Here is a 71,267-nt window from a genome sequence, read left to right as displayed (position 1 = left end):
TGTGCTGGGGGAAGTATGACAGCTTGAGCACTATCCTCTTCTTCTGACTACTTATGCTATCAAACAATATTTATTTTTTAATTCCACTTGCAAACTGTTCACCGCCTTCTTTTTCTTTCTCTCACTCCTGAGGACCTGTGGACCCAGATGTCCCTCTCCTGGTGAAGTGGTCCCTGCCCCATGTGGACGGTCCCTCATCTGCCTGAAGAGTGGCTCCAGTTCGCCTCAGTCGGTCCCTCATCTGCCTGAAGAGTGGGTCCAGCTCGCCTCCGACGGTGCCTCATCTGCCTGAAGAGTGGGTCCAGCTCGCCTCCCACGGTCCCTCATCTGCCTGAGGAGTGGGTCCAGCTCGACTCCGACGGTGCCTCATCTACCTGAAGAGTGGGTCCAGCTCGCCTCCCACGGTCCCTCATCTGCCTGAGGAGTGGGTCCAGCTCGACTCCGACGGTGCCTCATCTACCTGAAGAGTGGGTCCAGCTCGCCTCCCACGGTCCCTCATCTGCCTGAGGAGTGGGTCCAGTTCGCCTCCGACGGTCCCTCATCTGCCTGAAGAGTGGGTCCCGCTCCAGTCTCCTCGTGTCCGTCTGTCCGTCTGTGAGAGTCGGATCTCTCCTTCACTGGAACTCCTCCAGGTTTCTACGCTTTTTTCCCAAAGAGGTTTTTTTTGTAGTTTTTCCTGGCCGAGAAGGAGAGTCTAAGGACAGAGGACCCTGGGACATCGTCCCTCGCCACCACAGACATTGTCTGACTTCATCGCCACCACAGACATTGTCTGACTTCATCGCCACCACAGACATTGTTGATTCATTTCTCCCTGTGGCCCTCAGAGGCAACTGTTGTTGTGATTTTGGGCCTTACAAAAATAAATTGATTTGATTTGATTTGATTTGTGTGTATATGTGTGTGTGTGTGTGTGTGTGTGTGCGTGTGTATGTGTGTGTGTGTGTGTATATGTGTGTGTGTGTGTGTGTGTGTGTGTTTGTATGTGTGTATATGTGTGTGTTTGTATATGTGTATATGTGTGTGTGTGTGTGTGTGTGTGTGTTTGTATGTGTGTATATGTGTGTGTTTGTATATGTGTATATGTGTGTGTGTGTGTGTGTGTGTATGTGTGTGTTTGTATGTGTGTATATGTGTGTGTTTGTATGTGTGTATATTTGTGTGTGTGTGTGTGTGTTTGTATGTGTGTGTGTGTGTGTGTGTGTGTTTGTATGTTTGTATGTGTGTGTGTGTGTGTGTGTGTGTGTGTGTATGTGTGTATGTGTGTATGTGTGTGTGTGTGTGTGTGTGTGTGTGTGTGTGTGGGCGAGGCCGATCCAAAGTACTATCCCTCAAACGCGGCGCTGCTCCGTGGGGGTCCTCACAAGCCCCACAGCGTTACATAAGACCCCGGAGCACAGAGTCGTGTCCCAAAATCACACAATGAACAATTCCCTTCTCCTTCTCTTCCTGAGTTTATGCTCTGCCCGAACGAGAGGAAGCGCCGCAGACCAAACAAGGAAGTGGACGGGAAGAATCTGCGGCAAAACCTAAATGTTTTATATTGTGTAGATAAATAAGAAGGTATTTATCTTGTGAATGTTTATTTTAGAACGTACCAGCATTCAGAAGTAAATAGAAGTTACTGGTCGGGTGAATGGATTTGTGTAATTAAAGGTGCACTTTGTAACGTTTCATTTCTGTGGAGGTGAAATGTACCACCTATCTCTTTATTATTGTTATTTACGTTAATTTATTTACCACTGAAACAATTAACTTTTTTTCTTCTTCTTTTTTCTTCCTAACATATTCAAAAAATATATACATTAAAAAATACTTGCTCTCTTGGATTATTATTACATATTTTTTGCAACCGAAACAATTAACTTAAAAAAAAAATCTTCTACTTTTTAAAAAATAAAACAACAAGAACAGACATAAAACAAACATATTCAAAGAAAAAAAAAGAAAGACAAAAATATACTTCTCTATCTCTCCTGTATAATTTTATAAACTTAAACAATTAGCTTACTATTTTTTTACAACAACATGAACAAACAACAACAAAACACATATATTAAAAATATATATATATATTAAAAAAATACCTATTGCTCTTGTATTATTATTATTTTTTTGCAACTGAAACAATTATTATCATATTCATCATATTATCACTTACTATTTTTTATGCTACTTTTTAAAAAATAAAATGACAAGAACAGACATAAAACAAACAAACAAACAAACATATACAACAACAAAAAATTAAGGAAAAGAAAAAAACAGACTTCTCTATCTCTCCTGTATTATTATTTTTTATTTTTTGTAACTGAAACAAATAACCTCCTATTTTTTTCTTCTTATTTTTTTTTTTTTATACAACAGCAAGAACAAACATAAAACACATACAAAAACATATACAAAGAAAAAAAAATTACATATCTATCTCACATTTATTGTATCCTGTCCATAGTTTATCGAAACATAGTCACAATTAAGAAATATAAAAGAAGTATTGGATGTATTACGCTGCAGGAGTAAAAGTATCAGACAGGAACAGTTTTCTTTCATCTGTCGTTCTTGTTGAGTAGTTGAAATAATACTTTTCTAGTCCAATTCTTCCCTGTTCCTTCTACGGTTTTTAAACTCTATTAAAAACTGCAACGCATGAAGACAACATTTGTACATCAGCAGTTTCCACACATAATTTGACCGCACCCGCGTACACATTTGACAACGTATATTTAGACTTTTTGCATTCGATACCAGTCTGACCTCACTCTAGAGTAGTGATGGCAGTTGCACAGTCGCCTCCAGAAATAACCGCATCCCTTATGAAGAAGAGGAGAAGAAGACGGGCCTAAATCACTGTCAAGAGCTTCTGAGCGGCAAGTGCAACGATACGGGCAGGAAGTGGATGGTATCAGCGAACAGGAAGTGCCTCTCGTGGGTAAAAAAACAAACTATTTACTGACAAAAGATGGTCAAAGCCGATTGTGCAAATGTGGGAGGACTTGCCAGCTGGGACTAAGATGAAAAAAAGAGTGTGGAAAATGTAAACATGAGCGTGTAATCATCTTTAGCCTGCAGACAACTAATTCCAGTGTTTATTTCTACATGATCAAAGCTTGTGTGAGAACAACAAGGAACAATTGGGTCTTTATCAAAGCGTGGCATATTGGCAGAGGTGAAATAGTGTCATTATAAAGGTATTCAAACTCTGTGGGGATTAAAACATAACATAAAAACATGTAGAAATAGTGTTCAGACTTAATAAAAGCAATAGTAAAGTCCTATATTGTGCAGTTGTTTAGATCTGGTTAACGTTTTTATTTGATCCTGGTTTATTTTACGTATGTGCAAAATGAGATTATAGTTAACTTTTTACTAGCTGTTCTTAAAAAACACGGTACATGATAGGACACAACAGAACATTCATAAGAAAAACTAAATTTGACTTTATAATGGTCAAAACATGGCAAAATATGCAAAAAGAGTGCAGCACTAAACAGAGGTGGGCGATATTGACAAAAACGACAATATTTTAATAAAGCATCAGGAATGTGCTAAAATGTGTCTGTAAATGCTTTGGTGAAGGTTCAAGTCTTGCACAAAACGTGACTAAATTATGAAATTAAAGAGCGCTGCACAGTTTTTATCCATGTTTAGAGGATTACACTAGATCAGGGGTGTCCAAACTTTTTTCACCGAGGGCCACATTTTGAAACTTATTTGGAGCAGAGGGCCACAAACAACCCGACAATGTTGAATTTGAAAGTGAATACTTAAAAGTGTTGCATTTGGCATTGTTCGATGAGCCTCCACACCTTTAATAATACTTGGAACATTAATAATAGGTTGTTATCACATAAAAATGATTGAATTTTGTTGTTGTTTGGACCAACAGGAAGTCTGGGGGCCGCATTTGGCCCCCGGGCCGTAGTTTGGACATGCATGTTTCAGACTCAGATTAGATTTAATTATAGACGATACACTCAATATTCAAAATGTACATATCTGCAAAACAACAATTGTGTTACAACCAGGGATGACACAATATCACATTTTTAGAGTTATGATCAAAACCTCACGATTTAACGATTATTTACGATTATTGAGACTGTGACCAAAGAATCTTGAATTTTCTTACATCCCCAATGTCTATGTTACTGTTCTTCCACTTTGTTTCCAAAATGTAACTTTCTGAAAGACAAAATAAATAAAAATTTTGACAAAGTAAAGGTAAAATAAAGTTAAGTCTAATTTTGAGCTATATAGCGAACAAAACATACTTAATTTTGCTTCTGAAATAGTCACGATTGTTATTTTTTGTACTTATGACTGTATTGTGACCTAAATAATCGCGATTATCGATTAATCAAATACCCTTGACATCCTTACAACACTGTTAAAAACTGAGGTAAGAGAAGTTTGATTTTGTTCTAAAATGATGAAATGAACGCGACTGCACCAGACTGAGATCCTACAGAGCGTTCCAGTCCCATGCACGCAGACTGTCCCAGGACCGGACACCTACCCGGGGCGATGCTTTCGGGGTCTGGGAGCGTTGTCGTGCCGTTCGACCCGTCATCGGCGCCGTTGGCCTCGCTGAAGTGGATCTCTGAGCTGTGATGATCCACCATATCAGCAATGACTGCACTCTAAAAGAAACACACACAAAACGGCCATAAATGACTATAGTAATGATACTTTATGAGCTGTTAATGTTAATGTGGCGCTGGATCATTTAGCAAATTGATCTGAAATGCTAAAGAAAGTGCCACAGGATAAAACAACTGCAAAAAGACACTTCGACATATTTAGTCCCCCTAATGCAATGCACAAAGTTGAGACTCTTTCTTGGATCTACACAAAGTCTAAACCTCAATGACATAGTTTACTTATTGTATCAAATCTATGTTTTCAATTGTTCTGTTTACATTTCCTTTAGAGCAAAAAGGAATAAAACTGAAATCTGAGTTAAGAATGTTTCCCTTCTTAACACAGATTTCAGTTTTATTCCTGTAAACGCAAGCGATTGTTCACAACAGATACATTTTCCCCTATTATAGAAACAAAACAAATGAAAAAATTTACAAATGTTGTTAGACAGAATACATTTTGGAGAAATTTGACAAACTTTGGACTAATGTTGTACAGTATGTGCCGTAGCTTATTTGAATGTTTATTGCTACTGTATTTTCGCACCAGCCAAAAAATGCATAATAGAGAAGAAAAAACACATAAGTTACAATGGAGTGTAAGTATAAGTCAGGGGTGGGCAAACTACGGCCCGCTTGTCTTTATAATCCGGCCCGCCACCATGCCAAGTAATATAAAAATATATATATATATATATCTTTTTTTTTTTTTGCCCTTAGGTATCTGTCTGCACTTGTACACTTAATAAATATGACGTGAAGGAATTAAATAATAGATTCAAATAGCTTATTTGACAGAAAAGGGATATTTTATTTGATATTTTATTTTTTTAAGGCCGGCCCTCCGCTACTTGCCTGGATTCGAATATGGCCCTTAGAGGAAAAAAATTGCCCGCCCCTGTTATGAGTATATAAGTATAAGTATAAATATAAGTCGCACCCCGGCCAAAACGATGAAAAAAGGTGCGACTTATAGTCCAGAAAATACGGTAATTGTTTAATTTGCTCTTTCTCTGTGTCATATTCTGAGTTCTTTTATGCTCCGTTTTATGTACATTAAAAAAGTATAAATATTACCAATTGTCTATGATTTTTTTCTGATAAATCCCATGGACAGTAGCTCTTTGTGGGCGTTTATCTTGTCACATTTGCATTTACCAACAACATGCAAACAGAGAATCCATTATTGTGAAGCGTTTAACAGTGGGATCATTGTGTCTGGGGTCCGGACACCGTGTGCAGCCGAGGCATCCAGCGCTCATCCCACTGCGACGCTGCGATACAGTGTTTATGATGATTTACTTTAGGACTTCCTCAGGAAATGTTGACAACTTGAAACAAACTGAGTCTCTGCAGCCCTGAGCCATAAACACAGATATGAGAGGCCCACTTCAAAGAAAAGAGACAAGACTGTAAAGCTGCACTGTTTTAGACCAAAAAATGGAAGAAATGTAATAAATGTAAGAAATGTAATGTGTAATAACTATGTTGAGTATTGTGTTGTAGTAATAGTGAGGAGTTGTATTGAATTTGATTGCTTTTTTGCTCATTGGTTACCGGTAATCAGAAAAATCAAAAGCAAATGGGAGAAAAATATAAAAATGTCTGTATATTTTGTTCAAATTGTGGTTAAAAGTCTGACTACAATGTTATGGTGAACAGAACAGAAAGATTTAAACTTTGGGGAAACGAGTCTTAACTTTTTAGTTTCTAATTGAGCTGGTTAGACGCCAAGATTTGTAAAATATTTGGTTCTTGTTGCAGCAAAAATACTTATTTTTCGGCCACAATCAAAGTAAAAGTGATGCCGTTATCCAACATCAAAGAAGTGATAGCTGTTCATGAATGGACTTTAAGAATGAAAGTCAATCCCAATCATATGATAATAAGGTTCAATGTTTGCGTACTTTGTGTTTGGTTATTTCTTTCAAAAACAATCAATCTCCGACAAATGTACACAAGCCGCTGCCCTTTCTTTAAAGATGGAGAGTGTGTGGGCTTCTATTTATGGAAATTAAGACATTATGTTGTGGAAATGTCGTGAACGTGGAAAAAATAACCGCCAGACTCAACTTGAAAATGGACAAATTCAACAAGCAATGGACAAAATGGGACTCATACTTCTTGCCATTAGATGCTTTAACCCTTTTTTTACATTAGATGCTAGTTCACTATATGCTAACCCTTATCCTTTACATATTTTGAATTCGCTATGTCCGACTCAACCCTACTCCCCTTTTATTTCCTTTTCTTATTTTTTTTTCTTATTTTTTTTTCTTATTTTTCTTATTATTTGTTTTATTTATTTGTATTATTTATTATTCTAATACAAGCATAAGAGAAAATGTATGTGTGTGTGTGTATGCATAAGTGAACTTAAATTTGCACATCCACGTATGTATAAATATTTTTTTTCCTCTCATTATTTAATTTTCATCCCTGAATCTTTAAATAGGTCATTTTGTGTCAATAAATAGTAAAAAAAAAGGAAATGTCGTGAACAAAACCTGTCATTTCCTTCAGCCCTCGAAGCACAGCCAGTAAAACCTTCACGGATACAGTAACTAGTGCGGATAATTCATGCTGAAACTCGGTTAGTCCATCTCGATTAGATTGAACTAAACGCTGGAGTGCATAATTGGCTTTCTACGTGTTACTGGGTCAGATTAAGATAAGCGCTGCTGGGAAGAGAAAATGTTAGCTTGGCACACATCCAGCTGCGACCACAAAGGGACATTCATAATAAAGTACTTATGGCTTACACGAGTACTACGGCCCTTTTCGCGTGCCTGAGTCAAATAAATACATCAAGCGCTTAATCTTTCCCTCAAATGCGCAGTCAGGAAGTGCGCGCCGCAGTACAAAGGCTTTTGAGGGTGAGGGTGAAGATGGATGAGTAGAACCATTTATTTTACTTTATGAAGGTAAAAAGTCGACACAGCGTTAAGAATTTTGAAAGAATGTTGTGGATATAATGCTCCAAGAGAATGGCATCTTAAATGTGACCTTAAAGCAGCAAGAGTACTTTCAAACCATGGAAAGAGGAGATTGGAACTGTCGTTTGAATGGTTTACGCACAAAAAGCTCGTTGGAACGTCGCGATCATTTTCTGATAAAATGCTGTTTCAGGGAGTGGACAAAAAGTAACATAGTGATCTCTTTTGTGTGGTTTGCAATTGATAAAAGGCTTTAAAAACAGCGCAAAGAAGCCTAATATTGTCTCAAAATGGTGATTTTACCGTATTTTCCGCACTATGAGGCCTTTAATTTTCTCAAAAAACGACAGTGCGCCTTATCATCCAGTGCATCTTATATATGGATCAATTCTGGTTGTATTTACTGACCTCGAAGCGATTTTGTGTGGTACACCTTTTGTTTTGCTTGATGCGTCGTATAGTCCAGTGCGTCTTATATATGAATAATTATTGAAAATAGACCATTCATTGACAAGTGCGCCTTATAGTGGGGAAAATACGGTACCTAATGTTACAATTAAGTTTGCCTCAAGGCTCGGAAAACACTTACTACAGTACATGGTGCAAACTTTCATCAAAATGTATCAAAATAAGAGTAACATTTAGTTTAACACAATATACTGTATACTGGCTTATAATTGGTTACAGCAAATATACAGGTCCATAACCAAAACTTTATTTTAACCTTTCTATTAACTATATGCCTTATTAAAACATGAGCAAAGACTTAATTCACAATGAACGGAACAAAGAATGATTCAGGCTTAGTAACTACTTCATTTATAAAAACTCCGAACTCCTAATACAAAATGATGATTAATCCTGACTGATTCTTAACTACAGACTTTTAATACCTTAATACAGTAGAATATAGTGCCACGCCCAAACCCCCTGGTATACAGTATGTGTGCTGCATGTCGTCTTACGTTGAGCTGCATGTTGGTGGTGTTCTGGACGCTCTCAAAGGTGTATTTCTCTGACCGTCGCTGTCTCATCTTGAACAGTCGGGAGCCTCGGTTTGAAGCCAGCGACAGCTCCTCCAGCATGATGTCTTTGGGCGCGCTCACCTTCTTCCCCAGGTCCATCTCCACATCTAAACGCAACAGCAGAGAAGAAAGAAAGATTTGGAAAGAGTACTCAGAACGATCGATTATTTCTACTTGAGTATCACTATATTACTCGTATAAGTATTTGTTTGAGCGCGGCCAATGCAAGTAGTGGGACGTGTATGTGGTTTGGTTGAAACTCTGCATATCACCTGTATGATTCCATGGAAATATAAAGTTAAACCCATACTTCAGACCATTGTCTACAGAGATAGATGAGTTTTATACCGTACTGTGGAATATTATAGCCAAAGGAGTTAGATTTCTATGGAGACAAGCATTTGTAGGCTCTTCTTCAGGCCCCGAAACAGAAGAGTCAGGTTTGTGGAGCCTGCTCACAGTGAGAAGGCATGTTTTTTTTTACGTTTTCAGAGTAAAAAAATATCCAAAATGAAAAGAAAACCAATAATACTCCAACATCCTTTTGTTTTAGTAAAAAATTTAGCTAAAAAGTTATACAGAGGGGCAGTTATCGCAAACGTACACTGCATTCCTTTCATTGAATATCACAATTTCTTACATTTTACTCTTTATTATTAATATTTTTTTTGGTCTTCTATAGTTTATTAGACTGAAGAGCAGGGAGAGGAATTCAGCACAATATCGATCTCACTTTCTGTCAATAGCTAGACCGGCACAGAGCGTCGCATTCGTGCTACAAACAAACCCCTTAGTCACCGTTTTTCTTAAAAGTGACCTAAATCTTTTATTGTTTTGGTTTTGAAACGCTCTTAATCTAATATGCTCATGTTTTGCGCCGCGTAAATAAACGACAGGCACTGGAACAAACCTGGGACTAAACCCGGAGCTAAACTTGGCTCAAACCGTGAAAAGTATGCACCTCAGAACATTTACCATCGGGTGTTTTCCCTTTACATTCCCCTGTCAAACTTTATTGAGCACAAATCACGTCCTCATGCTTTTCCCCCAGTGAGAAAACGCTGACTTTGCTTTTCCCCCCACCGCCGCTTTGATGAACGCTGAATTAACCCGCTCCAAATCCACTGGTGTCGCGAGCTCGTTTGGCGGTTGCCACGGCGCGCTGATCGGGCCCCGGATCGTGAGTGATAGACGGCGTGATTTGCCAGAATATCTCTCAGCTGTCGGTGACCCTCAGGCCCATCCAGTTGTCCTCGCCCCCTGAAATAGCGTGTTCAAAAGGACGCTGACAAAGGATTAGTTACTCATAAAAGTATTCATTTAGGGTATTTATAGGCCGGTCGTAAAAAACCAGAGAGGTTCGGCAAGTGGTCAAATGTTTAGCAAGCGTATATTTACACGGCGGTTATAATCGGACATGGAAAGTAGTAACTGGACACCCTTGCATGTAATGTACTGTAGGTAACTCAATACTTTTTATATAATTGTATATATCGTCATGACTTTGTTAGATTATGTTGGAAGAATAAATGTTACAAGAAATTAAAAGATATGTGTCAGCATTAAAAACTGTACTTTTTCTTTCCTTTTTTTTACTTTTAAACAACTAAACCTGGACTAGTTCTGACCAGGAATAAAACCAGGACAAAAACAGAAGCAAACCAAGGACTAAACTGGGCTCAAGACAGGACAAACCAAGTGTGAACGCGACTTAAGTAGTTAGCTTAAGATTAGCTTAAAAATTAGCTTAAGTAGCATGGTAAAGATATAATCAAATGGATGACTGAGCCAGAGCATCCCCCTGTCCTTAGTTAGTAGTTATTTTCTGTCCCAAAGACTTTATTACTAATGCAGAGGTGTGCAGCGCCTTAAACCATTACGCCACCGGCAAACTCTGGAAAAGCAGTACATTTCAATGCGATATCAAGTAGCGAGTTATAGTAATGCTACAGAAACACAGCAGTACTTATAGAGTCGCTCTTCTTTCTTAATGTACTTTTGTTCATATCAGACGTTAGATACAGTACTTCTCAAAACTTTATTATGATACTTCCATCTCAAGTATTCCAGGATACTGTTATTTTTTGAGGAATTTGCAATATAGACTGTTTTTTTTTACATTTTCAAAAGCAGTCTCAGTGATTTGAGTTGACTATGTATGTACACGGTATGTAAGTATGTAAGTATGGGCTTCCTTTTATTGTACGCAGTATATATTCTACTATTTACACGTCGCGACTACTTTTACCCCGCGCAGTATGTCGAGAATGACAATCCCGACTCGTGTCCATAGGGCCCGCAATGTGGTGGCGTTATAAATACACTACCTTCCTGCCCTTGCACCTCTCTACAGATGGCGGCGGCGTGGAACTTCCTCTCGTTGGTCGTCATGGTACAGAACTGCGACATGGCTTCCCCTGGAGACGAGAAGACGGGAAATCGATCAACTTCAACCCCCCCCCGGGAGACGAGCTGCTCAAACACGCCGGCGAAACACACACACGCCGCGGGGATAATAGCGCGTCGCTGATCCAGACGGGACGCGGGTGAATTTATTAGCGCCAGTGAAAAGGGCAGTGCGGCATATCCCTTTAAATAACCTTGAGGCTGTGAAACGTCAGACATGGCATCCGGCTGTGTCAGGGGGTCGTGGAGTCGATGTGTTTGAAAGTACACAAGACGCAAAGGAGTGATGGACAGGTTGAAATAGTTGGCGCTCGAAGTAAGACTGAAGTGAGTTTTTTTTTTAAAGGTCGCTTCAAGGACTTTCGGTTATCTTTTAGCGATTAAACGAATATACTGAGTGAATATGCAGCATCAGCAATTACGCTTTTATACATACAAGTTTATTCTCATCTTATCTCATACATTGACAGTTTGTGACTTGAAACGCTGCATTTTTAAAGTTTAACGCGTTTGAATTGGAGGTGGGCGCTATTGACAAAATTGACTTTCTCGATGCATTTTTTTCATGCTAAAATGTGTCTGTAAATGTTCAGGTTGAGTATATATTGCATAAAATGAGAATGGACTGAAAAAATGAACCCCAGAAGTGCAGAAATATCGCTTTTCTACTTTTTTAAATTTTTAAAATCTTTTTCATTTTTTTCATTTTTTGTTGACGATATATTTGTCACACTTTTTTTTTTACACTAATTTTGCCAAAACAACAATTGTTTTTGTATTATTTTTTGATACATCTCCCTCCTCTAATATCTACAAGTATTTTATAATCTAAGTACAATAAAATGCATGTTAATGAAATGACGAATCTATTGGTTATCGTGTCATTCTGGAGAAATAACCTTAGTAGAATTGTCATGTCAACACAACCAAACAGCGTAGTGCCATTACATGCTGTATTATATATGAACAGAATGAATTTCACAGTGTATTTGCCATTTTTGGGGTCTTACCTCTCTTGAAGAACCTGAGTTGGGGTCTTTGCAGTCGGTACCTGGAGGGTCTTGAGTCGATGGGCGTTCTGCCACAGGATCAGACCCCTAGTGCCCCTGGTGTGGGCGCTTCAAAGCTCAGGTCCGGGAGCTCTCGTCTGGGGAGGGGGCCGTGTCCTGATCTCAGTGAATGAGTGGCTGGCCGGGTGGGTGTCACTTCTGTGTGTTGTCATTGGTATCTAGTTCACAAGCGGCGGGGCGACTAAATATAGTTGGTCCACTACTGCAGAAGCTTCAGTTTGGCTTCTTGTACCGCGTTAATTCCTCTACATTCAGCATAAACCGCCAGGGCGTGTAATAATTAAACTGAAAGTGGTTGAAATACCCATTTTACTAAAGATAATTAGATTTCAGATTTTGCAAAAAACGTTCGGAATTCTATCTCACAATGGCAATTTCTTTAGTTTTATCATTTTAGTTACAGATTTTGCACCAGGAAACTCCATGACGGTTGCTGGTTCTGCTCATTTAATCTGTATATCTGTATATTACGCCGATGAGTGACCGGAGAGTGCTCGATGTTATGGTTTTGCGTTGCCTTTGACATTTGAAGGTGTCCAAAGTCGGGTTTGAAACTACTTCAGCTGGTAGTTTGCTCCATTCTGTGTCATTTTTAAACTCCTCTAATGTACACAGAAAGGATTATTTGACCAAGAAAAATATAATACATTTTAGATTTAGAGAATTTTGAGTCTCCCTAGTGTGACGTCTGCTCTAATTCCTGTAAAAGACTGATCACCATACTTCATCAGTCAATCATATTTCATACAGACTAAATAAGAATCGTTAAAAAGGAGATTTTGTATTGTTGTAATACAATAAGTTGTTATGTCTGGTCCCCAAGAGACATCATCAGGTTCAACAGTTGAATTGACATAGACTGTGTCAGGAAATCCAATGAAGTCCAATGTCATTATTGTATCATTATTAATATTTACAACTGGTAATATAATAACAAATAAAGTCAAAAAGAGAAAATCATAAGAACGCACTTTAGGCTAAAATACCATAACAACTTAGCAATTATTCATAGCATCCACATAACAGGCTTTACAATGACATAACTAGTATTTGAAGGCTGAATAAAGTATAAAATGGAGTCTATCACAACAGAAGTAACAGTTAAAGAGATACAAAAACGCTATTATTATTATTATATTGTATTTTTTAGGATTTTAAAGTCTGATTATATATTTTTTGTGCATTTGTGTTTGAGTCCGTCTAATTTCAACCCACCATTAAGACCATTTCACCACTTCCATGGTTACGGCCCTCTCCCCTTATCTCTCCCTAATGGATTAGCTGTAATAGGTGCCCATGGGTGTTATGTAACTCGCTGCCTTCACCATGGGAACCAGACCCCTCCCTGACCCCCCTGCTGGAGTCAACACATCACAGGAAAAAGGGGAAGGGAAAAAAAATAAAAAAATAAGACAAATTACGGGATGGTACAGCAAGCAACAAATGGCCCAAAGCGCACAGCCCGTACATGTTTGGAACCCAGAACAAAAGAGAACGGAACAAATTGTGCTGCAGTGCTATTTGTCTGTATTTATTTGGTTTTGTGTGAAAAGGGCTGAAGCAAATGACTAGCGTTGGCATAAACAGTGACTCGAATGGCGGTACAAACAGTTGAAATCCCAGGGACACTGTGTCGGTAAAGGCAAGCTCTAAGGCTTTACCAAACACGAGCCACAAAGTTAAAACGTGAGTGCCAGAACTACATATCGGTCCACAAAATATTCACATTTCACACCAGTCAACACTACAACACCATGTCAATAACGTGCCGAAAAATTCAATTCTGAACAAACAAAAGACATGCATTAAAATGTAAATAAAAACACAACACAAAGCCAGTTTTATGAAATGAATAAACCACATTTTTCTTTAAAGTTTGGACCTAACAATTAAATTGTGTTAAATAAAACAACATCTCCCATGGCAACTATAGTGTCTTGACTTCCTGTTTATAATAGGCACCATTTTGGGGACATTTCTTTATTGAAAATACATCATATTTAGTTTTGAACTGTTATTCGCTATGACATTGATGCTCATTTTCCATCACTCTGCAACAACTACATGACACTCAACTCTTTGTGTCTGTCCCAAACCCTTATAAACAGAGAGAAAAGCAAACGCGTAACTATTATTAAATGCGAGATATTGTACTGCTTTCAATTTCAGAATCCTTCTACAGTCGGTGCGGGCATGTGGCGAGCTATTGTTCACTTCCTGCTTAATCAGACTTGTACAATTTAAATACAATAGCGTTGCAGTACAATATTCAGCGTCGGAGGTCTCCATTAAATCTTTACAGCCTCACAGTAATGCACTAATTAAAATGCACCTGGCAAATAAGTGAGTTAATCTCCCATTGCAGCTTACATAACAAGTCCGCCCACAACATGCTGAGATACGATCATAACCTTTCTCTAAGTTATAAGCTCCTCGGTGCAGCCGTAATTGCTTTTTCAAATTGTGCACCGAACTACCTGCCACTCATCATTCACATGCCCCGTCCACAAAGAACATTTAAAATAACGGATTAGCAGAAACCAGCATGCTAAATACATTCAATCCGGAGTAAAACAACAGCTGATGCTTTTATTTTTAGCACGGCGACCTTTGTCTTTCACTCATTGTACCGATACTTACAGTAATGTTTGCCGACTTATTGCCTTTTCCAATGCTCCTCCAGAGACTAACATCAGCCAGCGACTCTGTTAAAAAGCCAAACTCTGATATTTGCAGATGATTACGGCACGCACTCGATTATTACAATAAAATGGCTATTCACGGGATGTGATTTTAAACATAGAGGCTTGCACAACCCAATACCAAAGTGTACATTACAATTATTTCATAAAAACATGCAACTTGCAAACTAAAACGTGGTCAAATGAAATAAATGAGTTATAGGTTTGCTGTATGTTTTAGAGCATACTGTACATGTTACTCATTGTTTCAAACCAATTCATCTGTATTTCTATTTCTTTTATTAGCTGTAAAGTGTCATTTGATCTATATATATTTGTCTTTATAGCGTTGCTTGTACTGTGTTGATATGTCGTTAAGGATTCACGGTTACGATAATGGTAACGTATAAGGTCTGACCAATTAAATCATCATAATTAATCTCTTTTTCTCACTTTAACAACTTTTTCTAAGCTCCAAGGTCACATTTAAGTATGTATTTGTTTTAAGTTGCGTTTTATAGCGACGTCTACTTCTGAATTGGGCTTGCATATTAACGCCTTGCACATGTTTGGCAGCCTCTAAATGTCTATATTGTTGCTATAGCGTCATCCCATGGGTCGCTTTATTAACTGCACACAGGTGGTGGGTTCCTATCGCCTCCAACTCCAGCTGGTGTTACTATTGTACACTGATTTGTAGCCCGGCGCCCCTTGTGGCCTTTTCTGATCTGAAGAGGACAAATTAGTCACTGACCTCTGCCCCTGCCACTGTCTGGGCAGCGATCTGTATCCCGTAACGCCGGAGACGCCGGGGAATCTGCTTTTGGTCGGCGACACAAACGAAGGCAAGGGTGCCCGAGCGTGGCCCCTGCTTTGGCTCCACGTTTGGCTGCCGGATTTCTTGGGAGCCTGATAAGACACCCTGGCTTGCCAATCCGCCGGGGGCTCGGGCAGGATTTTGCGCTGCGCCGCCAAGTGGACGGACGATGCCAACGTGTGCTGTAGGTCTTGGACGGCGAAGGCTTCATCCACCAGGCCTAAGGGGTGACGGGACGCGGCCTCCCAGGGCGTGAGAGGCTTTCTTGGCCTGGGTGGGAGAGATTGCTGGCCCGTGGATGGCACTCTGGTCGGTGGGGAAAGAGAGTAGCTCCTGCCAAACGCCTATAAAAGAAAAGCCAGACATGTTTATATTAGTGGGGATTGTGCTTGGCTGAGCGGGCGCGGCCAACTCAAACAAGTTCTATGAAAACACATGGAACAGAGCAAAAAAAAAAAAGAACGGAACAAGGACATTTTAAAATTGGTTAAAAGTTCTGAAAAGCTCACACACTGACAGCAGTATTGAGATGGCCAATCCACCATGTCAATGCCAGATCTTGTTTGACCTCGGAAGCTAAAAAAGGCTAGGCCTGGGTCAGTACTTGGATGGATGACCACATGGAGTCGCTGTGTCCCTGAGCAAGACATTTCAGAGCAGATGGCACAGTTCGGCAGCCTCGCTTCGGTCAGTCTACCCCAGGGCAGCTGTATCTACGTAGAGCTAATATGGAGTGGATGAATAATGTATGAAATTGTATAGTGGCTTTGAGCGTCTGGAAAAGTGCTGTGTAATCACAATGCATGCATGATAAGCCTAGTTTTAAAAGAGCCTCATCTATAATATTGAGCTGGAGAGAAGTTAAGAATATCGAAACAAAAACATTTAACGTGTCAATAAAAATGAACTGGAGGAATATTTTTCTCACTGTGCACAGTTGTTGAAAAGATTGTAAGGCATATGATTAATGTGAGACGTTTGTGGACCAAATCATTAACAAAAATAATCGAATTGCATATGATATTTCAGTAGTTCTGCTATTATCCTTTAAATTAGTTTAAATGTTGCTCTGAGACAGATATGAATCAGAATAAGAATGACTAATATTTATATCCATGGGGGACATTTTTTAGCAGACCATTGCACACTTAGAGGCTGCTTCTTCTTACATTCAGCCAGAGGCGTAGCTACCCAACAGGCAAGACAGGCAATTGCTTGGGAATCCTTGATCACCAGGGGCCCCCAGACGCAGTCCTTATACTACAGCAGGCTCATTATAGTAATAACATTTCATTGTCTCTTTATTGACTGTAGTTTAGCTTTCAGCAACTGCAAAAACTAACTGTGGCATTATTGTTGTAAAGCAGAGGAACCACACCACTGTTTATAGGTGATTTATCGTTTTTTTTTTAAGTTCAAATGTAAAAAACAAGAAGAGGTGCAGTCTTAAGCCACTTGTGATGTTTCGCTTGGGGCCCCGGGACACCCTTGCAATGCCACAGAATTCAGCACACCACATCTGGCCTGTAAATTGGCTTGTAATTCATTGTAAACGTGTGTCAATAATGTTAAGCTAAACTAAATGGGCCGCTAAAGCTCTTTAACGCTTTTAGCCTTGTTCACTTTGGTTGAACTGGAGCCACTGTTTCCCAGAATCAAAGTGGGTTTCACAGGCTACGCCGCAGTCATTTGGTTCTAATTACATTTTCCCTCTCCTTCAGTAAATGGTGAGACGCTCCAGCCAGCCACCAGTAATATGCCTAGACAGAAAAGAGGTTGTGTAGGGTGAGAAGACTATAGAGACTATACAGAGCACAGACTATAGTATGGTGCCTTTAAGCATCATGTGTATAGAAGTGACCTTACAAACCAGTGCAGTGCTGCCATCATGTGGTGAAAGAGGTGAAACATGAGAAGATGGGGAAAAAAGAGAACAGTACAGAACAGTATTGGCAAGCGATGTGTAAAGGGGATAATGTAAATGGTAATATTGTCCGATAAATTGAATTATAATATTGTCTCATGCAAAACTGTGGAGAAATATGGCCAAAAATTGTAACCCAAGCCCAGCAAATTTCCACTAAATACAATGAATTAATATAAAATACATACAAATAATAACATACATAGAAAAAAATTACTATATTCTTACATGCCTGGAATATTCAGCTTTTTTGTTGCAGTATTGGTCCTATTGGTCCTTTAACAGTTTAAAGGGCTGTTGATGTAATGGTGGTACTGTCATTTATCACCTTATCATATTTAATTAAATATAGCAAAAGACCTTGAGAACTAATTGATATGAGGTCCACCCCGTTCTGAGAAGTGACACCCCACACATGGCTTTAACAGTGACCCACAGAGTAACCCAGTGTCTATGAGGTAATTTCTGTTCAGTCTAATAATATTCACCATCACTTAGTCATTGTGAGGGAATGTGCAACACAAGCCTTTAGTTAAATGGCTCAACAGAGGATACTTAAGGCAATGAGGTGTCTGTGGCTTCCAATAAACTGCAATTAATGTGAATGTTGAGCTCTTGATGTCAAAAAACACTATTAAAATGATAATCCCACATAATAACGACACATAATTACAATAACTACTATCAATTTAGGTGAAATATGTGCATGACTTTGTTGAGCAAGAGGATACAGTGAAAACTTAAGCAATAAAAAGACAGTGTGAAGGTAAAGGATTAAGGAATAAATTAAATAAAAGGTAAGAAATGAAAACGGGGGTACATTTACATTTAATGGCACAGCAGTGAAATCATACAGAAAGTGCAAGAAGGAGAAACAAACACAAGGAAAAGGTGGAACATGAATAAAACAGAAATGCAGGAAAATTGGCACGTTGACAATTTTTTGAAAAGCAAAATGCTGTGAAGAGGCAGAGGCAGCAGATATAAGAGAGAGAAATGGTCTTATTCAGTGGCCTAAGTTGAAACTGAAAGTTGAAACCTCAGGGCTCCCTCTCAAGAAGCACTTTATAAATAGAATACAACATGATGCAACAGCTGGTCTAGTCTTTAAATAAAGTTAACCCACATACGTGAGTGAAAAAGTCAGAGCTGAGACTTGTACAAAAAAATTTTCTTTCAAATTGTTCAAATCTTAATTGAAGTGGGTTTGTCTTCTCTTAATTTCCAAAATGAAGTTACATAAACTATGTAAAAAAATAACATGAAATATCCCCTGGATATTTCTCTATCTAATCTAACTGATTATTATCTACTGTAAATAAAAATGTTTGTTTCAGTCACACATTAGGCACGGTCATAAACTTACTTTTGTCACCATCTTAATGCTAAGGTCACTTAGTCCCTGCATCCGTGCACATTCTACTTTTACCATTTAGTGGATATGTTATTTGTGCCAGTATGAACATAAAAAACATATCATATGAACAGTAACATTCAGTGAGCTCACGATTTAAATATTGTATAGTTCTATGCACTAGCTTCAATGAGAATGTATAATTTGTGCCAGTTTCACTCTTTATCACCTGCTGACGGCTTCCACACCTGAGCCGAGCTCTTTTTAGCCATAAATTTGGGTTTAGGGGCAGTGGTGGGGTTAGCGGCTGATGCAGACTCTGGTCTAGCTGCTATGGGATAGCTGGGAGCTGTACTGGGAACTGTACTGGGAGCTGTACTGGGAGCCTGGTACTGCATAGAGGGGGCAGCCATGTAGGGGGGGCTGTGTGTTGGAGGGTAAGGGGCCTGTGGGGCCTGTTGGTAGGGAGAGCTAGGGGACTGAGGGTCCTGGGCTGGATAAGCCAGTGGAGGTGGCTGCTGATAAGGCTGATTGTACATTTGCTGGTATGGGCCTGGGGGCTGCTGGTAAGCATAGTGGTACATGTTGGGTGGGGGCTGCTGGTAGGGGCCCTCATGCATCATTGGCTGACCCATCGGATGCATTGGCATCCCATAACCCTGTGGGGGATAGTGGGGGCTCATCTGCCCTGCCTGTTGCATTGCCATTTGCTCATATGAAATCTGTGGCTGGTTTTCTGCAGGTGGGTTAGGATTAGGAGGAGGGCACTCAGGCTTTGGAGCAGGGGGCTTAGCCTCTTCTGCTGGTCCAAAGATAAACAGGGATGAATTGAGCTGATACGGCTGATGCTTCATTACCTCTAAGACATTAAGGGGTTTACGGGGAGGAGCGGCCGGTTTCTCTTTTTTCTTAGATTTAATAGAAGGGCTACTAGAAGGAGGATGTTTGGATGTTTGGGCAGCAGGAGGATACAGAGGAGACTGCATAGGGTTAAAGGCTCGTGACGGTGGGGCACGTACATTAGGCGAGTATTTCCATTCAGTGGGTAAAGACGTAGCAGGTGATGTTGAACGGCTTGCCTTGTTTGCCTCCACAGTTTCGGAGTCCACAACATACTTCTCCATTCGAGACTGTCTCTTAGCAAACATGTCCGCTCCTTTTCCTTTGACAGCGAGCATCTCATAGGCAGGACCTGCAGACGTGGGAAGAACTGAGGCCATGGGGTTCACAGGTGAGGAGGTTCGCTGGCCAAACGTGAAGGAGGAGATTCTCTGTGGAGGTGGAGGTGGAGGAGAGGATCTGCTCTGTGGAGCCTGCCATGGCTTTGGAGAAGGTTGAGTGTTGACCAGCGATGCGCTCACAGGGATGGGCTGTGAAGGTTGTGCCCAGGAGTGCGGAGGCTGCGTCTGAGCTGGGGGCTGTGGAGAGGTCTTCACTGGAGGCTGCTCCCAGTTGTTTGCTGGCTGCTGAGGGGCCTGTGGTGGAGGAGCTTGCTGGGCCCATGGATGTTGTTGCTGGGGTTGGTTTTGTTCTGGACCCCAGGCGTTTACAGGCTGCTGGCTCTGCTCTGGCGGCTGTTGAGCCCAAGGTTGTTGGGCCTGAGGCTGAGGAGGCACAGGGGCCCAAGGGTTTAAAGCAGCCTGAGGCTGCGGAGGTGGGGCTTGCCCAGACTGCATCCAGGGAGTTTGGGTCTGAGGCTGCTGTGGGTTCCATGATGGCTGCTGCTGAGACATAACCCAGGGAGGCTGAGGCTGAGGCTGACCATGGGACTGAGGCCACCCCTGAGTAGGAGCCTGAGGCTGTTGCACCCATGGGGGCTGGGGCTGAGACTCTGGGACTTGCTGCCCCCACGGAGGCTGAACCTGGGGTTTTTGTTGTGGCTGTTGCACCCACGAAGTCAGAGGCTGCTGCTCCTGAGGCTGGGTCCAGGCTGGTTGCATCTGCTGCAGGGGAGGCTGCTCCTTTGCCCAAGGAGGCTGCACCGGCGGCTGGGAGGACGGCTGCTCTGGAGCCTGAGCCCAAGGAGGCTGGACCTGAGTTTGGGCTGGTATCTGCTCTGGAGCCTGAGCCCAAGCTTGTTGCACCTGAGGGCTCCAGGAGTTAGTCGGCGGCTGAGGCGCTTGGACCGGACCAGGCTGGTGGGTCACCCATTGGGGCTGTGGGGAAGGCCCAGAGTGAGGAGGCACCTGATGAGGGGCCTGTTGCCAGGAGTTTGAGGGCTGAGGCTGTGGCTGAGCTGGAGGCCATGAGGTGGCAGGAGAGGGCTCAGGCTGGTGTACAGAGTTCATCTGAATTCTGTCCTCAGGAGCTACAGCGACTTGTGGCGCCTGTGGCTGTGGCTCGTCTGTGGGCACACTCCACTGCTGCTCCTCAGCAGTAGAGGTGGGAGGGGCCTCCAGTGGGGCAGAGGGGGCGGGGGGATCAGAGGCAGGTGCTGGCTCCACTTCTGTAGCAGGAGTAGTGTCAGTAGGGGGGGGCACAGCAGGTGTTATCATGCTATTTTCAGCACACTGAGGCATGTCTTGGTTGGTCACTTCCAGCGGCACAGCCCAGGGCAGAGCGTTAGGGTTGATCATTGGCTTTGGAGCAACAGGAGGAGGAATTTTTGGTTTAAATCCTGGAGATTGAAGAAAATTACAAGCTTCCGCCCCAAGGCTGAGATAGTCCTCTTCAGTCCCTGACTCATAGCCCAGTTTCTTATCACCCCTGTGTAAGAGGTGTAGAAGCTCAGGGTTTGGTGAAACCTTTGGAGCATCTTTAAAGCTGAACATGGGTTTGCCACCAGTTCTTCGTCTCGTGTCCAGCAGGACGCCTGTTTTGATGGCAGGTGTAGATATCCGCTCATCACGTGACGCGATTTGCTCTCCTTGGCTCTCTTGGTTGTCCCCGTTTGCAGTAGAATAAGCCACAGGTGTCATGTCTTGTGCTGTAAATGGTTTAGCGGTGCGGTTGCTTAGAGAGCTCTGCATCTCGTTGGTTTGCTGTTGAATTGTTCCGTTCATATTTGCAGAATACTGCTGGTACTGCTGCTGCTCTTGGTGGTACTCTCGCTGCTGGTACAATTGCTGCTGCTGATACTGCTGCTCGTACTGTTGTTGGTACTGCTGCTGTTGATAGTTTTGCTGCTGTTGTTCATAGTTTTTTTGTTGTTGATGATAGTTCTGTTGTTGGTAGTGTTGTTGCTGTTGTTGGTGGTGTTGTTGGTGGTGTTGTTGCAGTTGTTGGTGGTGCTGTTGTTGTTCTTGGTGGTGTTGTTGCTGTTGTTGGTGGTGTTGTTGCTGCTGCTGCTGCTGCTCGTAGTACTGTTGCCCTTGATACTGGTGATACTGCTGCTGGCTTTGCTGATGCATATTGACATCCATATATCCGTGACCCTCAATGGCAGACTGCATGTAAGCATGCTCCTCCATCTTCTTCTGAACTTCCTGTATTCCATCCACCGGTATACCCTGACGCCGAAGCTCTTCATGCTCGGCAGAAATCTCATCCATCTTCAGACGTCTCTGAGCAAACATGAATGCACCTTTTCCTTTTGTATCACACTCCATTTTAACCAGACTGTTCAAGTTGCGTTCTAGCTCAAGAAGACCCTTATCAAAGGTTATTTTTAGCACACCTGTACTACTGTTAGCATTGGTTAGCTCAATATCTTTGGATGGCACAATAGTCAGTTCAACAGCATGTGAGTCTTGGTCATCTTCTTCCTCCTCGCTTCTCGACTCGGGGTCTTCCTCTCCTGTCCCGTAGCTCACTAGTGTGTATTTCTTGGCTCTTTGCCGGTGTTTCTTGAACATCAACACCCCCTTGTTGTTGGGGTTGGGTGGGGCAGCCTTCAGAAGCAGGGCAATGCGTTTACATTTGGACTTGGCCTCCTTTACCTGCTTCTCGGACAGGCTCTCACTGCGCCTGAGCCCTGCAAAACAAACACATTGCATTATTATTATTATTGGTTTAAAAAAAGGGATAAACTGCATAATTTTAATACATTTCGATTGTGTGTCAAATAAAGCTTGTTTTATTCTGTATCTAGCTTGATCTTGAAGCGTTTTAAATGCTATGTTATTGTGCTATACTGTCTTTTAAAAATATACATCAACATGACTCAAAACAACTACTGACTAAACAGTGGTATTCGTTTTGCGTAGTCTAGCAAATGCATAACACATTTTGGATTCAACTGCAAGTGAATACACGACTATGCACATCCAAAAACCTACCGACATAAAACCCATTGACCCATGTTTAATATTAATTTATTCAGACAATGCCCTATTTCAAATGAGTCCTTCACCTCGGTGCACATTATGAGAACCATAACCCTAAAGATAGCATGAATGCACAATGCCCTCCAAGTCCATCTCAAACCATACACCCGCTAGAATATAAGAAAACAACAATTTGCCACATCAAATCATGACTGAATAATGCCCATTTCTTCAAAATGCATTGATAAAAAGTCTTCTATATCAACAAGACTAACCTGAAGGTGGGAGCAGCAGCGGGAGTGAGCAATGAGATGACTTTTTTAGTCCGGTTTAAACAGCCAGTGAGGGGGTTTCAGGTGACAGGGGCAGTTACACATGGTGGTGTCCGTCAAAGCCATCGTCAGCGCGCCCGTGTATTTATGTCCCCAACACAATTCATCGAAACTACTCAGCAATATCTACTCCAATCAATTCATATAATAGATATTTCACCCTATTTACTTTGCTATCTTTTTTCAAAACTTATAATGAGCTAAAAGATTGACGTAAAACAAGTGATTCTTTGCATTTCAGTCACATTCCCCCCAACCACAATTTTGAGTGCTGCTCTTTTAAGTTCAGAATGGTGTTGACAATTGCAATTTACTGCTCAAACCTTGCCCTTAACATGCAAAAACACCTCGCAGTAAGTGTAATAACATCTGGTACTCACTGGCATGTCTCGCCCTGTGCTTGTGTGGCTGGTCCGGATCTTCCTCGGATTCCCCGGAGTCTCGATGCTCGGTCGCCGCACTTTCCTCCGCGGCAAATGTCACAGTAAATGGCTCGTGCGCTTCCTGACTTTCTTCCTCTCCTTCGCAGCCGATCTCGGGGCCACCCACCCCACGTCTCGCACCCTCGTCACCCCTCCCCGCTCCTTGCAGGACGACCTCCACCTGGCGCGAGGTGGCGGGAGCGCCGAGTACCACCCCGTGATGGCTACTCCGCTGTGGATCGTCGTGAGCGTCTTCAGCGGTTTCTTGATTTGCAAAGGCGTCCCCTGTATCAATAGTTTTCTCCACAGACGCCCTGTCAGCACAATCTAGCGTAGACTTCGCTACAGAAACCTGGAGCTCAACCACATTCCCAGGAGTCAGAGTCATCAAAACGTCTTCAGCGGTGGATTCGAGGCATTTCTGATGGGGCAAATGCAACTCTGTGCTGAGGAGTTGTGGTCCCTCACTGTCCATCCCCCCGTAGGACGCCTCATCCTGGGACTCGGAGATGTAAAGGTCCCTGGGGCTCGGAGGTCGGTGTTTGGGAGACAGGATGTGCAATGTAGTGGTCTCCAAACCATCACCACAGGAGGTCTCGTCTGGGTCGCTGTCTTCGGACGGGGCGCTGCTGCATCTAGAAGAGATTGGGGGCAGGAAAAAATAGATGAGAAATGTGAAAAGAAGATTTGTTTGGAGCCATAGTTAGATATTGTAATGATATTTGGGAAAATAGCGATGGTTTCTGCTCACAGTAGTGTAGAAGCAAAATATGTATTAGAAACTTTAGTAGCACTGGATGTAATAAGCTCTTTTAGTTCTAAATTGAACTTTTTTTTATTTAATTACTGTACCCTTTTAACTTGTACTTGGAAATGTGATATATTCTTTTAACATGCAATAAAGAAGAAACTTTGGAGTGTCATACAAGTTACGAAACGAGATGCAATTCCCACAACATGAGATTTGGACATTTTTACACAATTTGCAATAAATCATTGATGTGATTAAGGCCTGACAATTTGTATTTATTTAGTTTAATATTCTTTGCTGTTTGAAGAGATGTAAACTCAGTGCTTAATTAACCCTTTCTTGTCCGAGCCAAATGTTACACACGAGCTCATTCTAGGGTTAGGGTGGCAATTCTCACTATTAAGAGCTTGTCCCATCCGTACGCTACACAAAAACTTCAAACTCGATTTTGGTAGTGAGGGAAAGGCTTTGATACCACAGTGATGATTAAAATATGGTTACATCATCATCATCTGGTCTAGTTCTGTTAAATATCAAGAGCCAAACTGTCCAGGAAAGAATCATCCAAATTAGTCCTGTAGTTTAACTAAGGCTTGCATAAGTATTAGTTAGTATTTGGTTATGGATTACTTTGATGACCCCATTGAAGCGACGCGTCACCAGCCTCACTGCGCCCGCTGGGTAACGTCTGAGCAGCTGCATGGCCACGGCACACATAAATCTACAACACCTTACACTGAGTGGAAGGTCAAACATAGCCGACAAGCATTAACTCAGTAACACACACTGCAGTGGATCTCTTTGTCTAAGAGAGTAAACAAGTCATAAAACAACATGCTATCTAAATGCTAATATAGCGCCAGTATGATAACATTACAAACAGTGTCTGCATATTCTACATAACCAAATTCCCAAAGTAAGAATGTTGTTTATAGTGTAAACCAAATCCTCATATTTTAAATTGAAATACCATTGTGCGACTGCAATACAGATGTAAGAATGGTTTCAAGATAACATTTCTTGATTAAAGTCTTAAACAAATCTCCATTTTGTTGACAACTTGGATTTTATGGAGCGCAGCAACATCACCGACCTCCAAGTCTGCTGCAGTAGGCAAAGTAAAGTTCTCCAATGTTTTTCACAAAGACTTTAGAAACATTTTGAAGTTTAGAGACTATTCTCCATCACAGTCGTATATACAAACCAAAAAAACATGAAATCTATTTACAAATACGCCTCAATCAAGCTTCCAAACTCATAATAATTGTTTTAAGATAAGATAAGATAAGATATTCCTTTATTGTCCGCACATGGGGAAATTTCATTGTTGCAGGTAGATACAGAGGAAAAGGACAGATAACTTATAGGAAGTTTAAAAAACACTCTCAATAGAAGAACTCTTATAAACAAAAACTCCTACAGGCAAAACCTCTCATTTCCTAATAAGGAATGGAGGGGAAAAATAAAGATAAAATGAAATAAAATAAAAAACAGCTAGCGTAAGACAAGATAATACTAATAATAATGGTAAAATAAACACTTTATTAAAGGTCTGTTGGGTTTTAAGCTGCACTGCTGCTAACACTTTGCAAATATTTTAGGATATGAACCATTATTATCAAGTTTCTTTTCAAGATTTTCAATGCCTAATCCACACATGCTGGATTTGGAGTTGTAGAATACGTCTTATTTATTTATTTGTGCGCGTTACCTTTTGAGCAGAAGTTGCAGACAGTCCGTTGCGTCGTCGATGAGAGATCGGGCCTGCTCCAGCGTCAAGTCGGCGCTGGGCTCTCCGTTGATGGACACCACGTGGTCACTCTCCTGAACACCAGCCTGGAAGGCACAGCCGCCATCTTCTACCTGCAGAAGAACAGACATTTTCTACCGTTCATCACAGCTGCATATTATCGCTGTGGTCCCATTAAAATCTGCAGGGCCATCCAAAAAAAAAAAAAAAAAAAAGCCTCTGCAGTTGAGTTCAGGAAGAATCGCTTCGTTTGCCCATAATTGCTTCCTGTGGCCTATAAAACGGTCCATTAATGAGACTATTTAATAAATCCCTCGTACATTTTGCACAAAGGCCACTTGTACAGCAGGAGGGATGGATGGTGGCTTTAATAGCTATGAAAGAAAATGTTAAAAATATGTTGAGGCTGTTATCCAGAGTAAGGGAACAGTATGAAACGGAGATCTTGCTCTGCTTTAGATAAATCACTGCTCTTGCTCAAATGATCAGATTTGGTGTCGCTGAAGCTGCTTTTTTACACTCTCACATCACCACACATCAAAATTGTGATTAAACTGAGACTACATTTGGAACAAATCCTGGACTAGCGCCTGCATCTGGACTAATGTCCTTTTGCTACTCTCATTCATTTGCACTGTAAAATCTGACAAGTCCAAGGCACAGATCTATCTATACCTGATACAGGGAAAAACTGTCAAATATAACAAATAATTGGCATAGAGTAGAATAAAATTGATTTCACACATTTTGAATACGTTTTGAAATGTCAGATTCTACCACAATTTCTTTACAATCTTAATTTAATGTATGTGTGATTAGTTCAGTTGTTGCACTAAACCAGGCATGTCCAAACTAGGGCCTGGGGGCCAAAAGCGGCCCTCAGACCAATTTCTGTTGGCCCTCCAGCTTCCTGCTATGTCGGCCCAAACAACAAAAAGTAGTACTTTTTACCATGAAATTGGGAAAATTCAGGCATATTGATGTTATACAAACCTAATATTAATGTTCTAGGTATAATTAGAGGTGTGGAGGCTCATCGTAATTACGTCAAATGCAAAATTTCGAATGATTCACTTTGTCATTCAACAAATTCGACATTGTCAAGTTGTTTGTGGCCCTCTGCCCCGTTTAAGTGTCAAAATGCGGCCCTTGGTGAAAAAAGTTTGGACACTCCTGCATTAAACCTTTCTTTCCAATGATCATGTTGTGCCGTACATACTATCTAGTCAACAGAACAGTTTAAAAAAATCTAAATTGTATCATGAATGACAACAACGACAACTGGAAAGAGTAGAAGCAATAACTGTGGACCAAATGAAAGGATGCACAACAATGTAATACAACAATGTGGCCACTAGAGGGCATCGCACACCCACAAACCACACTGTTTACCAACCATAAAATGCCTGTCAACAAAAAGAGCTATTTGGAATGTACCAGTTGAACTCATGAAGATAACAGAGTGACAGAGAACTACAAACAGGAATGAAAATACTGCATTGTTGCTTGGTGATTCCAAAGTGTTTTGAGATTAGTCAGCAGTTTGTTCTCTTCTGTTGTTCAGGAAAGGAAATCTAACAATAGTCTGATCACGGGGCATTAACAAGGCGGTGAATAAACATATCTTTTATGAGTGACTTTACAGAGCGAGTAGGTGCATATAAAAGCCATCGGAGTGTATACATGACTTATATGAGGGAGCTAACTGGCCGTATAAGGCAGCCTTTGTGCTCGCCTGTGGGACTCACACCTCACTTAGGGGAGAAGAGCTTGTCTGAGACGCCACAGCAACTGATGCGGCTCCAAAAAAGGAAGGGAAACATTTGTTTGCCTCCGAGGACTCCAATAACTTTCAAAAGACGTGTACAGTGTAATCCCCCGACTGTCATTGCACTGGGGATATGTCTGCGGCTGTGTTTGTTTGTTTGTGCCAAAGAACAAGCTCTAAAGTATTCAGTACATGAGGTACTTTAGTAGAGCATAAGAGTACTCCATTTGTACACGAATAAAGATAAATGGCTACTACTTCTACTCAGACTACTACTACTTCTACTTCTACTACGAATACTTTTACAACAACAACAACAACAACAACAACAACCACTTCTGCTACTACAACTTCCACCACTACTACTACTTCTGCTTCTGCTGCTACTGCTATGACTACTTCTACTACAACATCGACTTCTGGCGCTACTTCCACTTCTACTACCACTACTACTACTTACTACTACTACTTACTACTACTACTACTACTACTACTACAACTACTGCTATGACTACTTCTACTACAACATCAACTTCTGCTGCTACTTCCACTACGACTACGATTACTACTACTACTACTACTTCTGCTACTACTTCATCAACTACTTTGACTACCAGTACTTCTGCTACTACGATGACTAATTCTGTTACTACTACCACTACTACTACTATTACTACTACTACTACTCCTCCTCCTCCTCCTCTAAATACTTTTACACCTACTATAGTGCCAAATTATCATGTTTAAAATATAGGTAGAAAAGTAAAAGTACTTAATTAACAAGCTCTGGTTTAATTATTTGAAAATTGCCTTCTTAAGTAATGGAAATCTCTTTACCATTGTAATGTGTTTGGTTTGAACAGAATCGTGCCGCCCCATGATGCTTTGCTCCTGGCTGTTCCTGCTCTGTGCAGCTTTAAGTCATTATGTTTTTACATTTCACACAAACATCTCCAGCTGCCGCACAGGTAGCTCTTGTACTACTTCTTGTACTACTTCTTGTACTACACACACTGGGGGTCTCCAGGCACAGCTGGGGATTCGTCCTTTTGTACAAACAGAAATCAAAACAAATCTGTTGTATACATAAAAAGGTCTGAACGTCTTCCTGGTGCTGAGCATAAGCACATTTATTTTGTCTGACTTGGAATGAGTTCAGCACAAAACAAACTACAACTCTTTTTCTTCTGGTCACTACATCCATGTTCTAGAAGTATTCAGCCACATATGGATCCATTATTCATCCATTTGTATTTGTATTTGTATTTGTATTTTTATTTTTGTTTTAATTTTTATTTATTTAGTTAATTTTATTGGATTTCTGTTTCTGTAATTTCTTTGTGATTTTAATGCATTTTTCCTGTTGTGTGAAGCACTTTGAATTGCCTTGTGTATGAAATGTGGTCTACAAATACACTTGCCTTGCCATTTCAGGTTTTATGTCACATGCCCTATATATATATATATGTTTTTCAATAAATGATATAGATTATTATTTTATTTTTTGTTGTCGTCTTTTTTGTCTTTTCTCTATATTTTTTTTATGTTGCTATTGTCATTGTTTGTTTGTCTCACTAAAAAGCAAAAGTATGAAGAAAAAAAAAGATGCCCTTCCGGATACTTCCCCTATACTGGCAAGTTGTGACGGATTTTGTTTATTCCTTTTTAACATTAAATTAAATAAATCTTGCTGTCTTTTGTTATAAAATGGCATGTGTCTTTCAGTCTGAAAAGTCCAAATAATGAAAATAATGATCAAAATATGATTATTTTTATACTTGACTAGACATGTTCATCAGGTTTTGAGTAAAAATTGTGTGTAATAGTCAAAATAACAATAATGAATATGGAGTCATCAGTTAGGCCGTTGTACTTGTGAGTGCTGATCTCGTCCAGTTCCACATTTTTCAAACTACTGTTTATTTTAATGAATTCATGCAATGCCTCCAAAAACACAGCATTGTTTGGTATCGAATCACACGATACACGACCTCGGCAAATCCCATCACAACTCACACACACAGAGCTGTCATGACCTCTGCGACCCCGGGTCAGGAGGAAACGTCCCCTACGGCACCCGGGTCAGGAGGAAACGTCCCCTACGGCACCCGGGTCAGGAGGAAACGTCCCCTACGGCACCCGGGTCAGGAGGAAACGTCCCCTACAGCACCCGGGTCAGGAGGAAACGTCGAAACGTCCCCTACAGCACCCGGGTCAGGAGGACACGTCCCCTACGGCACCCGGGTCAGGAGGAAACGTCCCCTACAGCACCCGGGTCAGGAGGACACGTCCCCTACGGCACCCGGGTCAGGAGGAAACGTCCCCTACGGCACCCGGGTCAGGAGGAAACGTCCCCTACGGCACCCGGGTCAGGAGGAAACGTCCCCTACGGCACCCGGGTCAGGAGGAAACGTCCCCTACGCCACCCGGGTCAGGAGGACACGTCCCCTACGGCACCCGGGTCAGGAGGAAACGTCCCCTACGGCACCCGGGTCAGGAGGAAACGCCCCCTACGGCACCCGGGTCAGGAGGAAACGTCCCCTACGGCACCCGGGTCAGGAGGCAACGCCTCCTACGGCACCCGAGTCAGGAGGACACGTCCCCTACGGCACCCGGGTCAGGAGGAAACGTCCCCTACGGCAACCGGGTCAGGAGGAAACGTCCCCTACGGCACCCGGGTCAGGAGGAAACGTCCCCTACGGCACCCGGGTCAGGAGGAAACGTCCCCTACGGCACCCGGGTCAGGAGGCAACGCCTCCTACGGCACCCGAGTCAGGAGGACACGTCCCCTACGGCACCCGGGTCAGGAGGAAACGTCCCCTACGGCACCAGGGTCAGGAGGAAACGTCCCCTACGGCATCCGGGTCAGGAGGAAACGTCCCCTACGGCACCCGGGTCAGGAGGAAACGCCCCCTACAGCACCCGGGTCAGGAGGAAACGCCCCCTACGGCACCCGGGTCAGGAGGAAATGTCCCCTACAGCACCCGGGTCAGGAGGAAACGTCCCCTACAGCACCCGGGTCAGGAGGAAACGTCCCCTACGGCACCCGGGTCAGGAGGAAACGCCTCCTACGGCACCCGGGTCAGGAGGAAACGTCCCCTACGGCACCCGGGTCAGGAGGACACGTCCCCTACGGCACCCGGGTCAGGAGGAAACGTCCCCTACGGCACCCGGGTCAGGAGGAAACGTCCCCTACGGCACCCGGGTCAGGAGGAAACGCCCCCTACGGCACCCGGGTCAGGAGGAAACGCCTCCTACGGCACCCGGGTCAGGAGGACACGTCCCCTACGGCACCCGGGTCAGGAGGAAACGCCCCCTACAGCACCCGGGTCAGGAGGAAATGTCCCCTACAGCACCCGGGTCAGGAGGAAACGTCCCCTACAGCACCCGGGTCAGGAGGTAAAAGTCCCCTACGGCACCCGAGTCAGGAGGAAACGTCCCCTACGGCACCCGGGTCAGGAGGAAACGCCCCCTACGGCACCCGGGTCAGGAGGAAACGTCCCCTACGGCACCAGGGTCAGGAGGAAACGTCTCCTACGGCACCCGGGTCAGGAGGAAACGCCCCCTACGGCAGCCGGGTCAGGAGGAAACGTCCCCTACGGCACCAGGGTCAGGAGGAAACGTCCCCTACGGCACCCGGGTCAGGAGGAAACGTCCCCTACAGCACCCGGGTCAGGAGGTAAAAGTCCCCTACGGCACCCGAGTCAGGAGGAAACGTCCCCTACGGCACCCGGGTCAGGAGGAAACGCCCCCTACGGCACCCGGGTCAGGAGGAAACGTCCCCTACGGCACCAGGGTCAGGAGGAAACGTCCCCTACGGCACCAGGGTCAGGAGGAAACGTCCCCTACGGCACCCGGGTCAGGAGGAAACGTCCCCTACAGCACCCGGGTCAGGAGGAAACGTCCCCCACGGCACATTCAGATTAGGATTCATGCGCTTCATTTAGGCTTCACGGACAGAACACTACGATACAAACGATACAAACATTCAGCTGTACTCCAATAAAGAACAACAACGACCTCCTTAAACTACCGTATTTTTGGGACTATAATGGCCCGTTCAAACCGCAAACGCCTATTCGCGCGTTATGGCGAAGTTGGACGTAAGTACGCATGAAGAAAAACGCAAATACGCCGCGTTCTCGACGCAGCGGAGCGGAGACGAAATATAGTAAGCAGACGCGCGTTTGCCGCGTGCGCATGCGCAGTGGAGGTGTTGGCTTCTCTAATGGCGGATCAAAGTTGAGACAGTGCCTTTTGCGTATTTGCTCTTCAAAGACCAAAAACGGAGACGCTCGGCGGCGTGTCTGGATCCACCAGTGATCCGAGCTGAGTCAATACCATGAAAGCCGGTCGGTCTCTGAAACAATGGCGCTCTAAGCCGGTTGGTCTCTGACACAACAACAACAATACCTCGTGCACTTGGATGCCAACTGCCATAAAAAACAACGACGACAACAGTTTGGATATTACGGCAACATAGAGGAACGCCTCGGTCCGTATGACGGGGAAGAAGAAGAGGAAGCGTGACCTGGTCGGTGACAATATGAACAGCGGGGAGGACTCCCCTGGAGCCACTGATCCTGTGCAGCGTAGGGCGTCTTCTTGCTCGTCTATGGAGGGCTCGCTCAGTGAGGAGCAGGGCGGGGGGGTTGCAGATGTCGGGGATGTGAGTTCAGAGTGTAAGGTGTTCATAAAGCTCGCGCAGGATAATGCGTCCTTTAAGGGGTGGGATCCGATGGCGTTGACAAGGAGCCTGACTGTAGCTGTGGGAGTGGTCAAGCATGCGAGTGTCCTTAGGGATGGCTCGCTGCTGGTCGTGTGCAAGGACGTGGCTCAGCAAAGGAAGGCGATTGACGCTAAGTGTCTGGGGGGAAGGACATTCTTGTGTCTGATGCTGTAAGAGGCACGGTCAGGGGAGTTATAGTAGGCGTCCCTACGACGACATCTGTGGATGACATAAAGGAGAATTTGACTGGAGCTAAGGTGGTGGATGCTAGGCGGTTGAAGATGACCCGGGATGGGGTAAGGTGTGACAGCCTGTCGATAATGATTAGATTTGAAGGTGGGATCCTGCCTCGTGTGGTGTGCGTTGGGTACATGCGCTATGGCGTACGCCCATATGTTCTGCCGCCCCTGCGTTGCTTCAAGTGCCAGCGCTTTGGGCATATTGCAGCGGTCTGTAGAGGGAAGCAGAAGTGTGGTAAATGTGCAGGAGACCACGAGTATGGGAAGTGTGACGACGGAGCAAAACTCAAGTGCTGTAACTGTGGGGGAGAGCATAGCTCTGCCTACGGGGAATGCGTGTTCAGCAAGAGGGCTGCGGAGGTGCAAAAAGTTAGAGCCTCTCAAGGCATATCCTACGCGGATGCGGTCAAGAAGGTGTCTGGTAGTCAGGTGACGGTGGATGCAGTGGGGGCTGCCAGTGCTGCTGGTGTCCTAGGCGACAGGGGAGGGGGCAGCGTTGCCCGCGGCCAGGGGGAGGTCCCCACTGGGATGCCTGTGAGTGTGGCTTCCACGGGCAGAGGCCCTGTGGGTGCGGAGGATGTACTGGTTGTGAAGAGGAAAGATTTCTTCCTCTTTATAGTGGAAGTGATTAACTGTACTGGTCAAACCAAGAAGAGATCCGAAAAGACTAAGATCATCGCTAAGGCTGCAGGGAAGTACTTTGGAGCTGGGGGCCCCGAGTGGACGGAGATAGAGGATGCGCTGCGGGAGGGCGCCCTGCCCCATTCTGGCAGTGGGAGTGGGGGGGCTCCCGATGCGCCGTCAGGTTCCGGGGGCTCATAATGGCGGTGGTTGTCTTGCAATGGAATGCGCGTAGTCTTCGTGCTAATGGCCAGGAATTTAAGCATTTTGTCTCTACCTTGTTGAACAAGCCTCACGTTATGTGCGTGCAGGAGACTTGGTTACGACCTAGGTGGGGTTTTGGGATACAAGGGTATGTGTGTGTTAGGAATGATAGGGAGCAGGGTAGAGGCGGAGGTGTGGCTGTGTTTGTCCGAGATTACCTAAATTACGTTGTTGTCAGTGTGAGTAAAGCGACGGAGGCTCTGGCGGTGAGGGTCTGGCTGGGTGGTGAAGCTGTTACTGTGGTTAACCTTTATAATCCGTGTGGTGAGTTAACGTTAGAGTCCTTACATAGTGTCGGTAAGGATGTTCGGAGAAAGGCCGTGTGGTGTGGGGATTTTAATGCGCATAGCGCTTTGTGGGGCGGTAGTGGTACCGATAGGTATGGGCAGGTGGTAGAGGGTTTTATCAATCAAAGGGAGTTGGTTTGTCTGAATGATGGGGGTGGGACCCGCTATGATATGGGGACCGGTGCGGAAAGTGCAATAGATCTTACACTTGTGTCCAAGGAGTTAGCTGGTGTTTGTAGTTGGGAGGTTCTTGGTAATCTTTCTTTTGGTAGCGATCACTATCTAGTCCGCACCGTGATTGGCTTTGGCAGCTGTGTGGTCAGGGGGACGAGGATCCAGAGGTGGCAGTTGGCAAGGGCGAACTGGGGGGCTTTCCTGAGGAAAGCTGATGATGGTTCTAGGGTTCTGCAGGAAGGAGGATTGACTCAGGTGGATGATCTCAATAGTGCAATTGTCTCGCTCATCACGTCAGCGGTAGGCACGATTCCTAAGAGTGGTGGTAGTGGACATAGGAAGCGGGTGCCGTGGTGGACTGAAGCATGTGGTCATGCTGTTAGGGCGAGAAATGCGGCGTTTCGCCGGCTAAGGGTTGCCCACACTGAGGGTGCCCTCATTGACTACAAGAGGGCCCGCGCTGTTGTGCGGAAAACTGTGAGAACGGCCAAGAGTGCCTATTGGAGGCGGTATTGTTCCAAAATTGGGAGAGAAACGCGTCTCGGGGATGTTTGGGGGATGATTAAGCGGATGCATGGGGTTGAGCGCCATCATGGGACCCCGGTCCTAATACTGAATGGTGTTGAAGCAGTCAGCGACGTTGACAAAGCTGAACTGTTGGCCAGCACCTTTGTGTCGGTGCACAGCTCTGACAATCTCTCACCTGCGGAAAGGCACTACAGGGAGAGTACTTTGGCCCAGAATTCTGAGCTGATTGGGCACCAGCCTTCGACTCAAGATGACCTTGACCTTCCGTTTAGTTTGTTTGAGCTAAGGAGAGCACTTTCTAAGGCGAAACAGACAGCCCCGGGTAAAGATGAGGTGTGCTATGACATGCTCTCTCATTTGACTGATGACACGCTTGGGCTAGTCCTGGGTCTTTTCAACCGTGTTTGGGATTCAGGTTGTGTTCCATCTGCGTGGAAACAGTCTACGGTGGTGCCGGTTCTGAAGCCGGGTAGGCCAGCGTCTGACCCTTCAAGTTATAGGCCGATTGCCTTGACGTCGCAGCTCGGGAAAACGATGGAGCGCATGGTTACCGAGCGGTTGGATTACTTCTTGGAGAGTCAGGGTTTGCTTCCCGCGCACCAGAGTGGTTTCCGTAGGGGCAGGAACACCATGGATTCCGTGTTGTGTTTGGAATCTGATATCCAGCTGGCCAGGGCTCAGAAAGAAAAGGTTATTGCGGTGCTCTTTGATGTGGAGAAGGCGTACGATATGGTTTGGAAGGATGGGCTCCTCATTAAGCTGCGGAAGTGTGGTGTGAAGGGTAAACTGTTTAACTGGGTCCGAAGCTTTCTGTCTGGCCGGCGTATCCAAACCAGAGTGGGCGCTGCTTACTCTGGGGTCTATGGGGTGGAGAATGGGATCCCGCAGGGGAGTGTGTGTAGCCCTATCTTGTTCAATGTTATGATTAAGGACATCTTTGACGACGTGGATGGGTCTGTTGGGAGGAGCCTTTATGCTGACGATGGCGTTCTATGGGTGAGAGGGAGGAATCTCCGGTTTTACGAGGCGAAACTGCAACTGCCACTTCTGCACCTACTTGTGCGTTGTAACACTGAAATTTCCCCACTGTGTGGACTAATAAAGGATTATCTCATCTTGTCCTTGTTTGTTTTTGTTTATGATCTTGAATTGTGGTAAATTAAATAAGTACATCTTTAAATAGCCACTGAATTTCCCACAGACTACCCAGTATTATATATATGAAAAAGATACATGTAAACAGGACACACATTTTATAATATAAAATAATTTATTTTGTGGAAAAATAGAACAGTAAATAACTATATATATATATATATATAGATATATATATATATATATATATATATATATCTATAGATATATATATATATAGATATAGATATATATATATCTCTATAGATATATATATATATATATCTATAGATATATATAGATATAGATATATATCTATATATCTATATATCTATATATATATATATATATATATATATATATATATATATATATATATATATATATATATTATATATTATATATATATATCGTCTGCCATTGTTGTGGTGCCGGTTCTTCTCAGGTGAAATGTTTACGTACGTCACCGGCGCGCCATCTCTGATTGGTTGCTGCACCGCCGCGCCGCAGAAAAGCTCAAAATTCTGAACTTATTTGCGGCGAACCGTTTTGATGCATTGATGCCTATACGCCCGTCAAAGCGTCTCGAGCGGAAAACGCAAAAGCGCGCCCGCCTCGCCGCGCTCCTCGGCGAATCGCGCCGCAAATAAGCGGAAGCCGCGCCGCAAAAACGCAGGAGGTGCTCGACGCGCGTTTACATAGACTTTGAATGTAAACTGGACGCTTTTGCCGCACCGGTCTGAACGGGCCATAAGTCGCACCTTTTTTCATAGTTTTGGCCTGGGGTGCAACTTATACTTATATTTATACTTATATAGTTATACTTATACTCTGGAGTGATATTATTTGTTATTTTCACACTTGCAACCGCATTTCATATTCTGGTATGACTTATAGTCCGAAAAATACGGTATCACTAATGTCGTACTTGGATTGAGCCGTACTTTTCACCACTTTTTACAGATTTATTGTCATCTTAATCATTCACGAGGACGTTCTGTGAAACAAAAGCACTTTTTGTAGCTTTCAACACAGTTTTTATGAATATCTAATGTTTCCAAACAAGTTCCAAACAAATCTATTACCGTATTTTCAGGACTATAAATCGCACATTTTTTCATAGTTTTGGCCGGGGTGCGACTTATATTTATATCTATACTTATATACTTCTACTCCGGAGCGACTTATATATGATATTATTTGTTATTTTCACACTTGCAACCGCATTTCATACTCCAGTGCAACTTATATTTTTGTTTTTTCTTCTCTATTATGCATTTTTTGGCTGGTGCGACTTATACTCCGGTGCGACTTATACTCGGGAAAATACGGTATTTAATGTTTCCGAGTTCAAAACAAATCTATGACATGGGAACAAGGGTGACGTCAGGCTCACAGAAAGACCTAATGCGTCTCGACACTGCACATTCCACGATGACAAACTCATTAGCGACTCGCAAATGTTACGTGTTCGGGTTGATGAGAGCCCAGTCATTTTGTTTCCTTCACAATATCTAAGGTTCAGCAGACGAGGGTTTCAGTGTTTCTCGCAGCCAGCTTTGAAAATAAAGTGACCTCACGCACTTTGTATTCGAGCCAAGACTCCAAATTAGAAGAAAAATACAGTGTCCTTATATGGAGAGAAGCTTTTACAAATGGATAGCCCCGCACTCCTACGCAGCAATGTCTGTCAGGCACTCGACAAGAGCGTTCTCACGAAAACACAACACGGGCTCGATCGCAGCGCGTGGGAGATACAAGCTGCATTTGGAGAAAGAAGTAAGAAAAGTACTCGCGTAAAAGTACTCCTAGAATAATGAACAAAACCGCAACAAACAAACAATCAACAACTGCTACTACTACTACTATGACTTCTACCACTACTACTATTACTACTACTACTACCACTACTATTACTTCTACTTCTACCACTACTACTATTACTACTACTACTACTACTACTACTACTACTACTACTACTACTACTACTATTACTTCTACCACTACTACTACTGCAACAACTGCTACTACTACTACTACTACTATTACTTCTACCACTACTACTATTACTACTAATACTACTACTACTACTACTACTACTACTACTATTACTTCTACCACTACTACTACTGCAACAACTGCTACTACTACTACTACTACTATTACTTCTACCACTACTACTACTGCAACAACTGCTACAACTACTACTAATACTACTACCACTACCACTACTACTACTGCAACAACTGCTACTACTACTACTACTACTACTACTGCAACAACTGCTACTACTACTACTACTACTGCTACTACTACTACTACCACTACTTTTACTATGCTACTTCCAGATGCACTGCTCTTTCAAGTAGCCGTTTATCTGTACTACACTTATTTTAGAATTTATTTACTACTTTTTACTCATTGTTATTATATTGGAATGTGTACTAAAAAGTACTCACATAAAAGTACTCACCTAAAAGTACTCACCTTAAAGTACTCCTAAAATAATGAACAAAACTGCAACAAACAAACAAACTATCAACTACTACTACTACTACTACTACTACTACTACTACTACTACTACTGCTACTACTGCTACTACTACTACTACCACTACCACTACTTCACCTGTAACTACAACTACTTTTACTATGCTACTTCCAGATGCACTGCTCTTTCAAGTAGCCGTTTATCTGTACTACACTTTTTTGAATTTATTTACTACTTTTTACTCATTGTTATTATATTGGAGTGTGTACTAAAAAAGTACTCGCATAAAAGTACTCACATAAAAGTACTCCTAAAATAATGAACAAAACAACAACAAACAAACTATCAACAACTGCTATTACTACTACAACTACTACTGCAACAACAAATGTAACTACTACTACTACTACTACTACTAATACTGCTGCCACTACTTCACCTGTAACTACAACTACTTTTACTATGCTACTTCCAGATGCACTGCTCTTTCAAGTAGCCGTTTATCTGTACTACATTTATTTTGAATTTATCTACTACTTTTTACTCATTTATTCTTTTACTCTTTGTTATTATATTAGAATGTATGGAGTATTTCCCCATTTGGGTCAAGAAAGTATTTTTAAGTATAATTATAAGGACAAACTGGACCAAAATATCAACCTCATTTAATCCAGTCATGTTTTTACTCTTGACTGTGTTTTGTTTGGGAAAAGCACTCACAGAGAGAACATGCAAACTAAAAATAGCCTCTGCTGGCATAAGACATCTTATTGTCATTAAGGTGATCTATTGAAGCTGTTAAGACGCACTGAAGCCTCCTCGAGGAAAGCTTTGATGTGAGAGGAATGCGCTTTAAGAAAAACATTTACATGCTCGGTGCTGGACAGCCAGATCTTGGGAGATCTTCAGTATTTGTGAAAGCATAAACTAGGCAAGGCAAGTTTAACTAAACTGCGAGTTTCCGCCTGGCTTCAATTAATACCGAAATAGGTTCTGTACATGCTGGAGGTCACGTTGTCACAGTTTTAGAAGTAATACTGGAGCAAAGTCATGTCAATATTGGCCTGTACGTTCAATTCAAGTCTGCATAGTGTCTGCCTGTGTCTCTATTTAGAAATAAGATCATAAACTCGTGTCATATTTATCTACATTTTCCACTTCCACCTATGAATGATTTGCATTCATACTCAGCGATAAGGTGAATACCCATCATCCATTGAGCTGCACAATGTATTGCTCCATTTACAAAGTCTTTGTGAGTGATAACAGATCTCAGCCCACAGCTTCACACTCTTGGCCTTGACCATATAAGGATCCTGTGGAATCTAGCACCAAAAACACAGCCAAACGCAAATATGCACGAATAGTCAAAGATCATTATCTGCCCGTCTGGTTTGTTCAGCTTTGCGGTTGTGAATGTGCACGAATAAGCACAAATAAAACATGATTGGGAAATACTTTGTCAAACTTTGGAGAGAAACTTGAGATGAGGCAGAGCAAGATGAACAGAAACAAATCAGTGGAATGGAATATACTTCACTTAAACATACTTAACCACCTAAAAGTTACCTGAGAGACCACCAAGGGTCTGTAGGTGTCCCCCTCTCCCTGTGCCACCGTGAACCCCCAGGGCGCAGCACCACGCAGCGTGACGCAGATGTAGTCCCCGATGCCCATGGCTGCTCCACCTCGGGCTGCTCCACCTCGGGCTGCTCCACCTCGGGCTGCTCCACCTCGGGCTGCTCCACCTCGGGCTGCTCCACCTCGGGCTGCTCCACCTCGGGCTGCTCCACCTCGGGCTGCTCCTCAGACTGACCTCCACCTCCTCCTCACCATGAACCTGCGCGAGCCGGAGCAGCAGCACTTTGTGCAAACCACCAGCACCGCACATCCACCACTCTAATCCCCATCATCTGAGCACCGCACGGGCCAGCGCGCCCGCGTCACTGCGCGCGGACACGCCCCCCAGGCGCTCCGTGCAACTGGTGCTCTCCCCCCGTCCCGTCCGGGGTCCCGTCCGGGGTCCCGTCCGGGGTCCCGTCCGGGGTCCCGTCCGGGGTCCCGTCCAGGGTCGCGTCCAGGGTCGCGTCCCGTCCGGGGTCCCGTCCCGTCCGGGGTCCCGTCCAGGGTCCCGTCCGGGGTCCCGTCCAGGGTCGCGTCCAGGGTCGCGTCCCGTCCGGGGTCCCGTCCCGTCCGGGGTCCCGTCCAGGGTCCCGTCCGGGGTCCCGTCCAGGGTCGCGTCCAGGGTCGCGTCCCGTCCAGGGTCTCCCGTACAGGGTCCCGTACAGGGTCCCGTACAGGGTCCCGTACAGGGTCCCGTCCGGAGTCCCGTCCGGTCCAGTGTCCCGTCCACCTCGTGGGTCCAGCACCTCCTCAAGTGTTTATCCTCTTTCCCTTTCATCACAGGAAAAAAAGACGTACTCAAATGTTTAAATGTGCCATTTCCCGCCCATTGATCCATGTTCTTCTTTAATTTCCCCCTTAAATGTGGTATTAATAGTGTCACATTCATGTGCATATAACTGATGAAAATAGAGTCTTTATTTTACCATTATTATTAGTATTATCTTGTCTTACGCTAGTTGTTTTTATTTTATATGTATCTTTATTTATTTTCCCCCTCCATTCCTTATCAGGAAATGGGAGGTTTTGCTTGTAGGAGTTTTTGTTTATAAGAGTTCTTCTAGTAAGAGTGTTATTTAAACTTCCTATAAGTTATCTGTCCTTTTCCTCTGTATCTACCTGCGTTGCAACAATGAAATTTCCACATATGTGGACAATAAAGGATTATCTTAACTTAACAAATAAATACAAATAAGTGAAGTATTTATTTAGTGTCTAAGTTGAAAACCTACAATATTTTAAAATAAGTTGCGTCACACTGGCACAGGGACAAGACCACGTCAAGATTGGGATCCAACTGGGACTATATTTGTAACTATCCCGACCTAGACCAAACCAAGTCTACATCTGGATCCACAGGCTAAAACCAAGACCCAACAACAAGGACAAGTGTGAATATACGCGCACTTCACATACAAACGTCTATTTAAAAGTGGGAAACACGCATTTAATGTGGGTAAAATGTACATATTTTGACCGTGTTGCTGCATTATTGACATTAAATCAGCCTTGGTCACACATTTTCAATCACGCTCCGACGTCTTTGCCCACACGGCGACTGTTCAAACGGGAGACGTGAGAAGAAACGCTCAGATGCCCATCCTCCGTGTTGTGCTGACGTGTAGGGCCGTTTCACGCATGCGCACACATCTCCCGGCTTCAATCAAACCAGAGATCGTCAAGGAAACACTTCAAAATAACAGTTACACGTTTGTCTTGAAATGTAATATTAAGGTGTGATAAAGGAACACAATTATGACATGTACTTTATTCATCGTAATAGTCGTGTTTGGTTTCCTTAACTGCATGTCTGTGCGAAAAATAAACATTTATTCCACGTGTTGTTTTAATTTGAAAGCACTTGGCCGGATTTGCTTGTCGTGTTTACGCCGGTGGAGCTTTGGTTGCGTCAAAAATCAAACTATAACGCTAGAAGACTATTCACCATGGCAACCAATTGTAACCGACGTCAGTTCCAACGGCTGTAAACTGGCAAATGTTAAATTCTACTCAAGAAGAAGCTTCTCTCAAATACGTTTGAATCAAAATATTAAAAAACAAAACAAAAAACATATGTTATTCTAATTCATTTGAGGAAATAAATCAGTCTTTAAAGTAATAGATATGAAGCAAACAGAATAATTATTCATGGTAGTCATTCTATTCTTCTTCTGTGTTTTATGGCGGTTTGTATCCCAAGTGTTACATCACCGCAAGACTTTACTCTTTAGATTTTATTCCAGAGCTGACTCTTCTTCATCTTCTTTAGTGCTTCTGCCGTTAGTTGTACGTCCTTCCGCTTTGATCCCACAGGTTCTGAAGACAATGGAACATAAACGCAGCTCTGTGCAGAAAGCAGTCGAAAGAGTAAAGTCTAAGAATATAGTCTAAAAAATAAAGTCTAAAAGTCTAAAGAGTAGAGTCTAAGGCCGTGCGTTCAAATAGCTTAGGGCACAACATAGCCTAGCAGTTTCAGCCGCGCACCGCGGCTCTGTAGACGCTCTCAAAGTCTAAACAATAAAGTCTAAAAAATAATGTCTAAAAAATAATGTCTAAAGAGTAAAGTCTAAAAAATAAAGTCTAAAGAGTAAAGTCTAAAAAATAAAGTCTAAAAAATAAAGTCTAAAGAGTAAAGTCTAAAAAATAAAGTCTAAAGAGTAAAGTCTAAAAAATAAAGTCTAAAGAATAAAGTCTAAAGAGTAAAGTCTAAAGAGTAAAGTCTAAAAAATAAAGTCTAAAGAGTAAAGTCTAAAAAATAAAGTCTAAAAATAAAGTCTAAAGAATAAATTCTAAAAAATAAAGTCTAAAGAGTAAAGTCTAAAGAGTAAAGTCTAAAGAGTAAAGTCTAAAAAATAAAGTCTAAAGAGTAAAGTCTAAAAAATAATGTTGTTGTTGTTGTTGTTGTTGTTGTTGTTTTATGGCGGTTGGCATCCGAGTGTTGCATTACCGCCAGACTTTATTCCTCAGACTCTGTCGTAGTCCGTAAAAGTACTCCTCCCAATGTCTAAAGAGTAAAGTCTAAAGAGTAAAGTCTAAAGAGTAAAGTCTAAAAAATAAAGTCTAAAGAGTAAAGTCTAAAGAGTAAAGTCTAAAGAGTAAAGTCTAAAAAATAAAGTCTAAAGAGTAAAGTCTAAAAAATAAAGTCTAAAGAGTAAAGTCTAAAAAATAAAGTCTAAAAAATAAAGTCTAAAGAGTAAAGTCTAAAGAGTAAAGTCTAAAGAGTAAAGTCTAAAAAATAAAGTCTAAAGAGTAAAGTCTAAAGAGTAAAGTCTAAAAAATAAAGTCTAAAGAGTAAAGTCTAAAAAATAAAGTCTAAAGAGTAAAGTCTAAAAAATAAAGTCTAAAGAGTAAAGTCTAAAAAATAAAGTCTAAAGAGTAAAGTCTAAAAAATAAAGTCTAAAGAGTAAAGTCTAAAAAATAAAGTCTAAAGAGTAAAGTCTAAAAAATAAAGTCTAAAGAGTAAAGTCTAAAAAATAAAGTCTAAAGAGTAAAGTCTAAAAAATAAAGTCTAAAAAATAAAGTCTAAAGAGTAAAGTCTAAAGAGTAAAGTCTAAAGAGTAAAGTCTAAAAAATAAAGTCTAAAGAGTAAAGTCTAAAGAGTAAAGTCTAAAAAATAAAGTCTAAAGAGTAAAGTCTAAAAAATAAAGTCTAAAGAGTAAAGTCTAAAGAGTAAAGTCTAAAGAGTAAAGTCTAAAAAATAAAGTCTAAAGAGTAAAGTCTAAAAAATAAAGTCTAAAGAGTAAAGTCTAAAAAATAAAGTCTAAAGAGTAAAGTCTAAAAAATAAAGTCTAAAGAGTAAAGTCTAAAGAGTAAAGTCTAAAAAATAAAGTCTAAAGAGTAAAGTCTAAAATATAAAGTCTAAAAATAAAGTCTAAAGAATAAATTCTAAAAAGTAAAGTCTAAGATGTAACAAAAAGGACAAAGAGGAGTCAGCTCTGGAATAAAGTCTGGCAGTAATGTAACACTTAGATACCAACTGCCATAAAACACCAAAGAAGAAGAAGAAGAAGAAGGAATGGAATTTTTTGTAATAATTTTTTTTACATGGAATAAAAAAAATTGACATTGTATTTTTAAAAAAAAAATTACATCGAATTTTAAAGAAAAGTAATCATAAATATATACAATGAATATTTTTACTAGATTTGATGTAAAAAAAAAAAAAACAGCAGTGAAGCGCCAATTCAGCGCTCTTCAACATGTTGTGAGGCGCCAGAACAAGTTTGAGAAGCTCTGCTATGAGTTATTTTGTGTTTTTATCACGATGTTATTTTTTTACATAGAATTTTTTTTGACATCGAATTAATTTTTTTTGACATCGAATACATTTTTTTTGACATCGAATACATTTTTTTTGACATCGAATACATTTTTTTTGACATTGAATACATTTTCTTTGACATCGAATACATTTTGTTTTGACATTGTATTTTCCCCCCCATCGAATAAAAAAAAGTAATCATATTAATATACAATGAATATTTTTTACTAGATTCGATGTCAAAAAAAAGAAATCGGAATAAAAACACCAAAATAACCGCCCTTTACTTTCATAGTATTTTGCTCTTCTTACAGTTCCAAGATGGCCGCCTCACTCCTCACGCTCACACCCTCCTTTAACCTCTAGTCCCCTCGCAGCTGATTGGTCGGCGTGAGCGGCGCACGCACAGGCCGGCGCTTTGGTGGAGTTTGACGTGGCACTCCGCTTTCCCCGTGAGCGACAGACATACGCGGACTCTGCCCGGTTATCCAGGTAAATAACAACAACGTTTCCGTTTCTTTTAAGGCGTTTTGTGTCGCAGCTCGTCCCGCGTTCGTCCGCACGTCTCTGTACGATCATTTAAGAGCGACAGCGGTGTTGAAAAGTTTAATTTCCGCGATGCCACACTAAGATTACTATCGATCCTGTCATAAAAACACACAGACTCTGGACAGGAGCCATCTCCGTTTATTACAGCTGTTATTTAAATGCATTTATGTTGTTTATTGTCTGATTCTGAGTGATGCTAAAGCGTTTGTGAAGGGAACGTCATGATGCTCAGATTTGTTGCCATCATAACGGTATTTGACGTGGCACATTTGTATAATTACCACCCCGAGGTCGATACATTGAAATATTACTTTTAAAATCAACATTTGTTCAATTAAACAGAGGTTTGTTGTTTCTTAGTTAATTTTTTCCCTTTTAATTTTAGGTTTCATATTTGTTTATGCTAAATTGTGCACAAATCCCATTCAAAAAATCTGATCATTGTCTGATTTCTGTGAGTTTATTGTCACGTAAACAGCCTACATCTGATACTGTGAGTAATCTGATTGTGGCACACAGAGGTTGGCACTCTCACCTCACAGCCAGAAGGTCCCGGGTTCGACTCGCCAGGGCCATAATCTCAGAGTGGGACTTTTCTGGTTGAATAAAAAGAATATCTTGCTGATTGTTGACAAGATAAATGATGTAAAAAGGGTTAAACTAAGATAAAAATGAAAGAGAAAGTGTCAAACATGAAAAGGTTATTTAATTTGACTTTTTTTTTACTCTAAAAATGTGTTTTCAATGAACACGCCACGATCAAACCGCATAAATGTCACTGTTTGAATGGGCAGGAACACCCCAAGTTAACTCAAGCAGCTTATACTGTCTTTAAGATAAATGGTATAAAGATAATTGCTTTATCTCCCAATAAGTAGAGCCAAAGGTCCTTGTTGCAGGAGCGTTAATGATTGGATAGGGTCAAATGCCGTGTACCGTGTTGAAGCAGCTGTTTTGAAGGCGTTTCGTGCTGTATTTTTCTTAAACTCGCCACATCAAATCGAGCTTCGATGTCGTTGCAGTGTTTCTCCCTGGCATGAGGAAAGAGTAAACCACCATCAAAGTCGAGATGAGTCAACAGGGCTATGTGGCCGCGCCCCCGTACTCTCAGGCCCAGCCCGGGATGGGGGGCTACGGACCTCCGGGGGCAACGCAGCCTCTCTACGGGCACTACGGGGGCCCGCCACAGGGCTATAACGCAGCGCCGACAGGTAAAGCGCTCTTCCTGTCCCATTGTGTAAACGCAGCATCGCATTACATCGTATTACATCGTATTACATCGTATTACATCGTATTACATCTCGTATTTGTACTTTACTCACGGCAGGTGTGATGAAACCTGCTGCCGTAGGGCCCCCAGCGGCTCCGTACAGTCCGAATGTGCAGCAGAACGGCGGTACTCCTCCTCACAGGTAACTACCACTTCTCTGAACCCAAAAGTACAGCATCTTTGAAGTTTGGGACTGACGAGATGAGATAAGATTACAGTACATCAGGAGTTTGACGCTTTGGGGGCCGGAGTCTGACCCTGAGTCTGACCGGTCAGGGAGGTCAGACTCCGATGGTCTGGACATGTACAGAGGATGTATAATGTGTGGGCAGGTGGAGGACCAAACAGGAGGATTATGGAGTTAGTTTTAAGGGGAAAAGAATGCAGCTGGTGATTTACAATGGCGACTCCTAAAGAGGAAACGGATCTGCTCTTTTATGATTACTAAAGTATGTTTCCCTCTCTTCCAGGCACCTCGCTCCCACCGCTGCTTATGGACAGCCTCCTCAGTCCTCGTACAACAGCATGGCAGCTCCGCCCTCACTCTCAACACAACAGATTACGAGCCAGATGAGTGCGATGAGCATGGGCAGTTATGGTACACATCACATTACTTCTGTAACATGTACACGACCTATGCTGGACTTTAATGCTCGATTAAGGTCAATATTTTAGTTTCTGTTATAGATAGACAGTATATCTGATCTGCTCTGATCTCTTTAGAGGTTTATGGTAAAACAGTTTGTAGCTATTTCAATTATACTTATATAATTGTGTGTAAATGATCACATTTGGCAGCACGTACTGGTCATTCTCTGGACTATAAACAATGGGACATGGGATCTGCATTTTCTTCTTCACGTTCTTATTAGAATGTGGACGTGTGTTTTGTTTAGCACCAGGAACTCAAGCTCCACCCCTTCAGAGACCACCTCCAGTGATGGGCCAACCCCCGATGCACCAGGGCCCACAGTCCCCTCCCATGTCCCCTCAGATGACAGCTCCTCCCATGTCCCCTCAGATGACAGCTCCTCCCATGTCCCCTCAGATGACAGCTCCTCCCATGGGTGCTCCTCCCATGGGTGCTCCTCTTATGGGTGCTCCTCTAATGGGTGCCCCTCCCATGGGTGCCCCTCCCATGGGTGCCCCTCCTATGGGTGCCCCTCCTATGGGTGCCCCTCCTATGGGTGCCCCTCCTATGGGTGCCCCTCCTATGGGTGCCCCTCCCATGGGTGCCCCTCCTATGGGTGCCCCTCCTATGGGTGCCCCTCCTATGGGTGCCCCTCCTATGGGTGCCCCTCCTATGAATGCCCCTCCTATGGGTGGTCCATCCATGGGGGGCATGGGAGGTAATTTTCCTGGGTCTCCTCCTCCTGGTGTTGGATGCTTCCAGTCGGCAGGTCCTGGTCCACAGGGGTTTCCACAGCAACCAGGTAACTACTACTACTACTACTACTACTACTACTAGTAGTACTAGTACTAGTACTAGTAATGTAAAGCTACTGTCCATAACTATACAACTACTAGTACTAGTACTAGTACTAGTACTAGTAGTTGTATAGTTATGGACAGTAGCTTTACATTAAGGAACCACTCACACATTCACTGATTGGATGTGACCATGTACTTCGTTTGTTCACTTGTCTTAGGTCAGTTTGGCGGGCCCATGGGAGGAGCCATGGGAGGAGCCATGGGAGGAGCCATGGGAGGAGCCATGGGAGGAGCCATGGGAGGAGCCCCGCCTGGAATGACTGGTGGCTTCCCGTCAGGACCATCTCAACTTGCCGGACCACCACAAAAGAAACTGGACCCAGACTCCATCCCCAGCCCAGTGAGCATAAATCAAACATAGAAACATGACATTTGGAACACATTATGAAGCAAGTTTTCATTAATCTAGTTCCACTTGTGTCTCAGACGCAGGTGATCGAGGACGACCAGCTGAGACAAGGAGGACAGATCTACAACACAAGCGTCCGAGGACAAGTGCCCCCTCTGGTCACGACACAGTTCACCGTCCAGGACCAAGGTCTCCCATCACTGACTAACTATCGCTTTATTTCTCACGTTACCTTCGCCGACTCAACACTTTGTGCTCCCAGGCAATGCCAGTCCCAGGTTCATGAGATGCACCACCTACTCCCTGCCCTGCACCGCCGACCAGGCCAAACAGTGCCAAGTCCCCCTGGCGACCATCATTACACCGCTGGCTCGTTTGCCAAATAGTGAGGTAAGTCTCCAGCGATAAAACGAAGAGGCGGGTTTAGCTTTCTGCAGGTTAAAACAACATCCAATCACATCATGAGCGTGACTGTACATGTTTGTCTGCTTTTGGGCCAGTCCTGCAGTGGAAAATTGTGTTTATTTATTTGTTTTTCAATTATTTCAACTGATTTTTGGCTTAAAACATTTGAACAACCTTTAAATCTGTTATCAATCTGAAGGAACCGCGTAATGATCTTTATCCTGGAGCGAACTCAACCAGAGATTTTGTGAGATTAAAGCTTGTTTTTGGATGGAATCAAGTATTTTCCATTTCCTTCAGGCACAATAACACCGTTAGGGCAATGCTGCTTCTGTATTTATCCAGCTTTAGTTTAATTAGTGCCAAATTAATGAATACCAAATGTGTTTCTTCAACTACTCGGATTTACAAGCGATTTCACCCAGTTTCTCGTTCTATCTTTACCCTTTGTGTCGTTATAAGCGCTGGCCCACTTACGACTCAGCTCAGTAACACTTTATAATCACTTCACTTTTAATAGTCTTAATAATGCACAATCAGAGACTTAATTCTTAATGAACAAATGCTTATTAAGAGAGATTCAGGCTTAGAAATATATTTAAAATGTTCTAAAAAAATTATCCCAGACTAGCACATTTTTTAGGTTTATGATTCTACTTCCTGTTTGTAATTGCTGACATCACAGTAGGAAATTACTCAGCAAACACTGTGCAAAAACTCATCTAATGTCACCATTTTGTTAATTTGACAAATAAAAATGCATGAGAGCGACTTTATTTTGTTGAATTATTATTTAAAGGGTCAAAAAGGTTGTTTCTTTAATTCAAATGCTGCATACATATAGACGAATGGGGTGTGATGTCACTTCCTGTCATTTTCTACAGATTTTAAAAAATGTTCTCTACGAATAAAATTAAAAATACATGAGAGCGACTTTGTTTTGTTGAACTGTTTAAAGGGTCAAAAAAGTTGTTTCTTTAATTCAAATGCTGCATACATATAGATGAATGAGGTGTGATGTCACTTCCTGTCATTTTCTACAGATTTTTCAAAGTTTTCTCCACAAATAAAAATAAAAATGCGTGAGAGCGACTTTATTTTGTTGAATTACTATTTAAAGGGTCAAAAAAAGTTGTTTCTTTTGTGTAAATTCTGCATAAATATAGATGAATGAGGTGTGATGTCACTTCCTGTCATTTTCTACAGATTTTTCAACATTTTCTCCACAAATACCTGCTCGATTGGTGTAAAACTATAATATATATATGTACAACAGGTATGAACACACCAAATAAAGCCAAAATGAGAACATCTTAAAAACCTGCCATAGGCACTTTAATCACCCCCTAAATCCTCATTGTAAGCCAAAACGTGCTGAGATCTGCTTTTTCCCCACATTATCGCTTATCCGAGCCATGTTCTTGTTTCTTTGCGTGTCCGTGCAGACTCCTCTACACGTCGTGAACCACGGCGAGACCGGGCCCATCCGCTGCAACCGATGCAAGGCCTACATGTGTCCGTTCATGCAGTTCACCGAAGGCGGCCGGCGCTTCCAGTGCGGCTTCTGCAACTGCGTCAACGAAGGCGCGGCATTACATCCATATACTCTTCAATTCAAAAGCATTACACACGGCGCACTAAATGGTCCTTTTCTCTTTTCCCTTTAGTCCCGGCGTTTTATTTCCAACACCTTGACCACGTGGGGCGACGGGTGGACTTCTACGAGCGGCCCGAGTTGTGTCTCGGCTCGTACGAGTTCGTGGCGACGCTCGACTACTGCAAGGTTTGAACGTCTCCGACCTTTTAACTCTTTTCCATCAGTTTCCTTCACCGTGAACGCTTCTTTGTGACTTCAGCGTCGTCAGAAAGGGTAGTCCGGCTCATAAACCACGTCACTGTGCTCTGTCTCAGGTTAGGTTTTAAGTTGAAGTGAGAGATACGTACGAAATAAGTAAAAAAACTAGATTTGAACACGTATCAGTAATAGAAAATAAGACAAAACTGGATATTTATTGAATCGTTTTCGAATGGTCTTGTTTTAGAATTGGCCTTTTACTTCTACCTCTCCCTGGACTCTGATGTGTTCCCAGCAGCTGAAGCTTCCATAGAGACATAATAACCCCATATTTCGATGCTAAAACGATGCTAAAAATGCACTTTCATCAGAGTCCAGGGAGAGGTAGAAGTTAACTGTAAAAGGCATTATGTAATTATATAAACATCTATCTTTCTAGGCCAGCTATTAAAAGCTTCAGGAGGTACGTTTCTTGTCAAGAGTCTGTAACTTTGGAAACAAAACAATGTCGAGACGCGCGGCCCAAACTTAACAGTCCGTGGCTATTTATTTTGTAGTATCTAAACGGGACAACTTTGCGTTTATAAAAGACTGTGGTTCATTTGACCTGGTGTTTTGCCCTCAGAACAACAAGCCGCCGAATCCCCCGGCGTTCATCTTCATGATCGACGTCTCCTACAACAACGTGAAGTACGGGCTGGTCAAAATGATTTGTGACGAGTTGAAGACGCTGCTGGAGAAACTACCAAAGTGAGTACAGCGGAAATATTCAAAGATTTGTTACGTGGCGAAAGCATAATGCGGATTTTTAAGATAAGATAAGATAAGATATTCCTTTATTGTCCCACATGGGGAAATTTCATTGGTGCAACGCAGGTAGATACAGAGGTAGATACAGAAGAACAGATCACTTATAGGAAGTCTGAAAAACACTTTCAGTAGAAGATCTCCTATAAATAAAGCTCGGAGCTAGCTCACGTCACAACAACACAACGACCGCAACGAAAAACGCTCAAATCCAGCCGAAAAAAGTCAAAAACAGTTGAATTAAAAAACTATTCCAGCGCGTGTCCCTATCGTACAGTAAAATAGAAAAAATATGCTAATTATATTTACAAAATATAGGAGATAAAGCACAATAAGTGTGAAAAACATATATAAGTCGCACTGGAGTATAAGTCGCACCAGCCCAAAAAATCCACAATAGAACAAGAAAAACACATATATAAGTTGCACTGGAGTATGAAATGCAGTTGCTAATGTGAAAATAACAAATAATATCACATATAAGTCGCTCCGGAGTATTTAAGTATATACATATAAATATTTAAGTAGAAATATATGTAGAAAAAGGTTCTGTTGTGTAGTTGTAGTTTTTTTTTCTACAATGTAACACTCCTGGACGAATGAGGGATAACACACCGACATATAAATATAAGTATATAAGTAATATAAGTCGCACCCCGGCCAAAACTATGAAAAAAAGGTGCAACTTATAGTCCGGAAAATACGGTAGTTGAAAATACAGGTCCAGGATACTAAATTATTACTTAACGTTTCATTTTGGTCTGTAAATGTTAAGAGAATAAGTTGTAGATGTTGATGTGCATCTTCCAAACACAAAGTACATCAAATACAACACAAATAAGTGTAAATCCAACATGGCGTTTGAACCAGGTGAGTGAGTTCTTGTTGTTCTTCGTGTATCTTCAGGGAGGAGGGCAGCGAGAGCTCGGTGGTAAAGGTCGGCTTCGTCACTTACAACAAAGTCCTCCACTTCTACAACGTGAAGAGCGCCCTGGCCCAGCCGCAGATGATGGTGGTCTCCGACACGGCCGACATGTTCGTGCCGCTGCTCGACGGCTTCCTCGTCAACTACCAGGACTCCAAGGCCGTCATCTACAAGTGAGTCCCGCGCCGTTTAAACGTACTTCAACCAAAGCGTGGCTGACCAAGTACCTTTTTCTTTTTCCTTCCCCCGGCAGCCTTCTCGATCAAATCCCGGACATGTTTGCCAACTCAAACGAGAGCGAGACGGTCTTTGCCCCCGTCATCCAGGCCGGAGTGGAAGCACTAAAGGTCAGAGACGTCTGTCAACACCAAAAACCTGCTGTCCAGAGCGAACGGTCAATTCACACATTTAGAAACATAAAAACAAGTCATTCGTTCAAACTTTTAGGTCATTTAAGGTAGTTTCAATGTCTTTGTTCCTTTTTGTATATAAGATAAGATAAGATAATCCTTTATTTTCCACACATGGGGAAATTCCATTGTTGCAACGCAGGTAGATACAGAGGAAAAGGACAGATAACTTATAGGAAGAACTCTTATAAACAAAACTCTTATAAACAAAAAACTCCTATAGACAAAACCTCTCATTTCCTAATAAAGAATGGAGGAGAAAAATAAATAAATAAAGATTAAAATAGAATAAATAAAAATAAAAAACAGCTAGCGTAAGACAAGATAATACTATGTCTTTAGAAGTGTAATAATGAACTAAAACTGAAATCTGTCATTATTTATAATCGCAAATGCATACAGTTGTGGCAAAAAGTAAAAGAACAGCACAAGTAGAATTAAAAAAAGAGTAGTAGAAGTTTGCATGATACTAAAGGTCTTCGTCCTGAGTAGAATTCACCACCATCTTTCTTCTCGACTCTTTTTCAGGCGGCAGAATGCAGTGGCAAACTTTTCGTCTTCCAGTCGGCCATGCCCACGGCTGAAGCTCCCGGCAAGCTGAAAAACCGAGACGACAAGAAGCTCGTCAACACGGACAAAGAAAAGGTGAGCGCCACGTTTCATATCGGGCCCCGACACGAACACGGCCAAAACTGGATTTTTGACGTGGTTCCTTCTTTCCTCTAGACTCTTTTCCAGCCGCAGAAAGGCGTCTACGAGCAGCTGGCCAAAGACTGCGTGGCCAGCGGCTGCAGCGTGGACCTCTTCCTCTTCCCCAGTCAGTACGCCGACCTGTCGACCATGGGCAGCGTTCCCTTTCACACCGGCGGCTCCGTGTACAAGTACAACAACTTCCAGGTGCGTTCAGGGGGCTCCGACTCGACGGGCATCGAGGCGCTGGGGGGCGTTTACGTGACTGATTTTAAATAGGCAAAATGAGCCTGGCACAGGACCAAGAGGCTGAGGCAGAAACGTCCCACAGGAGCTGTTGGCATGGCAACGTGCAGAGAAGGAAAGGCAGGACTAGACTGTGTGGGATTCTGCTAAACTTGGACAAAGTGTAGCAATAATTATAACAAAAAATAACAATAATTTACACATAAATGATGCTGATCTGTATTCAGAGGCTGTATTGTAAGAACAGTGTCCTCTAGTGGTTCATGCAAATCAAATCAAATCAAATCAAATCAATTTATTTTTGTAAGGCCCAAAATCACAACAACAGTTGCCTCTGAGGGCCACAGGGAGAAATGAATCAACAATGTCTGTGGTGGCGATGAAGTCAGACAATGTCTGTGGTGGCGAGGGACGATGTCCCAGGGTCCTCTGTCCTTAGACTCTCCTTCTCGGCCAGGAAAAACTACAAAAAAAACCTCTTTGGGAAAAAAGCGTAGAAACCTGGAGGAGTTCCAGTGAAGGAGAGATCCGACTCTCACAGACGGACACGAGGAGACTGGAGCTGGACCCACTCTTCAGGCAGAAGAGGGACCGTCTGAGTCGAGCTGGACCCACTCTTCAGGCAGAAGAGGGACCGTCTGAGTCGAGCTGGACCCACTCTTCAGGCAGAAGAGGGACCGTCTGAGTCGAGCTGGACCCACTCTTCAGGCAGAAGAGGGACCGACTGAGGCGAGCTGGACCCACTCTTCAGGCAGATGAGGGACCGTCGGAGGCGAGCTGGACCCACTCTTCAGGCAGAAGAGAGACCGTCTGAGTCGAGCTGGACCCACTCTTCAGGCAGATGAGGGACCGTCCACACAGGGCAGGGACCACTTCACCAGGGGAGGGGCATCTGGGTCCACAGGTCCTCAGGAGTGAGAGAAAGAAAAGAAGGCGGTGAACAGTTTGCAAGTGGAATCAAAAAATAAATATTGTTTGATAGCATAAGTAGTCAGAAGAAGAAGAGGATAGTGCTCAAGCTGTCATACTTCCCCCAGCACAGTTACTCCTAGGGCAGCGTAGCTGAAGCTGTGGGTTTATGTTTCTGTTCCTAACTAGTCTGACCATAAGCGATTTCGAAGAGGAACGTTTTAAGCCTGGACTTAAATGAAGAGACTGTGTCAGCATATTTAACATGGGTCGGGAGCTGATTCCATAACACAGGAGCTTGGTAGCTAAACGCTCTACCTCCTACAGTACTTTTAGAGACTCTTGGCACCACCAGAAGGCCGGCATTCTGAGAGCGAAGAGCTCTGTTTGGATGATATGGTTCTATAGCATCTTTGAGGTAGGATGGGGCCATGTCATTTATGGCTTTGTAGGTCAAGAGTAGAATTTTGAATTTGATTCTGGACTCGACGGGGAGCCAGTGAAGAGACTTCAGCACTGGCGTAATGTGCTCTCTTCTTTTTGTTCCTGTTAGTAATCTTGCTGCTGCATTTTGAACCAGTTGAAAGCTTTTTATGGAGCTTTTTCATGCAGACTGACAATACAGTGCAGTGTTTGTGTCACTGCACATTACTACAAAATGACTACTTAAATTAACTATATTTTTATATATATACTATTTTATATTATATAACGATGTTTTTTATTCGTTTTCATCAAATACACATTCATGCCGCAAAAAACACAAAAGATTAAAAAAATAAAAAAAAATAAAACTACAATAAAACAATAAAATAATAAAAATAATAATTACCAAAACACTACATTTAATGAAAAGAGTGGTATTTAATGTAGCAGATATTATCCAGGTGACTGCGTCTGGTTGTTTAAATTTATCTTTGGTGATTGTTTTGTTTTCTGTTTTGATGAATAAGTTACTGTGGACACTCCAAATGATATTTTATTCTATTCAAATCTGAAATCTGAAATCTTTTCAAGGCACATTTAAATAGCTCAAGCCAAAATCATTATAGTAAATAGTAATTATAGGTAAAGTTGTATTTATATTTTTGCAAGAATGACGACTTGACATTTAGTTGCAATCAAGAATGTGTTATTTCATTAAATTTGAATATTACATGAGACGTTTGTATTAATGTAGTTCAGCAACATTTCGAGGACTTTTTCCCATTTGAAATATATAATAATCAGTTTCAAGTCCTAACCTTTGATCATTCTGAAACCCACATACATCCATGTCATAGTTGAACAGTGTCCTCTGGTGGTCAGAGACGGCATTGCTCTTCCAAACGTGACACTGGCTTGTGACCATGGATCTCTTATAATGTGACAGGTGGAGACGGACGGCGAGCACTTCCTGAGAGACCTGAGGAAAGACGTGCAGAAACCCGTTGGATTCGACGCCGTGATGAGAGTTCGTACCAGCACAGGTCAACTGCAACACCATTTCCTTTCAATAATTCAAACAGCTTCACTTGGCTGTCGGATATTAACATTCATAACTGGTGTATTCTTTTCTTTTAGGCTTCAGAGCGACAGACTTCTTCGGCGCGGTCCACATGAACAACACCACGGACGTAGAGATGGCCGTTGTGGACTGCGACAAAGCGGTGACGGTGGAATTCAAGCACGACGACACTCTGAGCGAAGACACGGGGGCAATGATCCAGGTACGTTAAGAGGTCTGGACGTGTATTTGAAGTACTCGTGGACTCACTGTACACGTGGTCCTGCAGTGCGCCTTGCTCTACACAACTCTGGGGGGACAGAGAAGACTGCGCGTTCACAACCTCGGCCTGAACTGCAGCGCGGAACTGTCCAACCTGTTCAAAAGCTGCGAGACGGATTCACTCATCAACTTCTTTGCCAAATCAGGTAATGGACTCGTGCAGTACAGTACTTTACTTTACAGTACTTTTACATATGTTTTTGGTGTATAATGACAAGCACCATTGACTAAAAGAGGCACGTTAAAGCAGTGTTAATCTTGAATTGGTGTATAATGCCCAGACTTGGACTTCAAACATATATTTAAGTGTACAAATAAAGAATAAACAAAAGCATCTTTAATAAGTGAAGTTAGGTTATTTCTGGTCTGCATCTGTAATTTAAACGAAAGGTCATTCAAAGCTGCATTAACATGTTTCTCCCACTGGAAAATGTATTGTAAAAACAGAACATTATTTTTGTATATATTTTATTCTTTATTAAAACACGTTTAAATGATGCTGTGCCGGACCAGGGAGGAGATCAGTGAAGAATAAAACAGAGAATAAAGGGGGTGGTATCCAACGTCACGAAGGGTTAAGGCATAATATGAGTTTTATTGAGTCAAAAAGAACAATCCCATTTTGTCCATTGTCTGTTAAATATTAGTATTATTTCGATAGTATTGGCTGTGAAGGCGTGGTCCACCCTGCTTCACTTTTCAGTCTTTTTTGCTCATGTCCAAAATAATTCTCGCATTTGAATACTAGCCTTTGTGAGAGCCACGAGCTGTAGAGATGTAACTCCTTTTACGCTCTAAATATAATGGGAAACACCAGCTTTTAACAGTAACTCGACTCAACAGACAAAGACTTTAACTTTCTTCCTGGATCCATCACAAACACAGTAATGACAGTAACGCTCTCTGACTGAAGCAGGGGAAAAACGAGTTGTAGAAATGAGCAGCACCTGGTTTACATAAAGCACATAAATCTGTACATTTGTATCACTCTTTCCTCTTTCTTTGGTCCTGCTTCTCCTCAGCCTGTACATACCGCCTCCTCAGCCACATTTCTCCCATAATTCATTACAACTCCCTAAAAAACAGGCTCTGATCTTGCCCTTCAAACCCTCTCTGGGCCTTTCATCTCACGTCTCCTCTCGTCCCGCGCAGCTTACCGTGCCATTTTGAAGCAGCCCATAAAGAACGTGCGGGAGATCCTGGTCAACCAAACGGCGCACATGTTAGCGTGCTACAGGAAGAACTGCGCTAGTGCTTCTGCAGCCAGCCAGGTAAGTCCTCTCAGCCCCGCGTTCACGTCCCTACACGTGTGTGCGCGCTCATGTTTTCTGCCTCGTCTTCCCCGCGCAGTTGATCCTGCCCGACACCATGAAGGTGTTCCCGGTTTACATGAACAGCCTGATGAAATCGGCTCCGCTGGCGGCGAGCGCGGAGCTGCCCACGGACGAGAGGGCCCACCAGAGGCTGTCCGTCATGGCCATGGGGGTGGAGGAGACGCAGCTGCTGCTTTATCCACGCCTCGTCCCGCTGGTGAGAACGCACACGGTCACAACACAAGAAAGTCAAAAGTACTAAACTGCCACAGGTTTGAAATATTCACCCTGAAATACAAAGTCCCCTGAGCACAGCCTTGGCCCCTGAAAGCTTTTTGTGTATTTTCAGCAGCTGGAGTACAGCAGTAAAGCAGAATACACATTTAGACCTATGGCACTCTCACATCCGGACAGTGGTGGTCTCTAATGTTCAATGAAATACAGAGGAGCACAAACACAGAGAGAGAGAGAGAGAGAGAGAGGGAGAGGAGGAGGTAGAGAGGGAGAAAAGGAGGTAGAGAGAGGGAAGGAGAGGAGGAGGTAGAGAGGGAGAAAAGGAGGTAGAGAGAGGGAAGGAGAGGAGGAGGTAGAGAGGATGGGGAGCGTGCACACAGGGCGAGATGCAGACTTTACTGTGTTGTAATAATTAGGCCCCTCCCTCTCTAAGCCGCTTGTTTAAGTCACACAAAGCTCCTCAGTGTCAGCCCTGGGCCCCTAGAAGCCATCTGACCTTTTCTACCTCAGAGCCGCCGCCCTTTGTTCATTTGCTTTGATACTTTGAACTTTGTCAGTTTTTGTTACATCTAGACTAAATATTTTCTTCTGGTTTCTTTTGGTAATTTACTTTGTGGTATTAAAAACATGAAAAATTTGTTTGCAGCCGTCCAAAGATATGCCTGGCTTTCCTAACATCCCAAATATTCACCCTGATGAGTTTATAAGAGCTTTTCACAAGCTCCAGAGCCCGTAATGCTAACAACAACTAGCATGCTAACAGCACACCAGCATCACTTTATTCACATGATCAAAAACACGTTATAATTAGATGTCAATGGCACACAGCAGTCTTATTTTGAGCTATTTAATCAGATCTTAACCATAATCCAGGTCAAATCATGTGTCATTTTGTATTTTAAAGGTTTATTTGACCACAGATTTGTAAGATGTCCTAACACCTGTAAACCCAACCTTTTTAATATCTCGTGCCGGCACTTCTTCCTCACATTTGGACGTTTGCGTTTGACTGACAGCACAACATGGACGCCGGCAGTGACGTCCTTCCCGCCCCCGTCCGCTGCTCCGAAGACCGCCTCTCCGACTCCGGCTTGTTCCTGCTGGAGAACGGGCACAGCATGTTCTTGTGGCTGGGACAGGGAAGTTCTCCTGACCTCATCCAGAGCCTCTTCAACCTGCCGTCCCTCGCTCACCTGCAGCCCAACACGGTACGCAATTCAACATCATTTAACTAGGGACGTTTTTCCAATTTGACCTTATTCATTGGTGATTTTCTTTCTTTTTCAGTCGGATTTGCCAGAGCTAGACAACCCGCTGTCAAAGAAAGTCCGCGTTATCGTCCAGGATCTGCTTGAAAAGAGGCCCAGCTCAATGAAAGTAAGAACAATGTTTCAAATCATATTAACGTGACGGGATGTTTTGCTCTACGCCTCCCTCTGGTGGTGAGAAAATGGCAGAGCAGTCGTTTCCAACAGGGCTGTTCATTTTGACGACAGCTAAAATTCAGTTTGAGTTCACGCTTGATTATTCGCCACAAAACAAAGAAACTAAACCTGGACTAGGCCATAACTAAACCTGGACTAGAACAGGACCAAACAAAGGCCACATCAGGACAAACATTGGCTGAATTCAGGACCAAAATACTGTATTTTCCGCACTATAAGGCGAAATTATTAAGCGAAACAAAACGTGTACCACACACATTAGTTTCGAGGTCAGTCAGCACAACCAGAATGAATCCATATATAAGGCACTGGATTATAAGGCGCACTGTGTTTTTTGAGTGAATTAAAGGCTTTTAGGTGCACCTTATTGTGTGGCAAATACGGTAATGACCTGTATGAACGCAGCATAAGTCTCTTGACAAAAATGGATTTGAGTTTTCGCAAGATCTATTTACAGTTTTAGTCGTCCTTATTTAATAGACTAAATTCTTAAAATATTACCGTATTTTCCGGACTATAAGTCGCACCTTTTTTCATAGTTTTGGCTGGGGAGCGACTTATACTTATATATATACTCCGGAGTGAGTTAAATGTGACATTATTTGTTATTTTCACTTTTCATACTCCAGTGCAACTTATATATCTTTTTTTTCTTCTCTATTATGCATTTTTTGGCTGGTGCGACTTATAGTCCGGAAAATACGGTAATCAAACAGAAAATGATTTTATCCTCATAATTTATACAGGCTTTTTCTTCGGACAGGTTCGTATGGTCTAATGATATAAGGCTCTGATCAGTTTTATTTAATCTGCGAAAATATATGTAGTTTTAGCCTTTACAGATGACTTTGTATTGAAAAAATATGGCGAAAATAGCGGAAATCCACTTATCTGATTTATTGTTCACTTATTTATTTATTATCGTATTAGAGTGCCAATCATAAAGTTTAAAAAAAAAGGCACGTCAAAACCATAAAAGGCATTAAATCTTGGTCCCGTTTCAGCTCCACATCGTGAGGCAGAAGGACAAACCGGAGGTGGTGTTCCGTCAGTTCCTGGTGGAGGACAAGGGTCTTCACGGTGGAGCGTCGTACATGGACTTCCTCTGCTTTGTGCACCGGGAAATCAGGCAGCTCCTGTCTTAACCCGCCGCTCCCGCACCTGCACGGACAATACAGGACCAGGACTTCTTCAGTTTGTGCCTTCAGAGGGACCAAAAATATGATTTACACCTTTAAGTTAAAACAGGGAGACGACCCGTGAGCGGCCTTCTGATTACACTGCAGGCGAACCACTTTCCTCTCAAGAAATGCTTTGTAAACTTATATATTTTATTAATTCTTATCTCAGTATTAGAGGAATTACATTATCTTTCCAGTTGCCTGTGATTTGAAACGAAACGCACGATTTATTCTGCGGATTCGACGCTTTTTTCTGAGGCGCAAAGTTCATTTTCTTTTAACAAAACTCAATAAAAGCAGCTTTGACACGAACATCTATGTAAAACCTTTATCCATTGTTGAGGAAATGTAATAACTTTGATAAGATTTATTTTGTCGAGCGATATATCGTGAAACTTTTTACATTTCCAGATTATATTGTATAAATATATAACGTTATGTGTCCGGAGTGTTTCAAATTCAATAGGATGGTGCTACAATGTCACTATGCCAGAGGGAAAAAGATAGTTTTAATTAATGGGAAGTGCAATCTTACCAAAACAACCTGTAGATTTCAATTACTTTTAAATCCAGTGTCTGAAATCTTGTATTTTTGAATATTCGTGCCAAACACCAGAGCATGGATTATATTTTAGTATGAATGAAACAAATACAGATCTAATGTAGAGTTTTTCACTGTTATTTCATCAAACAGAAATGGTCCGACGTGTGTCAGTCAAGTGTAATATACGTTACAAATGTACTGACGACGTGTATTATTTTGACATATTGTGCCCACGTTTAAAAATAATATTGCCTTAAGTTGTTGTAGAGTTTGTGTTGGACCCAAATTGTTTGTATGCAAATAAATCTCAGGTGGAAATGCACGTTCTAATTTTGTTTTGTTTTTTTAAATCAGAAGTACAGCTGAGTTACAACATCAAAAGCAATGGAATAATGAATTATACTACGTTTTCATCACTTTGAAACCCCTTTAAAACACTAAAAACAAGCCAAATATATGGTATGTGAACATTTAAGCACAAGATTGATATTTGTTTTAGTGTTGCAGCAGAAATAATCCAAAAAGTAACACGTTTTGTCCAGAAGAGGGCGGTAAAACACCATTTTTCAATACACTGCACATTGAGTAGCAGGTTCTAACACTTTTACATATATAATTACGAGTATTGTGAATGAAATATGGCATTTTATACATCATTTTTAAAACATTTATATTGTTTTTAATGTTTTTTTTTTCACTTAAACTTTGAAAATCTTTGAAAAGAATGAAGACAAGACTCGTTTGATAGTTCTCTTTTTGTAAATAGATACATCACATTTTCATAACATGATTCAAAAATAATAATAAATTAGCAACGTTCCACTGCCACTGTCTTTTGTCTGCCTCTTGTCGGGTCAACATGCATCTTCAGGCTACGATCCGGCGTGGAAAGCTCGCGGGTAAAACTGCTCCGAGTACTTTCCCAAACGTTTAATTTAATAACGAAATCTCCTTTTAAACGACAGAAAGCATTTACAGCGCGTCCTCCCCTTGATTTGAGTAATCCAATCTTGTCCAGTGAGCGAAAGGGGGGGCTGTCCGTAAGAAGGGGATTTTTTTTTACCCAGCATGCCTTGTGTTTGAGGTCAATCAATGGTTTAATTGCAGACAGCAGGAACCGGTCAAGCTAAAGTGCTGCTGGACTTCTGCCCATAGACCCAGGGGGAAACGGAGAAACAGGGTGTAAATAGTAAATAAACCAAAACATGACTATAATACATGAAGTTACATTATTTATACCTTTCAAACAGTGGAATCTAAAGACCTGATATTCATTTTAAGAGGTGAATTCTCCTTTAATACTGTACAATTCACAATCCTTTGTACAATGAAGGTAATACCGGATCAATAATACCCACACTGCCCCTGTGCTAAAGACATAAGACAAACCCAAGTACAAATAAGAGAGGAGGCACAATAAAACAAACTGGTCGTGATTTAGAATGCAGCGTGTTGATTAGGGATCGGATTCTAGTGTTTCGAAGAAAAGATTGAGATTTGGCGATTATTCACGATTATCGAGACCAAACAAAAGGGAAATCTTTCATTTCCTTTCATTCTCGTGGTCTAACATGTTACGTTTGCTCGAGTTTGTGAGCGGCTTTACGAGAAATAACTCTCTGAAAGACGTAATAAAGTTAAATTTGACAAAAAACAGCCAGATAAACTTTAAATAAATAATAAAGTTGACGTTTTTTACATTTAGGCCTGTTTTTTGGGCTGAAAAGCACTTAATTTTGCTTTTAAAATGGTCCTGTTGGTATTTTTTGGTTGGTACGATTCATATTGTGACTGAATAATCGTCACATCCCTAATGTTGATTTTGATGGTGGCAAATAAGGTCTGTTATAATTGTTTTACAGCGCAAAGAACAGCAGAGAACATCCATATTAGAAACCCTGTGCATAGACATAACAATCTCTAAAATCAAATCAAATCAAATCAATTTATTTTTGTAAGGCCCAAAATCACAACAACAGTTGCCTCTGAGGGCCAAGTTGCCTCTGAGGGCCAGATGTACTTTAATATACAGACGTCTGTATTGGTGTCATCGATGGTGGTTGGGCCTTTGATTCTCATGCTAAAATAACTATACTTATTATAATTTGTCAACATTTATGCAATACAGTGTCTATATATTAGTTTATCTACATGTTTATTCTCATTTTGGATCAGCTCAGGCCTGGGCGGAGCGGATATAACGCTTCTAAAGCTTCTACACGTCATTATCATATTCTTTGTGACACATTTGAACACAAAACTCATTAGTATCGACTGATTTTTGAACACTTGCCTTAGTATTCACTCATATCGGATTAAGAAACAATACACGGCACATTACTTGCTGTGGCCTCTGGCATTCTGTTTATTTGCAATTATGAAAGACTCGTGCATAATCGTTTTGTTGATGTGTTGCTACCATCAAAAACAAATGGATTTAAAAAAAAAAAAGTCTTATTAAATGGCAAAATTATTTCACCAACTAAACAATTTCACGATGCACTCCCTCTAAAAGCAGTGCATTTCAACAGCTTTCCATTCGATTAACCTACTGTAATTAATCATTTTCATCTTCTACCGTATTTTCCGAACTATAAGTTGCACCTTTTTTCATTGTTTTGGCCGTGGTGCGACTTATACTGATATTTATACTTATATACTTATACTCCAGAGCGACTTATATGTGATATTATTTCGTTATTTTCACACTTGCAACCACATTTCATACTTCAGTGCAACTTATATATGTTTTTTTCTTCTTTATTATGTATTTTTTGGCTGGTGCGACTTATACTCCGGAAAATACGGTAAATATTCGTTGCATTTAATATCATTTTATCATTATTTCTTTCACATTTTACGCTACGCCTGCCTCACTTTTCTTTGTATTTGGGTTCGCACCTGCACCTGGAATGGACAGACATACAAAATGAACTGAAATAACACTAAAAGCAGCGTTTCTCATGACAAAGATATGGTTGCCTAACATCGTACTTCCTAAATGTAGCTTCCTGTGTGCTTCTGTGGACAAAACCAACACTACGCTCCATTTGACATCAATACAATCGTTGTATTGTATGGTTGGCAAGTAAACATGGACAAAGTCGAAACGTTCCCTCATATACAGTATTTCTTATCTATTATGTATACTATATACAATGGTCATTAAAATGCTTTCTAGGTTCTTTTAAGAGAAAAAGACAATGGGAAAAGTGTTGGGATTCTCTGGAGCTGAGGGCCAGTTTGGAACATACTGGAATGTGTACAGCCGGTGGATTTATTTTGTATTTATTTGTATTCTCTATTATATTTTGTATTCACAGTGATTTCACTTGGCAGCAGAGGTGGGTAACGTGGCCAAAAAGTGTACTCAAGTAAGAGAGTATCGAGCGGCTGTTTTCAAAGGATTGACCACAAAAATGAGAAAAAAATAAAGACAAAAAAAATCATATCTGAAAGAAACTCAAATCATTTAAAGGACACGTATTATGCATTATTTTAATCGTTTTTTGCCTTTAAACATGCTCTTGAGCGCTTTTGCTTCGACTTCTCATGTTTTAGAACTTAAACTAACGTCTCTATTGAAAAAATACATTACTTTTGTATCAGTGAGCCGTTCCCTCGACAGGCATTGTGTTAGAGCTCCGTCTACTGGCAGCAGGGGGAATTACAAAGGTGAAAGAAACAAACCTAGCTTCTCCCTCTTGACATGCGACTGTAAACAGAAATGCTCAGAGGGATTTATGGTCTTAAAAAACAGAAGCAGAAGCAGAAGACATCCAGAGCTAGACCTATAACGATAAAAAATCTGTGAAAATTTCAACCGTGTTTTTTACGAGGCTCAGAGGGGAGAGGACTTCCTAAACATAATTCATCAATTTAGTGTGAATGAAGCTATAAACGACTCCTGGGATGTTTTTCATGAGGGAACAATGTAATAATATGGTTAAAAGATCACAAAAGGCAATTGTGCTGACCTAATACGTGTCCTTTAATATTGTCAGAGAACTGCTTTTGTCACTTGCAGAAGACGTTGTACAAATAGGTCACACTTGATCCCAATGGGTTCTTACCTGGTTAAATAAAGGTTGATAAATAAACATAATCATAGAAGTACAATTGTATTACCCCGTTCCATGTACCCGGGTCAAGCACGACCCACCTCTGCTCGACAGTAAATAAAGCGAGTGGATAAATCGTCTCTCCTGCTGCGCTGACGCTTGGAAGCAGAACACCAGCAATCGCACAAGAAGTTGATTTAGTTTTTTCATTACCGGCCGAGTGTAAGCGGCTGATTTCTCTGTCACCTGCTCGAACAAAATGGCCCTTAACCCCAGAGTGTTCCTTGTTGTATTGCCTACTCTCACCTGCGGCCCACCGCTATGAGCTGTACTGTTATGTTCATGGTCAAAGGTCTGCATAGCGCTCTGTACACAGTCCAAGTCTGTCACGAGGGGGGCGGGGCTGAAGATGAGGTCCTCTTCTTCATCCTCCGCAAGCCGCCAAAACTCGGGCGAAAAGTTAAAGAACGTTCTCGAAGAGGTGCATCGATCGCATGATGTTTTCATCCTGAAAGAACGAGGAAACAGAGTGAGATGAGGGCGTGTAGTGCACAGCACAGGTGTTTTCAGGGCGTGTAGTGCACAGCACAGGTGTTTTCAGGGCGTGTAGTGCACAGCACAGGTGTTTTCAGGGCGTGTAGTGCACAGCACAGGTGTTTTCAGGGCGTGTAGTGCACAGCACAGGTGTTTTCAGGGCGTGTAGTGCACAGCACAGGTGTTTTCAGGGCGTGTAGTGCACAGCACAGGTGTTTTCAGGGCGTGTAGTGCACAGCACAGGTGTTTTCAGGGTGTGTAGTGCACAGGACAGGTGTTTTCAGGGCGTGTAGTGCACAGGACAGGCGTTTTCAGGGCGTGCAGTGCACAGGACAGGTGTTTTCAGGGCGTGTAGTGCACATGACAGGTGTTTTCAGGGCGTGTAGTGCACATGACAGGTGTTTTCAGGGCGTGTAGTGCACAGGACAGGTGTTTTCAGGGCGTGTAGTGCACAGGACAGGTGTTTTCAGGGCGTGTAGTGCACAGGATAGGTGTTTTCAGGGTGTGTAGTGCACAGGACAGGTGTTTTCACGGCGTGTAGTGCACATGACAGGTGTTTTCACGGCGTGTAGTGCACAGGACAGGTGTTTTCAGGGTATGTAGTGCACAGGACAGGTGTTTTCAGGGTGTGTAGTGCACAGGACAGGTGTTTTCAGGGCGTGTAGTGCACAGGACAGGTGTTTTCATGACGTGGAGTGCACAGGACAGGTGTTTTCAGGGCGTGGAGTGCACAGGACAGGTGTTTTCATGACGTGGAGTGCACAGGACAGGTGTTTTCAGGGTGTGTAGTGCACAGGACAGGTGTTTTCAGGGTGTGTAGTGCACAGGACAGGTGTTTTCAGGGCGTGTAGTGCACAGGACAGGTGTTTTCAGGGCGTGTAGTGCACAGGACAGGTGTTTTCACGGCGTGGAGTGCACAGGACAGGTGTTTTCAGGGCGTGTAGTGCACAGGACAGGTGTTTTCAGGGCGTGTAGTGCACAGGACAGGTGTTTTCACGGCGTGTAGTGCACAGGACAGGTGTTTTCACGACGTGGAGTGCACAGGACAGGTGTTTTCATGACGTGTAGTGCACAGGACAGGTGTTTTCATGACGTGTAGTGCACAGGACAGGTGTTTTCAGGGCGTGTAGTGCACAGGACAGGTGTTTTCATGACGTGTAGTGCACAGGACAGGTGTTTTCAGGGCGTGTAGTGCACAGGACAGGTGTTTTCAGGGCGTGTAGTGCACAGGACAGGTGTTTTCAGGGCGTGTAGTGCACAAGACAGGTGTTTTCAGGGCGTGTAGTGCACAGGACAGGTGTTTTCAGGGCGTGTAGTGCACAGCACAGGTGTTTTCACGGCGTGTAGTGCACAGGACAGGTGTTTTCAGGGCGTGTAGTGCACAGGACAGGTGTTTTCAGGGCGTGTAGTGCACAGGACAGGTGTTTTCACGGCGTGTAGTGCACAGGACAGGTGTTTTCAGGGCGTGTAGTGCACAGGACAGGTGTTTTCACGGCGTGTAGTGCACAGGACAGGTGTTTTCAGGGCGTGTAGTGCACAGCACAGGTGTTTTCAGGGCGTGTAGTGCACAGGACAGGTGTTTTCAGGGCGTGTAGTGCACAGGACAGGTGTTTTCACGGCGTGTAGTGCACAGGACAGGTGTTTTCAGGGCGTGTAGTACACAGGACAGGTGTTTTCAGGGCGTGTAGTGCACAGGACAGGTGTTTTCACGGCGTGTAGTGCACAGGACAGGTGTTTTCAGGGCGTGTAGTACACAGGACAGGTGTTTTCAGGGCGTGTAGTGCACAGGACAGGTGTTTTCAGGGCGTGTAGTGCACAGGACAGGTGTTTTCAGGGCGTGTAGTGCACAGGACAGGTGTTTTCACGGCGTGTAGTGCACAGGACAGGTGTTTTCAGGGCGTGTAGTGCACAGGACAGGTGTTTTCACGGCGTGTAGTGCACAGGACAGGTGTTTTCAGGGCGTGTAGTGCACAGCACAGGTGTTTTCAGGGCGTGTAGTGCACAGGACAGGTGTTTTCAGGGCGTGTAGTGCACAGGACAGGTGTTTTCACGGCGTGTAGTGCACAGGACAGGTGTTTTCAGGGCGTGTAGTACACAGGACAGGTGTTTTCAGGGCGTGTAGTGCACAGGACAGGTGTTTTCACGGCGTGTAGTGCACAGGACAGGTGTTTTCAGGGCGTGTAGTACACAGGACAGGTGTTTTCAGGGCGTGTAGTGCACAGGACAGGTGTTTTCACGACGTGGAGTTTGACCTAGTTTGGTAATTTAGGTGAAACGTATGATTTTATTTCCTGTTTGGACGTGTGCAGTAGATGTGACATTTCAAAGAGGTATAATTACCTTTTAATTTATTTTTTATTAGAACATAGAACAACAAAAACAACAGAGCAACAATACAAAAAATGAAAAAAACAATGATGAAAAAATATTAAAACCAAAAAAAAAAAAAAAATACAAAGTACAAAAATATAAATCAAACTATAAATAAAGATAAAAACACAAAGAAGAAGCAGGACCAGGGAGAGTAAAGGGATAAAAAGAAGAAAGGAAAAAATAAGGGAGACATAAAACAAAAACAAAAAGAAGAAGAATTAGAGCTATAGAGCATATTAGGTTCAGAATAATTGTCCTGTTTCGTCAATTTTGTATTTTTTTATTTGTCTATTTTCAAGTTGAGTCCTGAGGATATTATTTCCAAAGAGGTAATTCCATGTCAATTTATGAAAAATTTAAGATTTGAGACTTACAAGAATTTAAGATTTTGAGACTTACAAGACTTACAACTGTCAGAAAAATGTGATCCATAAACTTTCTCTGTATTTTGGACAGAATTGCGTGTTTTGATAAATACAGAGTTTCCATTTGTAACTGTCTAAACTAGGGGGGTCCAAACTTTTTTCACTGAGGGCCACATTTTGAAACTTATTTGGAGCAAAGGGCCACAAACAACCCGACAATGTCAAATTTGAAAAGTGATTCATTCCTCCACATCTTTCATAAGACTTGGAACATTATTATTAGGTTGGTATAACATCAAAATGCTTGAATTTTTCCAATTTTACAGTAAAAGTTCTACTATTTGTTGGTTGGGCCAACTTAGCAGGAAGCCGGAGGGCCAACAAAAATTGGTCTAAGGGCCACATTTGGCCCCCGGGCCGTAGTTTGGACATGCCTGGTCTAAAGGTATAACTTATAATATCTTTCTCTCACTCCTGAGGACCTGTGGACCCAGATGCCCCTCCCCTGGTGAAGTGGTCCCTGCCCTGTGTGGACGGTCCCTCTTCTGCCTGAAGAGTGGGTCCAGCTCCAGTCTCCTTGTGTCCGTCTGTCCGTCTGTGAGAGTCGGATCTCTCCTTCACTGGAACTCCTCCAGGTTTCTACGCTTTTTTCCCAAAGAGGTTTTTTTTTGTAGTTTTTCCTGGCCGAGAAGGAGAGTCTAAGGACAGAGGACCCTGGGACATCGTCCCTCGCCACCACAGACATTGTCTGACTCCATCGCCACCACAGACATTGTTGATTCATTTCTCCCTGTGGCCCTCAGAGGCAACTGTTAGGGCCTTACAAAAATAAATTGATTTGATTTGATTTGATAATATAAATATTTATCATAGGTTATTATCCCACTGAATTAAGTCATAATTAGAAAAAAAAACATGTAAACCATGACTTTAAATAGGTTTCACCACTCACATTTTGGCAGCAGTCAATAAATTCATCTATGGTCACCACTCCGTCCTTATTCTTATCCATCTTCTGTGAAAAAAGCACAAAATGGAAAGATTAACACTTCAATAAAGAAATAGGTACAATATATACACAACTATAAAATACAATATACATTATCGTGCCCTTGGGGAAACACACACGTTACAAGCCACGAGAGGTCTTAATTCTCCACACTGACCTGAAAGAAAACCTCTACGTGCTGGCGAGGCGTCTCTTCTTTGAGGACGGGGTACGTGCACTTGCCCATCATGTCGTAGATCGCCTTCATGATGTCCAACATCTCCTGCCACGCCGCGGAAATACACACATTTTAAACCATAATTACTCATATATCAATATCAACTTATCAAAAAATGAACGCTGGGACAATATTTCTTGGGGCTCATTATTTATCGTGTGTGTCATTACTCTGCACTGATCACACAGCTTTTATTTGTGATTTTTTTGGTAATACATTTAACTTTTAGCTGCAGCGGGTTGAAAAATGAACACTAAAACACTAAGACAGTCTACTCTTTATTTATCACAGCTCATGTATTCTATGATATTGCTCATTTGGAGAAGGGTTTACTGGGATTTACTTGCTTTAAAGTTATTGTGTCGGTGTCATAAAACTGCTTCAATATCATTGTTTACCGCGATATTTTCTGTAAAAAATACATTGAACTTTAAAATGTATTATCGTGACAGGCCTATGCGCTATGTTGAGCTTTTCCCCATGCAGATGTTACTCCCAGAGGCCTTCAGGGGGCCCGGAGCAAAAAGTCTAGGGCCCCCAGCATGGAACACAGTGTCAGAGGTGGGTGGAGTTACCAAAATATTTCAAAATACCATTACTCAAGTAGAGGTACAAACTAATGGTCCAAGTATATAGTGTACCGCTGTAATCACATCCTCTAACTTTGTATTTCCAACATCAAATAGAAATAGTAAGGTGAAAATAGAAATTGTAGTGGTTAAGAACATCGTAGACACAAGAACAATGTATCTGCATTTGGGAGAGTAGGATGCTCCCTGTAATATTTGTATTTATAAAATGTTATTCATGTTTCCTGATTAAAGTTATGGTTATTGGCTAAAGTACATTTGTAATAAAATGCTAGGTACTGCTCTGGGGGCCCTTTGCAGCTGCTTAGCCCGGCCCTGGTTACACCTTTGCCAGGAATATTCCACTGTATGACATTAAGCTATCTATATCCATCTACAGGTCAGATCTGTGGAAAGGCAAACCCACTCACAAAAAGAATACATGTTTTTTTTTTTTTTTTTGCGATAAAACACAAGTAATAGAAAACCACAATTTTACTTGAGGTATTTATGTATTTTTTTTAAATATTTGATTGTGATTTGAATGTATTTTCCTACACCTCTTTAGTGATGTATCCGTCTTTGTTGTCTATCTATATCTATCTACCGGTCAGATCTGTGGAAAGGCAAGCCCACTCACAGTAAGAAGTTTTTCAATGGGGGTTGAAAAGGATGTTTTTTTTAAATAAAACACATGTAATAGAAAACAACAGTATTCATATATTTTTAGAAGTATTTGATAGTGATTTGAATGTACCTCTTTAGTGATGTATCCGTCTTTGTTGATGTCGTAGAGGTTGAAGGCCCAGTTGAGTTTCTCCTGCACGGTGCCCCTCAGAAGAATAGAGAGGCCCATGACAAAATCCTGAGCGGAAAAAGCACAAGACGGACACGACATGAATCAGACGTGAGCTTGTTACGTGAATAACGAGTCGCGCTACAATGTCAGGAATTACTTACAGCCGCGATAAAACAAGCCTAAAACATCATCAATCTAGAAAGCTCATTATTCAAGTGGTAATCTGTGGAGGCCCGCAGAGTCTCTCACTTCACAGTAAGACCAAGAGCTATGGTTCGCAGCTTTACTGTCCTAATAAGCAAATACGCTCCTTATAAATATTTATCACATGTTGATTAACTTGGTACTCGGCTCGGCAGTGAAATTAAAATGATTGAGGTTACGGATTACATAAAACACTGGCGCCGTGATGCCTCGGGGTGGAGAGGGGAGATTTGAAATGCGTTTGATGTGTCATTTTAGATTTGAGTAAAAGATGATGCTATGGAGGGTAAAGTTTCACCCTAAATACTACATATTGTACCAAAATATGGGAATACTAAACCCATCCACAGCTAAAAATCAATTGTCTTTT

At 42.3% G+C, this 71,267-nt stretch overlaps 4 protein-coding genes across 11 annotated transcripts in view; 1 reads left to right on the top strand and 3 right to left on the bottom strand.

Moving 5' to 3' along the window:
* The window catches only part of LOC140354546 (myozenin-2-like), an 18,854-nt gene extending 6,674 nt beyond the window's left edge, over positions 1-12,180 (bottom strand). The window contains exons 1-4 of the mRNA XM_072439579.1: positions 12,021-12,180; positions 10,932-11,021; positions 8,545-8,711; positions 4,520-4,643 (exon numbers count right to left, since the gene is read on the bottom strand). Coding sequence (XP_072295680.1) covers positions 4,520-4,643; positions 8,545-8,711; positions 10,932-11,013 — 373 coding nt within the window. The 5' untranslated portion in view covers positions 11,014-11,021; positions 12,021-12,180. The remainder of the gene's footprint in view (positions 1-4,519; positions 4,644-8,544; positions 8,712-10,931; positions 11,022-12,020) is intronic.
* A 3,175-nt stretch (positions 12,181-15,355) lies between these two features.
* synpo2a (synaptopodin 2a) lies at positions 15,356-40,248 on the bottom strand. 2 transcript variants are annotated; one of them, XM_072439588.1, is made up of 5 exons: positions 40,121-40,248; positions 26,278-26,429; positions 23,774-24,450; positions 19,876-22,769; positions 15,356-15,922 (listed from the first exon to the last, which is right to left on the bottom strand). In XM_072439588.1, exons 1-5 carry the CDS (start codon positions 40,226-40,228, stop codon positions 15,413-15,415), a joined length of 4,341 nt encoding a protein of 1,446 aa, XP_072295689.1. In that variant the 5' UTR covers positions 40,229-40,248; the 3' UTR covers positions 15,356-15,412. The 2 variants fall into 2 exon arrangements, with proteins under 2 accessions (XP_072295689.1, XP_072295688.1); XM_072439587.1 differs by lacking the exon at positions 15,356-15,922 and having other exon boundaries at positions 18,315-22,769.
* Positions 40,249-44,868: 4,620 nt separating this feature from the next.
* On the top strand, positions 44,869-61,096 carry sec24d (SEC24 homolog D, COPII coat complex component). The gene is made up of 23 exons (XM_072439576.1): positions 44,869-44,927; positions 46,007-46,195; positions 46,312-46,396; positions 46,725-46,852; positions 47,151-47,687; positions 47,904-48,085; positions 48,172-48,283; positions 48,357-48,484; positions 49,945-50,083; positions 50,167-50,282; positions 50,920-51,044; positions 52,008-52,199; positions 52,280-52,373; positions 52,965-53,081; positions 53,163-53,333; positions 55,654-55,750; positions 55,845-55,990; positions 56,057-56,195; positions 57,202-57,320; positions 57,400-57,579; positions 58,613-58,804; positions 58,884-58,973; positions 60,046-61,096. Exons 2-23 carry the CDS (start codon positions 46,054-46,056, stop codon positions 60,184-60,186), a joined length of 3,372 nt encoding a protein of 1,123 aa, XP_072295677.1. The 5' UTR covers positions 44,869-44,927; positions 46,007-46,053; the 3' UTR covers positions 60,187-61,096.
* Positions 61,097-65,020: 3,924 nt separating this feature from the next.
* Positions 65,021-71,267, bottom strand: part of kcnip4a (potassium voltage-gated channel interacting protein 4a) — a 189,954-nt gene continuing 183,707 nt past the window's right edge. For 2 of the 7 annotated variants that reach the window (XM_072439585.1, XM_072439581.1), the window contains exons 5-8: positions 70,652-70,759; positions 69,266-69,370; positions 69,052-69,114; positions 65,023-65,335 (exon numbers count right to left, since the gene is read on the bottom strand). In XM_072439585.1, the coding sequence (XP_072295686.1) occupies positions 65,288-65,335; positions 69,052-69,114; positions 69,266-69,370; positions 70,652-70,759 (324 nt within the window). In that variant the 3' untranslated portion in view covers positions 65,023-65,287. Of the gene's footprint in view, positions 65,336-69,051; positions 69,115-69,265; positions 69,371-70,651; positions 70,760-71,267 lie in introns of all 7 variants that reach the window. The other 5 variants (XM_072439584.1, XM_072439583.1, XM_072439586.1 and 2 more) reach the window with 3 other exon arrangements.

Source organism: Eucyclogobius newberryi, unplaced genomic scaffold (assembly GCF_026437365.1).
Source record: "Eucyclogobius newberryi isolate DKJ021-1_F unplaced genomic scaffold, fEucNew1.0.hap1 SCAF_97, whole genome shotgun sequence".
In the NCBI taxonomy this organism is placed as follows: Eukaryota; Metazoa; Chordata; class Actinopteri; order Gobiiformes; family Gobiidae; genus Eucyclogobius; species Eucyclogobius newberryi.
Note: the sequence above shows the minus strand (reverse complement) of the source record. Positions and strands in the feature narration are given on the sequence as shown.

Coding starts and splice junctions, on each gene's coding strand:
- synpo2a (XM_072439587.1), bottom strand. CDS start 40,228: ATGGGCATCGGGGACTACATCTGCGTCACGCTGCGTGGTGCTGCGCCC. Junction 26,430..40,120: donor GACCCTTGGTGGTCTCTCAG/GTAACTTTTAGG, acceptor GTTCTTCTGCAG/GTAGAAGATGGCGGCTGTGC. Junction 24,451..26,277: donor CTGCAACTTCTGCTCAAAAG/GTAACGCGCACA, acceptor AATCTCTTCTAG/ATGCAGCAGCGCCCCGTCCG.
- sec24d (XM_072439576.1), top strand. CDS start 46,054: ATGAGTCAACAGGGCTATGTGGCCGCGCCCCCGTACTCTCAGGCCCAG. Junction 47,688..47,903: donor GGGGTTTCCACAGCAACCAG/GTAACTACTACT, acceptor CACTTGTCTTAG/GTCAGTTTGGCGGGCCCATG. Junction 48,485..49,944: donor CTCGTTTGCCAAATAGTGAG/GTAAGTCTCCAG, acceptor GTGTCCGTGCAG/ACTCCTCTACACGTCGTGAA.